The 72,089-nt window shown below is 40.9% G+C and overlaps 2 protein-coding genes across 3 annotated transcripts; one reads left to right on the plus strand and one right to left on the minus strand.

Moving 5' to 3' along the window:
- Positions 1 to 6,395: 6,395 nt before the first annotated feature.
- Positions 6,396 to 21,341, minus strand: LOC122015243 (probable xyloglucan glycosyltransferase 6). Of its 2 annotated transcripts, none has more exons than XM_042572026.1 (5): positions 20,518 to 21,341; positions 16,959 to 17,267; positions 7,933 to 8,223; positions 7,725 to 7,838; positions 6,396 to 7,580 (listed from the first exon to the last, which is right to left on the minus strand). In XM_042572026.1, exons 1-5 carry the CDS (start codon positions 21,259 to 21,261, stop codon positions 6,999 to 7,001), a joined length of 2,040 nt encoding a protein of 679 aa, XP_042427960.1. In that variant the 5' UTR covers positions 21,262 to 21,341; the 3' UTR covers positions 6,396 to 6,998. The 2 variants fall into 2 exon arrangements, with proteins under 2 accessions (XP_042427960.1, XP_042427959.1); XM_042572025.1 differs by having other exon boundaries at positions 6,396 to 7,634.
- A 42,096-nt stretch (positions 21,342 to 63,437) lies between these two features.
- LOC122017183 (anthocyanidin-3-O-glucoside rhamnosyltransferase-like) lies at positions 63,438 to 65,295 on the plus strand. The gene has a single exon (XM_042574724.1). It carries the CDS (start codon positions 63,656 to 63,658, stop codon positions 65,072 to 65,074), a length of 1,419 nt encoding a protein of 472 aa, XP_042430658.1. The 5' UTR covers positions 63,438 to 63,655; the 3' UTR covers positions 65,075 to 65,295.
- Positions 65,296 to 72,089: the final 6,794 nt, after the last annotated feature.

The raw sequence follows: 72,089 nt of genomic DNA on the forward strand, positions 1-72,089 counted from the left end.
TTAATAGAACATAGGTAAGAAATCCCAGTCCAGTTAGATTAGTTCTAATGAGGACATTGGATAGAGCTCAGGATCTGGATTCCCAATCAACTGATCAAATGGATCAGTTGATTTAAACTCCTGAAAATCAAGAAGATTTATTTTTCTTGATTAATAATGTTGATTCCATGCTTATATAAATTAAATAAAGCTGGTTTGTACTGGTTAGTTGGTTTTGTACTAACTTATTTAATTTCAATTTAAAGTTGGCACAGATGATTACCAATCATGGAAACTCAAATAAGAAGAGTTTCCAATCCTGGATAATTACAGGATCTAGGCGTTGATTCCTTCACTGCCGGAGAATCCTAAGGTGGTAGCACACCAGATATGGAAGCTCTCCGAAGGGAGAACCTTATATGCACAGTTGTGTGTGGAGCTACTTCACCATGAGTTTCTAGAGGAAGATCCTGAAGAATTTGAGAAGGATCCAGAGGAGGATCCTGAAGAATCTAAAGAGGATTCTGAAGAAGTTTCAATGATAGATCAAATTGAAAATCTTGAAATTGGTCTATCTGAGATTGCTTCAAATGAGTCCAGATTGAAGGGGATTATGTTGATCACTGCACTAGTGTCTATCCTAATAGGAGTGGTGTCAACCTATCTCATTTGTAAGAGTTTTGTTATTGTTACTGTCATTATGTATAAACAGTATTAGTCCATTTAGTTCATGTCCGTTTGTTATATGTTAATATATGCGACATGTTTATATGAATGATATGTCCATTCATATGCTGATTACTCTACATGATACATGAAAAATGATTAGTTCATTTAATTAAATGATTAGTTCATTTAATTAAAGAAATCATGATAGAACGATGATTAGTTCATTTGTTGGGATGTATGTAATAGTATTGATCAATGTTGATTTGATTGGACCATACAAATGATGAGTGGAAACATAGTTATCATTTGATTTTGTAAACCAACTCAAATTAATATTGAGACAATCATAAATTGCATGCATATGAATTGCACTGAATACTAAATAATATGTTTATTTATGTAAGATCATGACAAATAAGAACATCATAACTTATATCAGGATAACTACAAAATTTGGCAACTCAAGATACAATATGTTCTTGAGGAAAAAGAAATTGTCCCCAGGGCGTAGCACAGCTGGGGGCGCATGGTTTCGTGGTCGAAAGGTCCAGGGTTCGATCCTCGGGGTGTCATTGCCTGGGGTTAGCGTCCCGACCATGCGCTTTTAGCTGTGTACCTGCATTTACCTCCCTCCATATCCGTGGGACCGGCTTTAGGGGGCCGCTGATGTGGTGATTCCATATTTTTTTTTTAGGAAAAAGAAGTTCTTGAGGCTATAAAACAGATTATGGAAGACCTGTAGATCCCACTACACAGAACAGACGAGATCTCAATGTCTATAGGGCATGGAAAAGGAAGGACTTCATTGCTAAGAGAATATTGATTAATTCAATGATGGATGACCTGGTATTTGAGTATGAGCCATTACCATCGGCTCATGCTGTCTAGGTAGCCCTTAGAGAAAAGTACAGTGGAGGAAGTCTGAGCAAGCTTTTATAGCTAACGATTAAGTTTGACAGCTACATTAAGCGTCCGAATCTTTCAATGGTTCAACACCTCAGGGAGATGTCGAACATGATTTAGGAGCTTAAAACTGCTAGTCATGAGTTGACCGATGAACAACAGGTTCAAGCAGTTATTCGTTCCCTTCTAGATTCTTGAGAGACCATGAAGCAGATCCTAACTCACAGTGAGAGTATTACGGCTTTCATTGACATCTCACCCATGTAGAATTGGAGGCGGAGAGAGCTGAATCCGTAAGGATTTTTGGACTAGCATATGTGGCTATTGGTTCTGTTGGATCATCAGGATCCAAGAAAAAGAAATGGTTCAAGAAGGGGAAGAGAAAGAAGAAAGAAGTTACTGCTATGGGACAAGACCCAATTAAGAAGAAAGGAAAGAAGACTATATTGAAACAATACAAGCGTGTCTTCTTTTCTTGAGCATTTTGTTACTAATCCAGTGTTGTTAGCTGATTCTTATCTTTTGTGTATTATAGATTCAGAAGCAACCAACCATGTAGCTCGAGAGTGAGTTGCATTTGTGGAGTATCGTCGGGTACCAGCTGACAACAAATGGATATATGTAGGAAATAATGCAAGAATTGAAGTCAAAGGAATTGACACTTGCAAGCTCAACCTACGTGGTGGGCGTACCCTGTTTCTATATGATGCCCTGTATGCTCCTGACATTCGATGGAATTTGGTTTCTGTCATTTGTCTTCTTGATTTAGGTTATTGTGTAAATTTTTATAGTCATTGTGTGGAACTTCGAATTAACTTTGTGTTAATTGGGCATGGTTATGTAACAAATGGTTTTATGATTCTTGATGTAGAACCAAATAATAATGATTATTTTTCAAACATTACTTTTACTAGTAATGCTGATATTAATGATGAAATTTGGCATGCTAGACTATGACATATAAGACAAGAATGAATATATTAGCCAAAGAGGGCTTTTTAGACACTCATGCTAAGATAAACTTGTCTATATATGAGCATTGTCTTGCTGGAAAGGCAACTAGGAAACTATTTGGTAAGGCTATTAGGGCTGAATCATCATTGCAATTAATTCATTTGGATATTTGTGGTCCAATGAATGTGAAGGCTAGAAATGGGAGTTCTTATTTTATTATATATATTGATGACTTCACTCATTTTGGTCATGTGTATTTGATTTCTCATAAAAATGAAGCATTAGATTGCTTCATTCGTTACTTGAATGAAGTTGAAAATCAATTGGAACATAAGGTTAAAACCTTGCGCACTAACCGTGGAGGTGAATATTTGTCTGATCAGTTCAAGACAATTTGTAATGATAGAGAGATTATTAGGTAGCTGACAATCCCTGAAACATCACAACAAAATGAGGTTGCTGAAAGAAGAAATAAGACTCTTCTTGAAATGGTTAGGTCTATGATGGCGCAGGCTAATTTGCCAATTTCCTATCGGGGAGATGCATTATTAGTTACGACTTATGTACTTAACAAAGTGCTTTCAAAGTCAGTTCCATCAACCTCATATGAACGTTGGACAGATAGAAAATCAGATTTAAGAAATCTAATATTAAATCTGAGACCCTGGAGGGTCAGCTAATTATGTTCATAATAGTTCTCACAAATATGAAAACTGGGACCTAAGGGTAAGAAATGTATCTTTATTAGATATAATGAAACTTCCAAAGGTTATATTTTCATAGGTGAGCGACTAGATGGAACCATCTCCGAAATAGATTCAAGAGATGCTACTTTTCTTGAAACTGAGTTCCCAACACGAGATAAAGTTGATAAAATAATTGCTCTATATGAGATAGAGGAGGAGGATAATGTTCCTTTATCAATAAATCAGGAGATGTTTGAATCTAGTCAACCTAGTGGGAGTAATTTGCCACTGAATAAGTCAGTTTCTCAACAGTCTAACCTACGAAGAAGTAGTTGTCAGACTATTCCTCGGAGAAGGTTTGATATTGAGAATAAGGCATTGATGATTCTCCCAGTTGATGATGAGGAACCTCGAATAGTTAAGGAAGCTTTGAGAAGCTCAGTAAAAGAAAAATGGAAAATTACAATGGATGTGGAAATAGAGTTAATGAGAAAGAATCAAGCTTGGGATATAGTCGATCTTCCCGAAGGGCTATTAGGAATAAGTGGATTCTCAAAATAAAGAGGAAAGAAGATGGATCGATTAATCGATACAAAGCTCGATTAGTTGCAAAAGAATATACTCAAATGGAGGGTATTGACTCTGAAGAGACATTCTTCTCAATTGTGAAGTTTGTGTCAATACGTGTCAACCTAGTTATAGTAGCACAATTTGACATAGAATTACATCAGATGAATGTAAAAATGACTTTCCTTATTGATAATCTTGACGAAGAAATCAATATGACACAACCAGAAGGTTATGTTGCTGAAGGCCAAGAGAAAAGAGTATGTAGACTTGAGAAGTCTATATATGGGCTAAAGCAAGCGTCAAGACAATGGAACATAAGATTTAATAAAGTTATTTTATCTTATAATTTTGAAATGATCAATAAGGATCATTGTATTTACCTAAGAAAGGAAAAAAAAAAAAGGAAAGTTTATCATTTTAATATTATATGTTGATGATATGTTAATAGCTGGAAGCGACATAAAATGTGTGATAGAAGTCAAATCCTGGATTTTATCACAATTTGACATAATAGACATGGGAGAAGCAGAGTATATCTCAGGAGTGAAGATCATTAGAAATCGTTCAAAAAGGCTTTTGGATTTGTCTCAAGAAGCTTATATCACTAAGATGCTACAGTACTTTAATATGTCAGATTGCAATATCGAATAGATGTCTATAGCAAGAGGTACTGTTTTGAGCAAAAGTATGTATCCCAAGACTCCTGAGGAAATAGCCGAAATGAAGAAAAAAGCATATGCCAGTTCTATTGGTAGTTTGATGTATACTATGTTGTGTACTTATCTTGATATAAGCTATGGTGTTGGCTTAGTTAGTCATTTCCAGTTAAACTCAGGATCGAGACATTGGAAAACGATGAAAAGGATAATTAAATACCTCAAAAGGATAACAAATTATGTATCTATTTTTCAAGGATCTAAGATGAGCTTGAGTGGCTATACAAATGCAGATTGAGAAGGAGACCTTGATGACAGAAAATCCACATCAGTTTACACCTTCTTGCTAAATGGTGGCGCCATCTCATGGAATAGCAAGAAGTAGGCTTATGTAGCCTTGTCGACATTGGAAGTTGTGTGGCTTGCGCATCAGTTGTGCAACAATCTGTCTAATTGAAAAAGGTTCCTAAAGGATTTAAAGATTGCTGAGGATAATGGGAGTCTTGTTATAGTGTACTGTAACGGTCAAGCTAAGGATCCCAAATATCATAGCAAATGCAAGCATATATAATTAAGTATAATTTTGTAAGGGATATTGTGGACAAGAAAATAATAATTCTTGAGTATATCCCTACACGTACTATGTTTGTAGATCCTTATACTAAGACATTGACTAAAGAGTCATTTCAAAGAATGGGAAATCTTTGTGACTTCGTAAAATGTCATTATCTATTCAATGTATAAGTTGTTACATTTTGGATTAAAGTCTCGATGAGCATGTTGGCAGGTTGAGATTATATCACTCATATGGATAATCATCTCTATTTATTGAGTATAAATAGAGGTAAGATCATTACTTATAGGACAACTTATGTAGCTGTGAATAGAGACATACCTATAAGTTAAGGTCGCATTGATAATTGTGTCAAGATGAGATCATTTATGTAATGATCGAAGTAAATGAACCCACCATTTAATAAACCTGTTGAAAGCCAGATTGGAATTCATATGTTGAATTCAGGATTAAACATTAGGTATGTCTAGATCGAAATCTGTACGATGTTAAAATTTGAGAACAACATGCACTCTTTTTTAGTAAAGAGAATAACATCGTAGCATGTGATTCATACCACATGTGCTATGACGACAAGAATGGTAGTAGGAGAATGGATCCCTGTTTCTCTACTATATGAGACCTTTGAGATTATAAGTTAATCTCAGTTTTTGCCCTTAGTGACTATTTACTGTTTACTTGAAGTTTTAATCAGTGTCTGCTACTTTAGCATGTATTCTATGACTATGGATGATTCAGTCTATGGAACAGAACTAGGAAAGCGACTGATTGAAATGAATAGATTCTAGCTAAAAAGGAACATTAAATAGATTTACATCTTTTGATTTTATTCACTGGTCGACATATTTCTGTTATTTATAGAAGTAAATGTGAATATTAAATATAGAACATGCTCTTGACATAATGGTCATTGTATGGGATTAGAGATGTTCATATTGATGTAAATGATGATTATTTAATCTAGGTAAAAAGCAAGACATGGAAATCTCCAAGATAATGGCTATGTGCCACTGGGAGATTGTATGTTTTCTGAATAACGAATATGTTCCGCCAGAAGAGAGGCTATGTGTCATTACGAGAGTGTCTCTAATTCATTTGGAAGAGTGGCTAAGTAAAGTGTAACAACTTTGTTAGCAGTGATAGCTCAGAGAGCAACTATGTAAGTAGGGATGTAAATGAACCAAACGGGTTGCGAGTTATTCGGAGCTCTGTTCGATAAAAATATAGGAGAAAAGAATAGTGTCTATAATGACATTTTAGCCAGCGGTCGATGATCAAGATAGGGCCTTTTACCACTCCCATTCAACAGAGATAGGACAAATGCATTGCAGTCTTACAAGTTTCTGCTACCTAAGTAGAGGAACAATCGATCTTTTGCTCCAATAAATGTTGACAACCAGCAGAGGATCAAGATAGGGCCTTTTTCCACTCCCATTCAACAAAGATAGGACAAATGCATTGCAGTCTCTTAATTCTTACAAGTTTCTTGAAAAAAGTAGAGGAACGGTACAATGATTTGGAAAAATGGAAGCCACTTCGGTCTCTTAATTCTTACAAGTTTATTGCGAACGAATACAGCTAGACGTCACAAATGATTCTATCTTGCTAAGTCTGATTGTTGAGTCATATGAATAAATATAAGCCACTTCCAACAAAAAATCGACTACGTATCTCCATCTGAATAGTAAATAACAAACAAAAGGGGATGGGACGAAAGAAAACCTAATGAATATGTTGGCCCTTCTACAACCTTCCTAGTGGAGCAGAGGACGAGTATTGATCCACTCGGTAGCATCAGCGGGGCTTTTTCTGAAGTGAAATATACAAAATGAAGATTTGAAAGAATGAATAGCTTAAAGCAATTGATCCCGTCGTGGACTCCTTGATAGTCAAGATAAGATTTTCCATCAGTGACTTCGATCATGCTTTGTCAAGCCAGGAGTTGTGAATGACACGAGATTGCTGCTTGGAATTCCTTTTGGCATAGACCGAGAGAGGCAACAAGGCTTAGCTTACCTGCTCTCCAATGAGATCTAATCCAACAGCAAGGAAAGTGATTCCTTGAAACAACAAGAAATAGAAATGAATCCCCTGTGCAGACAATAAACTTCGTACAGAAGCAATTAACAAAATAATAGCAAGAGCAAGCTCCTTCCGGTATAGGCGATTCATCTTGGCTTTCCCTGCCTTCTTAGTGACGTCCAGTTTATTTAACTCAGTAAGACCAGACTCTGAGGATGACCTGTGGATGCTACTTTCTACAATAGGCTCGGGATCTTTTTGGATGTATGCGACCAAATCTGCTTCTGATGACCTTCCTAACTTCTTAGTAACTATCCATTCGTATGAACTTCCAAATTTGAAAAGTCCAGATATCATAGCATGGAATTTGGTCACAGACATTGTATTCTCGAAAAGAAGGTATGGTACTATAAATGGGAATGACTTTGGTGCTGGAAGTATGCTCATAACAGACATTATACCAGGTACATAACAGACAACCCACGCTGGCAAATGAGCTTCTGGCAGGAACATCGACAAAGGGAGTATGATACAGAACAGAGTAAACGAGTAGAATGGCAAGATCAGCTTCCTCAAAAGGAAGAAAAGAAAAATTAAGTTAGCCTTCTTAAAGAGACTTACCTGTCATATAGAGAAGCAACATCAGTTCAAAATTTTAAATAAAATTGGTCATTTCAAGTCCTTGTTTACAGATACTGGACTAGACCTCACCTTCGCATGAAGGATGTCAAAGAAACACAAACGAAACAGCTGCATTGGGCCTGAATGCCACCGGTGTTGCTGTTTCTTATAAGCCTCGTAGGATTCTGGCAGTTCACAAAGACACTGCACAATCAATTTGAATAAATACATTGTCAATAAAAATTCACACAAAAACAAATTAAAATAAATATGAAAAAAAATTTGAACTTTAAGGAACCTTGACATCATTGAGAAAAACAAATTTCCAACCACAAAGGTGAGCACGGACGGCAATGTCCATGTCCTCAACAGTGGTTCTCTCTAACCAGCCACCAGACTCTTCAAGAGCTTTTATTCTCCATACTCCAGCTGTTCCATTGAAGCCAAAGAAATTGATAAATATTCCATTGACTTGCTGTTCAACCTCAAAATGGAAAGACAAATTTATGTTCTGCAGCCTTGTGAGAAGGTTTTCATCCTTGTTTACAAAGGACCATCTAGCTTGTACAAGTGCTACATCATCATTACCCTACAGAAAATATTCAAGAAGAAATAAAATCAGGACAAAGTTGCAATCATCTACCATTAAGGCTACATGCTCATTGAAAAAAGTTGTTAAACTTAGCCTTTGAGATATCGGAAAACATTTTGGAGGTCTGAGAAGTATTCACAAATATTTCAAGGTGCATATTGTTGGTGTTGAAAGCACTAGATAATCCAACTTATGTTTCAATATTGACAAAGGTTCAAAATTAAGAGTTATTGTGATCTAACAAGCTTAACTAAGTGTGCAGAAAAGTCCTAGTTGAGGCTAGGCAAAGAATTCCTTGTCAAGTGGATTGGGCAACGGGTCATGGTCAAGTGGATTGAGCAAAGAAGTCCTGAGTGAACTGGGCAAAAGTCTTGGTAGATCGAGGACGTCAGACAGAAATGGTCGAGGATACTAGACGGGGAGCCCTAGAAGTCATAGACGCCAGGCAAAAGTCTAGACGGATCGAGGATCGAATGTCAAGCGGGATGTCCCGAGGGTCAAGATCAAAACAAAAATTCAAACAGGTCAGGAGAACTAGATGTTTGGCAACTAGTTAAACTCTCTTGAAAGGAGTATGTGAGGACGCATTTCCCATTAAAGAAAATATAGACATTGGTCTGACCTAGGATTTCAGCGAAATCTGAAAGTCAGGACCGGACAGTTCAAGACTGTCTAAGACACTTTTGTATTTATATTTCATATTATGTAGGTTGTGCTAACTCTGCGATGCAGGAAATCAAAACTGAAATTAAGGCTTCCAAACGGCCGGAATGTGTCTAGGTCGCCCGAAAAGGATCCAGGTGCCCGGAATGACCTGAATCCAGCCACACAAGCAGCTAAGTTGGCATACCCTGGTTGGTCGGCACACGTCATATTCCAAGTGCCTGGAAGGCATCCAAGTGCTCGAGAATGGATAGAGATGACTTGGATAGAGGTTCGTCAAGGTGCAGCCGCATCAGCGGCCCAGGCGTCCAGAAGGAATCAAGGTGCCTAGAAGGTGGATAATCACCAATGAAGTCAGATCGGATCAGATCGACACAAGGTGCCCGAAAGGGATCTAAGCACCCAGAATGCCCTATAAAAGAAGGCTTCGACAACCAGTAGCTCATACACCATTCTTCTACGCTCAAACAACCCTCGTGTTGCTCCAAACCTTCACTACGACACTGAAACGCTACTCCAACAACAACGTCAAGTCTACATTCTTTCCAAGTTATCGATAAAATTGTTCATTTATTATTACTTGCATTTCATCATTTGTAATCGGAGTTTCTTGTACTTGACGAATCTATTAGTGAATTGTCAAACGAAAACACTCAGCGAGTGCGGACCATAGGGCTACGAACCAAGTAAAAACAAAGTGTCTTAATATTGTTTCCGTTTTCTTTTAATTCCGTTGCATTATCTCTTGTGTTTTTCGAAAAAAGTGAAAAAGCAATGCGCGCTATTGACCACCCCCTCTAGTGTTGTTTTCAAACCTACAATTGATATCAAAGCGGGAACACTATGAACTGGTGCAACCACCTTTTCAAGAATTTTTCATTATTTTCATTTTTCCATTGTGTCAATCAGAATCGGTTCAATCACCACTTCTAATCCTTTTTCTCGCTCATGGTTTTTTGTTTTTCGAAGTTAGTGCAACAACACTCGAGTTAATTTCGTTCTCGCATTACTCTCCTCCCGCACTACTAATCCAAGACAAAGTCTTGGTACAAGTTTCTCCATTTGTTTGTTTTTTTGCAAGATTTGTTTTCATGGTCCATTAAGAAGGCTACAGTATCGCCTGCCTCTTTTTTCCGACGAGGACTTCGACTAAAGGCTAGATGAAGTTCCACCTAAATACCCAAGTGGAAATGTGAATCATCATCCAAACTGGGTTTGCACTACTGCTCGACAGAAACGGAATACCGATAGGATGCGAGAACAGTTTCCACACATGATGAAGACAATCGGGGTGAATGCTAAGGTGACCCTACAATGCAGCCTAGCTAGAAAAGAGCTGAACCGGATCAGACCCTTCAAAAGTGCCAAAGACCTTTAAGAGAAGTTGATCAAATTACATGAGAGAACTTCCGAAGCCAAAGTAAGTAAAAGAGATTTAATTTTCAATAAATTGTATAATATTAAAATGCAAAAAGGAGAATCAACAAATCAGTTGCATGCCCGAATTGAAGATCTACTCAACGACTTTCACTCAATCAGACAAAAGGCGGAGAATCGCGATGTAATAACATACACTCTCAATGTTTTTCCTAGGAATACCTTGTGGCATCTATGGTAGATGTTTACAAGGTTTCCAAGGATCTTTCAATTCTTAGACTAGATGAGTTATTTTTCGAATTTGAATTGCATGAGCAAACTAATACACTCCAAATCGAGAAAGGAATTGCTTTGCTAGCAGGAAAAATCAAGATGAAGGAACAAAAGTATCACTCCCGATTCAAGCCCAAGTCCGAAGACGAATCGGACTACGAAGACGACAACGAGATCACCGCCGAACAAGTCAATCTAGTTCAGAAATTGTACAAGAAAAAAAGAGGCTTCACCAAACGCGAAATCAAGAAGGTGATCCAAACGAAGGGCAACTAGTCAAACCAAGCCAGACTCCCCAAAAAAGCAAGTTAGACCTTACATGTTACAGGTGCAACCAGAAGGGGCATTTCAAGTCGGAGTGTTCAAATCTGAAAGACGCTAAGAAGCAAAGAAGAAAGAAGGCACTGCAAGCTACGTGGGACGAATCTTCGTCGGAAGACTCGGACGAAGGAAAGCAAGCCCAAGAAGGCATCCTTGCATTACCAACATCATAGCAAGTGATCGACACTGAGTCTGAGACTAAATCCGAAGTCAAGTCCAAGTTAAGCCACGAATCTGTATCCGGTTCAGAAGGTTCCAACACTGCTGTAAGTACTGCTTTAGTAGATAAATTTTATAACATGATTTCATATTTAACTTGTAAGTTAGTCAAGTCTAACGTCCGGATCGAGTCATTCCAAAAGGAAGTAAAAACCCTTAAGGAGGAGATTAACCCAAGTCCTTTGACTGAATCAGTTCAAAGTGGAATTTTAACTCAAGTCCAACAACTTGAGGAAGAAAATTCCACATTGAAAACTCAAGTCAGAACATAAGGATTCATTGGAACGGTTTACTTTGAGTTCTAAAACTTTTAATATAATTCTTAAAAAATAAAGAGTCGTATACAATCGATCCGAACTATGATATAAAGTTAAGTCACGTTTCAAATCATATTTATCAATTGTTAATCGAACTACTACAAACCAAGTCCAAGCATGGGTCTCTAAATCAAACTTGATTAATCAAGTTGGAACAAATCAATATTAGATTCCCAAGGGTCAAATTCATTATCTAGATAGACCTTATTGAGATTATGATTCGGCGGAGCCAATAGAAAAATTATTACTATTTTTAAATAAACTTGCATGTTTGTTTGATTTACCACTTTATTTACTTGCCTATTTTTTGTTAACATAGAATGTTTAGATAAGGACTTAGGCTTGACTGAGACATGATCAACCTAGTACTAGGGTGGGACGAGATAATAGTATGTTAGGAAAACTTAGTCTAAGAGTTATGTAGTGTAAAGCGTACCCTATTTGATCTACTTAGCTAAATAAAACTAACCGAAACTACCTCGTCACATCCTAGACTAGTTAGACTAGGATTTTTCAAAAAGAACATTAAGTTATGATTTCTTAAAAAAGCTTTGTCTAGAAATGATCGTTGCTCCGATATCCAAGAAAGCTCTGTGCCTCGCCCAGCCTGGAAACCAATTTTTAAAATGTGCACTTAATTGACTAATTGTTAAACCTGAATTTAACTCAAATGTCAATCAATCCATAAATTTCAAATTAAATCAATAAAGATAAAATTAACAATCATTTCACAAAACATATAAGGTTCCTCTTTGAAAATCTAGAAAATAGTGAGATGGACTTAGATCAAATTGAATATTAGCTCAATTAAACTTTAATTAATCAAGCTTAAATTAATTAAATCAATTAATTAACTTTAAATTAACCTAAAATTAATTAAACCTAAATTAAATTAACCTTAAATTAATTAAACCCAAATTAACCTTAAATTAATTAAACCCAAATTAACCTTAAATTAACCTTAATTAAAATTAAATTAACTCCAAATTAACATTAAATCAAACTTAAATTAATTAAACCTAAATTAAATTAACCTTAAATTAATTAAATATAAACTAACCTTAAACTAAATTAAAACTTAGTTAACACCTATTTAATTAATTAATCCGAAATTTACATAATTAATAACCCAAACTAATTAATTAAAGTAAGTAATCCAAATTTAATTTAATATCTAACTTAATTAGTTAAAAATAAATTAATCTAACTTTATTAATTTAAACTAAACTTAATTAAAATTAAAACCAACTTAATTAAAATTTAAATAAACTTAAACAAAACCTAATTAAAATTAAAATTAACTTAATTAACCTAAAACCATGAATTTAATCAACACGCTCGAGGCACCTGTAAATAATATAGGCGCCCTGACTCGCCTAAAACAAGGTGCCTGGATTCAATCCAGGTGCGCCCCACATCGCTGCTAAACAAACTCGCCTACGGTTTTGTTAAACCGCCCATAGTTTTAGGAATAAGGGCATGGTTCACTTCCATGCGCCCCAAAACGCCTCCTATACAACGCCTGGAACCGTCTCCAAGCGCCCATATTTTGCCTATATAAGGCACTCGAAGCTTCAGCTCCGGGCGGCCAAACAGAATATTACCCTTGGTTTTCTTCCTAAATCTTAAGCCTACTCCGCTTTTGAGGTCATCATTTCTTACATAATCATCCGAAAAATGCCTCGGTAATACTCTTAACTCAAACTAATTCAAAATTTAATATTTTTAATCTTTCAATTATTATTAATAGGGTTAAGAGAAAGAACTCTAATGTTGGCACCTCTCAAACCCCTAGTATTGATCCTAGATTTCCTACAGAGGAACTTAGGACTGGGTTTCTGTCCATATCATATATGCCTCTTCACTCTAGATACATCTGTTGAGTTAATTGAGTATTATAGTCTATAGAACATAGTTTATTGTTCCAATTCAGTTAACAAAGCTTTGTGTGCTAAACTATACAATAACTTGGTTCGAGTCGATGACCTCACCTACACCACTAGGTTAGCCGATAGGCACTTTACACTGTCCCCCACCATCATTAGAGAGCATTTAACACTTAAACCCTTATCATGCACCTTTTTATGTTACCCTTCTAGAGACTTACCATTTGGTGATCCCTACTCCCATATTAGGCTAGATACAATATACTCATATTTTTTCGGAGAGAGAGTAACCACTATGACCCAATTGCGATCCATTACACTTCGAATTCAGGACTACATTTTATATAGGGTACTAGTTCTGTACATTCTGCCCTGACCACTAGAAATATTGTCATGATGCAATCATTTCATTCTTTTCTACTTAATGCATTATGTCATAAGCTTAACATAGATATATTAGTTTATATATGTTTTATGTCATCATTACTCGACCAGTATTAGCACTAGCAGAGGATTCACATGCCTTACTACCACATTTTGACTTCACTTTTAGCATCATTAGGTTTCGATGTCACCTTATGTGATGTCAAAAACCTAAATAGGTTATGACATAGAAGATGTTAGAAACCTTTCTTTAGCTAGTGTTCATATAGATGATGAGGGAGTCATGTCATAGAAGAGAGAGGACTAGCATCAACCTGACCCAGAGGATCAACCTCATCCTAACCCAGATCCAACCCCAGTAGAGGACCTACCTGATCTTCTTGCTGATCTTCTTTAGCTTCCTCCACCCCTGGCTCCACCTACTTTAGAGGACAAAGTCACTAGCCTTAGGAGTCTGCCACTGGTCTCCGACAAAAGATTCATAGCCTTGGGGGAGAAGCAGACTCAATACCTCCAGCTGATAGATTTTCTTAAATCTTGGAACTCAGATCCCCCATCCACCATCTTCACAGTAGACTGCCAGATTTTATGTCTTCAGACCGATTTGTATTTTTTTTAGCTACACTGACTTAGCTTTGACTTTTTGACTGTAGTTGACTTTGTTTTCGCTTTTTAGCTTGAGTTTGACTTTAACTTATGCTCATGATGGTTGACTTATACATTTCTAATAAAAATTTCAGTAGAATAAGATATTTTCAACCTTGTGTTTTAAAAAACCTTGTTTTTCAAAACTATCTTCTTCAAAATTGAAAGTATAAAACTATTTTTTTTAGGGATTTTGTTTTCATTTTTACATTTTTCAAAATAAATTGGACTTAGCCTAGGTTTCCCCTAGAAAGCATGAACCTATACATTTAAGCCGCCAGCATCTCACAAGCACATTAGAATTACTTTACTTGTGTATTAAAAAAAATTAGAATGGTGTGAGATGTTTAGGATCAAGCCTGGATTTCAGATACTTATATTAGTGTATATCATAAATCTGGACTAAAATACCATCAAGTAATCACTAGTTGAACATTTTTACTTAACTTGACTAACCAAGTGAAAACTACAATATTTTGGTAGTTAGTTAGTAGCTAAAGGTTAGACATTTTTTCAAGGAAAATAGATGAAGTATTTTTACATTATTTTTCAAAATTACTAAATATTTTTTTTAATCATGCTTGGACTATAAGAAAATCATTCTTTAATTGCTAACTTGGAATAAAAAGGCATTTTGATTAATTATTTTCATGCATAAGTTTTTTTGCTAAATTCTATTATTTGAATCAAATAAATCATTAATTTTTCTTCAACAAATTGAGTGACATCTAAAAAAAACGAGTAATTTTCTTCAAAAAAAAAAATTGTAAATTTTCAAAATTAAATGTTTTGAAAAATACCTATGTTTTGATTTTAAAATATTTTTTTCAAACTTTACTTTTTCCTCCTATCAAACTTTTTGAATATGACAAAGTGAGATAGAAAGGTTAAAGATAATTGATTTCTAAGATAAAATAGATTTTCAAAATATAGATTTTGAAAATATACTTTTAAAATTTTCAAAATATGCTTTCAAGCTTTTGAGGGGAGAATGTTAAATTAAGGAGAGCATTTTTTAAAATTTGCTTACATCTTTTAAAATTTCCTTACTTTAAAAAGTCAAAAGCATTTAACATTTAAAAAACTAAACTCAAACTTTTTGTTTTGAAAAGTTTTTTTTTTATTAAAATTCGTCTTTAAAATGCTATGTTTTACTTAACTTTGAACTAGCTTATCATAAATCAAAAAGAGAGATATTGTTGATGCTGAAAACACTAGCTCATCAAACATATATTTTGATATTGGCAAATGTTCAAAGTTAATAGTTATTGTGATCTAACACGCTTAACTAAGTATGCAAGAAAATCCTAGTCGAGACTAGGCAAAGAAGTCTTGGTCAAGTGAATTGTGGATTGGACAGAAGTCTTGGTAGATCGAGGACATCGGACAGAAGTCATAGGGGTCGAGGACACTAGACAAGCAACCTTAGGGTTGTAGATGCCAAGCAGAAGTTTAGAAGAATCGAGGATCGAATGTCTAGTGGGAAGTCCCGAAGGTCAAGATTGGATGTTGAGCAAAAGTCCAAACAAGTGAGGAAGACCAGATGTTTAGCAACATGTAAACTCTTATAAGAGGAGTAGATAAGGACGTGTTCCCCGTTGAGGGAACAAAAGACATCGGTCCAACTTAGGATTTCAGTGACATCCAAAGGTTAGGACCGGATAGTCCCGAGACTGTCTAAAATATTTTTATATTTATATTTCATATTAAGTCTGTTGTGCTAACTCTGTGATACAGGAAATCAAAGCTGAAGTTTAAGGCATTCCGGCACCTGGAATGGATCCAAGCGCCCGGAGGTCCGGCAATCATAAAGGATCCAGATGCCCAGAATGCCTGAATCCAACCACTAAAGCAGTTAAGGTGGCATACCTTGGTTGGCTAGCACACATCAGACTCCAAGCGCCTAGAAGGGATCCAGGCGTCCGAGAATGGATAAAGACAACTTGGATAGAGATTCGTCGAGGTGTAGTCACATCAACGGCCCAAGCGCCCAAAAGGTGGATAATTGCCGACAGAGTAGAATCAAATTAGGTCGACTCTAGGCGTCTGGAAGGGATCCAAGCGTCTCAGACATCATTCTTCTATGCTCAAACAACGCTCATGCTGCTTCAGACCTCCGCTACGACACCGAAACGTTACTCCAACAACAACTCCAAGTCTACATTTTTCCCGAGTTGTAAGTAAAATTGTTCATTTATTATTAGTTGCATTTCATCATTTGTAATCGGAGTTTCTTGTACTTCTATCAATAAATTGTCCAACGAAAGCACTCAGCGAGTGCGGGCCTTGCAATCGTTAGGTTGTGAATCAAGCAAAAACAAAGTGTCTTACTCTTAGGCTCTTAGCATTAGTTCTATATTCTTTTAATTCCATTGCGTTATCTCTCGTATTTTCTAAAAAAGTGAAAAAGTGATGCGCAGTATTCACCCACCCCCAGCACTGTTTTCGATCCTAGACATATGTCTGTTTGCTAAAGCCAATGATGACTTTCTAGAATTTACATGGCCGGGAAAAGCATGATAAAATCGTGTTCTTGTTTCAAAGCATGAATTCAGGTTAAATCATGTTGTCACTTCTCAACCATGATATTCTCCAACTTAGCAGAAATGTTGTTTTCTACTCATCAGATGAGGAAGAAAAATGATACCTTAAAATGTGGGATTGTCTTTCTTAAGAAATCAGGTGCTGGCTGAAAATCTGCATCAAATATTGCGACAAATTCATAATCCTTCACATAATCACAGTTCATGGCAGATTTTAGGTTCCCAGCTTTGTAGCCTGTGCGAATAAGGCGGTGCCTATATATGATATGTACGCCTTTCTGCTGCCATTTTTGCACTTCAGTGTTTATAAGACGTTGGACTTCCACATCATCAGAATCATCTAATACTTGAACTAGCATTCTCTCCCTTGGCCAATCCTGAATGCAAACTGCTGCTATTGATTGTTGGTAAACCTGTTTCAGGATTGAACTAATCATAGTAAACAAATGTACTATCCACCCTTTTCAACAAAATAACTGGCAGTTTCTTGTATTTAAAGTAATGAATATTCATAAACACATATATACTATGGAAAAGGAAAAAATGCTTATAACAGATAAAAACTTGTTATATATAGGTTAAAGTAGTCAATGTAATAAAAATATTTAATTACTTTAATTTTATACTAGTGATATAATTTTGCATAGAGCTCCAGCTCACTAAAGGATAATACTCATTTAGCCAACTCAAATAGCTGGGACAAACACAACTTGAGTTTGATGATGATTATAATACATGATTAGAAAAAAGAACTAGCAGGCTAAGAACATCCGCATCTGCTTTCTTATCCAAAATGCATAATTTAGGAGAAAAAAGTTACTTTATTAAAATCTAGTCAACTTGAGAAAGCCATGAAAAATTTGATCGATCTAGCCTTCCTATTAATCCCAGATTAATTCTTAGAGAACCAAAGATGGGAAGGAGAGAGTCTTCAGCTTATTAAATTATCTAATCTCACCATTATTCAAGATCCAATACAAAATCAAGAATTACTAGTTCAACCTTATCATCACTATTTAGACTCAATGTCTCACCTATCTTTCTATTTATTATTGTAGATCAGAGAGAAAGTAATACCTCACTCAATCAACAATGACCGCAAGACTTCCCTTCCTTCAACTAAATCCACCCTTTCTTCAACTAACAAAACAATTTGAACACAATGATGGGTCCAACTACATCCTATAACATTAAATAATGACATTTTTACTAAAAAAAACTATTGAAAATTTATTGTTATTGAGAATCTACACAATGATCCTATTATCCATTATAATTTATATTCATTAATTTCATATTAATAAATGTCACTATTTGTATATTGCGTTATTAATAATTGGATATGTAATGACCTATAATAGACATTCTTCTTAAGAAGTTAGAACATTTGTTGTAATCAATTTTGATAATTATGGCCACACAACATTCTGGATTCCAAGGGCATGCAAATGGTACAAAAAAATACAAATAAACATGAGTCAAATTTGGATTTAATACAACTAGAATAAGACATAAGAAAGGCACACAGCGAAGAGCATTCCATTAACAAATGGAAGAAAGAGGAATAATAATCTTCAAATATTTCCTTGGACATTACAGAGTAGTTTGAATTTCTAATAGCAAGCATTAAAACGTTATAAGATAGATTACTTTTTTAATAAGAATCAAGGCAATACTCGTATATCTTATGAACCCTGACATGGCTTTCCGTATGCAATATTTCAGAGGTCCGGTTCAAGGATGGTTGTTGAGTATTAAACCATTCTAACGAAAGATGTAAATTGGAGTTGAGTATAGCTAAACAACTTGCATGATCAGACTGGCAATGGTGAGAGAAACTACTATACTATCTTCTTTCTTTCTTTATTATATATTTTTTAGTTTTTTTTATTGATATCAGAAGACTTAAAAATTGAGGTCAGGCCTTCAAGTGCCACCAGGATTATTTCATTATGACCACATCACAATTTTTGTGAGTCAACAGAGAAGTCTTTGCAGTGCACCTGTGACTTGGCATATAACTTTGTGGGTATGGGTTAGGCATAATAGTGTATTCATCATACAGTTGATCTACATAATAGGTGGGTCATGCCATGCCACCCATGTAAAGATTATGTCATGTTTAGTTGGCTAACATATTAAATTAAACAAATTGTGTTAAGTTCACATTTATCAGTTCATGGTTCTAAAACCAACTACTATGATCCAATGACCTAAACTTTCATCCTCACAATAACATTGAAGATATATGCCCTAGAAAAATTTGAAAGGCATATACTTGGAGAGACCATCTACTATGATCCAATGACTTAAACTGTCACCGGTACAATTTGCCATAGAAGATATCTCCCTAGAAATTTTGGGAAGGCATATAAATGAATGCTCAAAAGACATGACAATATTTCCAGTTTTCATAAACTTTAATCTCATTATTTAGATACAAAACAAAATTTACTAAACACTTATTCAGATGTCACATGGCACAAGGAAAATTTTAAAACTTTTAGCTGCCTTAAGTACAGTTTTGGTGCCTATAGATATCTTCCAGAAGTAATACCATTCAGAATCAGATAATATTTGTGTTGACATGTGTTTAAACTTTAAAATTTAAAGATATCACATTAGCTAAAAGTGTGCATTCAGCAGGATAATTGTCAACTACACTTATGCTCACTACAAATCACTCTGTGATCTCTAAGCGAACTTCCAAATTCTTTCTTGATACTAGCAGATGGTTAGTTGAGAACAAGTGCAACATTAGCTGAAGTCACAAAACATATCAAGTAGATAAGTCTTGGAGAAATAACCAAATAACCAGGCTATGCAATTAATGGATACAAAAATTAAAAGATATGAAGGAACAACAAGAGCAATCAGCACACAGATACACAAGAAAAAGATGGCATATAAAGTATAAAGGTTTAAGCAATAATTAAATATTCTATTACTTGGAAGAAAAGTATAGTAGTGAAAAAAACAAGTTATACCTCATTAAAACAAAAATTTTGGATGGTTCATTAACTTCATTTCATAACTTCCCTTCATACATCAAGGAGGGTGAATCATGAAGCAATTAAAATGAAGTTTTGTGTTATAAAACAAATTAGGAGAGCAATATATAATGGGAAAATTAGATTAAAATTTAACCAAAAGTATAATGATGGACAAAATCTAGAACATCACATTATCTTAAAATATACACTTGGGTAAACTGATCATTTTCATTTAATTTAAGCAACTTGATAGGACATATCAGTGATCAATAAAATGTTAAACCGAAGTTTTGTCCGTTTGGTGATTGATCTTGCAATTTTGTTGAATAAATAAAGATCGTCATTTAATACACTAAACAATTTTTGAAGATCACTGATTTGCACTGCTTAAGGTATGGTAATAAGTAGTGGTGTGCTAATCGAAAAGAGAATATTTATCCATGAGTGCCGAACTCTTATAGATTGTTGGCCATTTTCTATGCACAGTAATCTTCATGTGTGTGTGCATATACCAAGTTCTCAACCAAGGAAGAAAGTTAAAAGAACAATAAATAAATATAACAAAGAAATGTGAATGAAAAGGAAAAATATAAGAGCGAGATAAATGGAAAAGATGCATAATTTGGAAGATAATCAGAGCGACGGGAGGAAGGAACCTATATCAACTTACTTCTCGCTCGTTGCACATCGGGATCTGGAGCAGAACCATCGGATACTCATCAAAATTGATCGTGTTTGCACCTTCCAAATCCCCCGCACTTCCATACTCGACCAATGCGACGGGCTTCAAGCCTCGGAGTCTAATATAGAAGCAGCCAAGCGTCAAGACGAGCCGATCCACCGACTGCACAAGAAATAACACAATGCACATGTTGGCCAACGCCTGTACCGGAGGCGCGAGGTACGTCACCCTGATCATGAGCCAGTTGGCGTAGATGAACTCCAGGGCCTCGGCGGACGAGGCATATGACGGGGGGTTGAAGTGCCAACCCTTGAAATACGCGATCAGCTCGAGGACGAGGAGGAGGATGGCTAGGACGAGGAAGCCTCGGATAAGGCGGTAGAGACGCGAGGCGGGGGCGGGCCGGTGGGTGAGTGTGGAGATCCGCCGGGCTGCAGTGCGGAGGAGGCCGAAGAGACGAGAGGGGAGGGAGGCGAGGAGGAGAGCCGAGCCGAGGAGGCGGAGGAGGAGGAACCAGGACAGCTGACGGGGGCTGCGTCCGCGGAACTTGCCGCCGTCGGCAGGGGTGGTGGGCGTACCGATCTCGACGGCGGTGGAATCGAAGGAGGCGTACCCGGCCGCGGTGGCCGGCAGCGGCGAATGAGGCGCGGAGGGCGAGAGGAAGCCATGGGCCTTGAGGCGCTCCTTGTTCCACCATTCTTGGAACTCGTAGTTGGGCGGCGGAGGAGCCATCGGCGCGACGAGATCTCTCCCGCTCCCTTCCTTCCCCTCTGCTTTCGCACTCTTTCCTCGATCTAATTGGGGCAACAGCAGCCAGGAGGGGCAAAATCGGAAATGCAGTTTAATTTATTCGGTGAGAGGATACCCGAATTCGGAGGCCTCCGGATTAAATGCAAGCCCCGTCACATGATACGGCTGCATTGCCAATGGAAAGTCGAAACTCTTGCTTTTGCGGCCTAATTGAAGAGTGATAGATATTGTGCCATGTTGTTTTGCAGCGAGACTTGCATCGGATCCGAATCAGGAGAAGGAAGAAGCAAGTAAGCAACACCGCACGTGGTCTCCGCAGTCACCGACGGTGGCAATGGGGCCCGCCTCTTGTAGGGATCCCGTCCAGGTTCGAGAAACGGGCCCACCAAAAAGTAAAGATGCCTTGTGGGACCAGGGAGGTACGAGCGGTTGCGATAGGGTTAATTCGATCCCTACCTGTACAGGCACTGCCCCCAACTTTTCACATTGGGATGGTGGGACCCACACTTAAGTAGTGAATCCCACCATCTCATTGTGAGAGATTGGGGCAGTACCTGTACAGACAGGGTGAAATTTACCTTGCGATAGGCGGGTCGCCCATTGCCCGCGGCGGAGTTATGAAATTTGTTACAGGATCCGAGTCCCCGTCGCTGTTTAAAGCGAAGCGGCATGTGCAAGCAGTCCATTCTAGTCAACGGGTCATGTGAACGACGACCGTTTGGTAGCAGTCAAAATCACTTTGCTAATCGCTTTAATGTTTTATTTATTTAAAAATTATGTCATTAAATACACTTATAAGGCTTAGTAAATATTAAAAAAAACCAGGGCGATGATGCGGGGCGTCTTTTTAATTTTCTAAATATTTAAAATTTAAATCTTAATTTTAATAAATCAATAAATAATTATTTTTCATGAACAATTAATCTAAAAACTATTAGACTAATTTCTAATTTACTCTAATAATAGGTGAAACCCTTTATAAAATCGAACCGATCACTTCAGGATTAATTAGCGTAAGATAGATAACTAATACCAACTAAAATATAAATAACTTAAAAGAAAGTTTTTGGAATTACGATGAAGTGGTTAAACCTTCCAAGTGGTTAACCCCTGGGGTATCTCAACTACGACACAATATAAGAATTTTTTTCCAATGGGACGACAACCATAAGAATATTGATTGTTTGAATGAACCTCTGCTAGAGCTTCTCGATTTATCTAAGTGGTTGGTGGAAAACTTTCGTGGAGTTGAGTTAGTTACCTTCAGGATTATTCGGTTAGAAGAGGTCATCTCATTCTTTCGGAATCATCAAAGAGATATCTCATCTTGCCATCAACTCAATAAAATAATAGGGTTATCCTCAAATACAGTATTCAGTATTATTATCTCCTGCCACATGCATTAAATATAACGTTAGATAGATTTGACATGTTAAAAATATTCACATTGTAACAATTATGAAATTATAATTATTATAGTAGCTATGAAATAATAATTGCTATCATATAAATAATCATGTCTGAAATCAGCAAAATCTGGACTATAGGTGAGGTGTTGCTAGTGTTGCCCAAGTTCCCATGACCAAGAGGAGGAAGGAGATGAGTTGCTCTCTAAGTTGACTGAATCGTTGAACTTCCAATAAAAGCCCGGAAGAGGGAATCAATAGTATAAGAAGGTCATTAGTCAATAGTTCTTGCAAGGTTACTAGAAGACAAGAAAAGGAAAACAAAAGTGTAAGAGGGACGATCAGGGGTTGCCCCATCTAGTTCACTTCAACACTCAAGTCAGTTTTCAGCGATATGAATCAAGAAGATGAGCAATACAACAAAGTAATATACATCTTTGCAGGCACACGCATACCTTTGCTCATGGGGGCAGGGCTTTAAATAATCAAAAAAAAAAGGAGATGTCACATCCGCAGTTGTCAGAGGAGATGGTGCGTTTCTGACATGATGTCATGTCTTGGTATAGAAGGTGTAAGTGTCTCATCTTCATATCAAAAGGTCACATCAATCAAATCTGGTACTGCAGAAGATCTCATGAGATCACTCTATTATTGGAGCAATCTGGGTACCCTAGATTTTGATGTTTGGGCAAAGGTTTAAGTTAGGTTTATTGTTGTATTTCATTTGCATTGTGAGTGTGCAGGATACAAGTACAACAAGAAAAGTCCAAGGGTGATCTTGGCAAAGGAGGAAAGTCCAAGGATGAGTCTTAGCGATGTAAGTCCAAGCATGTAGTCTTAGCAACGTAAGTCCAAGTGTGACTTAGCAATGGATGAAGTCCCGGAGGTGCAACCTCTTGTCAAAAGAAGACCCGACAACAATAACAAGGCCGATGGAAGCTCCATAAAGTAAGACGTGAAGGATGAGGAGGCATTCGAGGGACGCAAGGCTGATGGAGGAGGCTAGAAGGCTAAGTCTAGATTGGTCGGGTGAGGACGAGTGCTGAATGAATGTACTCGGAGGGTTAAATCCTAGGATTAGGATTTTACTGTAGTGTTACTATAGCAGTCAACTGATGTTTTCATCAGTCGACTGGTAGCCGACCGTTAGCTTGTAACGATTGAATTTCACTTAGGGCTAGTCGATTGGTGGTTGTACCAGTCAACTGGTGGCGAGAAAAACAGTATGTGTTTTTCTCCCGAGCTCTATTTAATAGAGCTCGGGGTGCTTGGCCAAGGTTGATGAAAATAGAGGTGGTTAACATTTATTAGAGTCTCCAAGGTCTTCTTGAGTGATCAAGAGCTTGTGCGAGTTTATGGCGAGGTTTCTCCACTCACAAGGAGCTACTCGAGGTAGCTGGAGGTTTTTCGGGGAGTCATCCACCGACGGATCGGGATCGTCCACCTTATAGACAGACATGGAGTAGGAGCTTCATCTCCGAACCACGTTAAACAACGTGTTAGGTTTGCCTTCTTTTGTTAGTGTTTGTCTTGTATTTTCGCTATGTACACTAACCATTATAGGAAGCGACGTTTTGGGTGAGACGTTATTCACCCCCCTCCCCTCCCCCTCAAGCGGGCGTCAAGGTCCCAACATCTATGTCCTCCATATTGCTCCACATGTCACATCAATCCACATGCTAGAGCATCTGGATGTCTAGGCTTGGAAAATGAGTCAAGTCAAAGTGGAGGTGAGCAGGAATGTCCGAATGGCAAAGCCAATTGGACATGAGCTGGATATTTGGTAGAGGAGTTGAGCCCCTAGAGTATCCGATCGAAGAGCTGAGCCTTGGAGTATTTGATCAGGGAGCTAGGACCCTAGAGTCGGGTGGACCAACTGGATCAGGATCAATGGAGTTGAATGGAGAGCTAGATTTGCGGGTCAGCAGAGCCGAGTGGAGTGTTGGATCAAATATGGAAGTAAAACATAGCAGAGGTGGAACATAACTAGATCGGCAACAACGGACGATAATAGAATCTGGCCTGGGGGAGCAGCGTGCTCTGATGGCAGTGGGATCTATTTGAAAGTGACAGCAGTGGTGGATATGTAGGAAGATAGTTGTGTTGGTGCAATCGACCTCCAAGGTTTTAATGTTAGACAAATATATTTAAGTATGTTTAAGCATGGAGCTTGATCTAGGGAAGTCCTAGTTGCATGCTAGGCAAGGGAAGTACTAATTGGAGGATAGGCAAGGGAAGTCCTAGTTGGAGGATAGGCAAGAGAAATCTCGGTATGTCGTGGAAGCCAGGTGGATAGGTTTGGAGGACCTGATCCCTGGGTAGCCGAATACTGAGGCAAGGGAAATCTCGGTATATCGTGGAAGTTAGGTGGATCCCTGGGTAGTTGAATACTGAGTCTTAGTGAGTGAAGCCAAGTGGTGAAAAACCTAGGGGGAGATAACCTTAGGTAATGAGAAGTCTTGGAGGAGTGAACTCCAAGCAAGGTTGATCGGATGGTTTCTAGTCGACCGCGCGCGGTCGACCGAACCAGCGGATCTCGGTAAATCTAGGATTAGGTTTACCATTATATTCTGTATTATTATTATTGCTGTTGGCTAATATAGTACTGTAGGAAAGGTCTTAGTGGATCAGGTGATCAGACACTGAGCAGGCAAAATCCAAACATGTCTGGAGGACATGTTTGTCAGGTAAGTTGAGGTAAACAACTGGAGGAGCGACAGTGAGGTCGAGTTCCTGAAAGGAACAACCTAAGGTCGTTGATCCAACTGAAGAAACCGGGAAGGTTTCAAAGTTGAGATCAAGACAGTTCTTCTGTCTTTTATATTACTCATGCATTATAATATTATTACTATGCTAACATCTATTTTACAGGATTCTTTTCTGTCTAACACTGTGTTGTAGGTCCGGCTAGATCGGTTGACTGAACCGGAGGATCGATCGACTGAACAAGAAGAGATCAAAGCAATGTTCATATCAGAACAGACTGAGTTCGATCAAGCCATGGTCGGTCGATCGAACCGGAGAATCGATCAACCGAACCATTATGACTCAGCACAGACAGCAACGATCAGGAGCAGAAGGAAACTACACTGATCAGTCGACCGAACCGGATGATCGGTCGACAGAACCAATCAACATTAAATGCACAGTAAACGCGAATCTCGGCGAATCTCAACGAACAGGGAAGGAGCCTGTTCAGTCGACCGAAAAATGGGATCGGTCGACCGAACCCTTTATGATTAATTAATGCCAGAGATCAAGCCAGCGTCAGACTCCAGCCAGAAAGGAAGGGAGCTGGTTCGGTCGACCGAATAGAGGGATAAGTCGACCGAACCTCAAAGGTACTTATAAAAAGAGGCTCGAGGTCTGAGGCAAAAATATATAGTTTTCTGATCATCTCAAAGTTTATCTTTGCAAGCTGACTGTACTGCACGTCTTCTACGTCTCTTCAAGCTACTCCGTCCGGAAGAACCGACCGAGCTTCAACCTTTACTTATTACTGTCGGTACATTTTATTTGTATTGCATTTTCATATAAGATAGTAGGGTTGTTACTATCTTATATCTTTGTATCTGTACGATCTTCTTCTTTCCGAGGATCTTAGAAAGAGATCTTCTTCTTTCCGAGGATCTTGGAAAGAAGGATTATAGTGATTTGCCCATCGGTGCGATCAAGGATCGCGGGCCTTCGAGTAAGAGTCAACCGAGGCTCCGAACGAAGTAAACAAACTTGTCTCTCTCTTTACTTTCCGCTGCACAACTTTGTTTTCCAAAAAGTAAAAGTAAAAGTTTTTATAAAAGGCGTGATATTCACCCCCCCCTCTATCGTACTCATTCGATCTATCAAGTTGCAGGGGCACTGCACTGACGACGGTATTATTCTCGACAGTGGAGTCGTATGGCAATAGCACATCTGTGCCAGAGGAGATGGATATAACAGAATCCATGCTGAAGACGAGGGTATCAATGGTAAGAGGCGAGGGCAGTGAAGAGGGGCTCTTGATTGATGCGGCTAGGGAGCCCACCCTATGAGGTGGTGACTGCGATGAGCTTGTGGAGGCACGTGCAAGTGAGGAGAGAGGCACAAGGTAGCGGTGGCCAACGACGTACCGAGAAAGGGAGGCAACGTCCAACTGACGACGAGCTTACGGTAGAGGCAGGATAATATTGTCTGTAACGACCCAATTTTCCCTATTTCAAGTTCTAAAAGTCCTTATTAATACTTAGAAATGCTATAGAAATATTCTAGAGATTTTTTAGAAATTTTTAGAGTATTTTTACATAATTTTTGGAAGTCGTTTGATATTTTTACAAAACGAGAGAAGTTTGGACAAAAATAATGTCCAAGCCGAGATTCGAACCGAGGACCTCGGACCGGAACCAAGCCTTAACCGAATGCAGCCAACCAAGTGTTCCACAGGAGTTTTGTTAATCAAGTAGGGAACAAAATATATATAAGTTATAATCGAAACTCTAGTTATAAGAAAAGAGAACTTAGGTATTTGCCGAACCCAAATCTTTCTCTCCTCACCTCTCTCGTGCGACGACGGTGACTCGGACGAAATCTGCAGGAGGCTAGGGCTCTTCCTCCGGCGGCCGGCGAGGGGTTTTTCCGAGAGCCTCTCACATATTCGAGATCGTCTCACCAAGGAGAACAAATAGATAGGAAGAGATCGTCGAGAAAGCGAGTTCATCCGAACCCTAGATCTCTCTCTCGGTTGGAAGTCCAAGCAAACCGCAGTAAGTACTACTCACATGTGGTAGGAGTTGCTCCGAACTTAGGGTTTTCGTTTCCTTGCTTTCGGATTTTGTTGTGCCGAATTTATTGTGCTAGGGATATAGTTTCTCTTGTTTGGATCATGTGTGCAGAAATTTAGGGATTAAGGGAAACTTCCGAGATTTGTTTTCTTCCTGTTATTTCTGCCGTAGCATTCTATAGCATGCTTAGAGAATTCTATATGAGATTCGCTTACTTCTTTTTAATGTGGCAGTAGCTTACTTTAAGAATTGATTGCTGGAAGTTTAAGAGTAATTCCCAAGAGTCCGGTTGAAGTTTTAGAGCTGTGCTTGCTTACTTCATGTAGAATGAATTATGAACGGATTTGGAAGTTGGTAACCCATTTCTTTTGAGGCGTTTTGTTGGTTGCAGCAGAATTCGGATTTGATGCTTCATCTTTGGTTGCTAATGCTCTCCAAATTGTGCTAGCATAAATTAGATAATTTGTAGCAGAATCAACAGCATATATGTAGCATTCTAATTTTAGTTTCCCTTGCCCACCTTAGGCGCATGGCCAGATTTTTATGAAGTTTATTGTAGAGATTTCATGTGAAGATGTCATTTACCCTTTAGCTGAACGTAAGCATCCCAGTATTTAGTTCCTTGCAGTTTTGTAATCTTCCTGCACTACCGTAAGCATGAATAGCATTTTCCATTGCTACTCAAAGGGCAAGAACAACCCTTTATTTAGTTAGAATGAGTTTACCATTTTCCTTGCTACTCAAAAAGGCAAGAACAACCTTTATTTAAAGTATGTAGTGTTAGTTTCTTGGTTTTCTTGATCATGAACAACTATTAAGCTTATCTTGTAGTTTGATTGGTTTTGCTTTATTTTTATAGCATGCTCAGTTAGTTGCAATTCTCTACTTGTTAGATATACTTACAGTGTTCTAGTAAGCTCTATTAGGGGATTATGAGAAGTTATGAGTAGAGAAAAGACCAAAGTCTAGTTATAAAAGATAACAAGTAATTTAAAGTAAGAGGTTAGTACCCGACTTCCAAGGTTGTCATTAAACAAATCCAGGTGACCAATTCCAAGGTCTTGGCCCTAGTAAGACCAAGGTCTTTACCCTCATATGACTGGAGGCTCGCTACCTCAGTCTCTATTAGAGAGCGCACATTTGGTACTAAGCCTGGGCCCAAGAAAGAGAAGAAGAAAGTTAAATATTAATTTCAAGTATAAGACTATAAGTAAATGAAACAAGTATCATCTATGTTTAGAACTAGCAAAGTTTAGCTCTTATAATTCTAAGCATACATTATTGGTTTTTATTTGCTTTCCTTATGAGTAGCATGATTAGTGATCCTGTCCGAATCGCTGAATCAACGGACGTTGGGCACGTGGCGCTCTCCTTGTTGCTGACGAAGATCTCCGACCGGTCGTACGGCGCTCCGGCGAACCTGCAAAGAAGTCGGGCCGGGAAGGGGCTCCTGGCGACGACCCTCCGACGCTCAAATCAAGCAAGTGGACAACAAAGAAGTGGCCCTCAATATCAGAGAATGCGTACCTCCGGCGAAGTGTGAGGCTCCTTATATAGAGCTGGGAAGGGGCTCACGCACACATACCGAGGCGAATACGTGTCCTCAGCCCATACCTCCGTATGGGCTTGTCAGAAAAACTTACCTGACACCATACTGCTACAGTCCGATCACATCTCTGATGGAACAGCGGAACCCTCTGTCATAAGATTCTGCGTATGACCTACTCGTCGAACATACCCGCTGTCAGAAGATGTTCCCTTGTCCTTTTCTCCTTTTACTCCATGCCGAGCGTCGGGCCGGTCGGCCGCTCCCTCGCATCCGGCCGGTCGTATGTGCTGGCTCGCCTTAATCTTATTCCCGGTCGTGTGCTCTGTGGACTGTTCGCAGTGTTGCTACTTTATGTCTTCGGCCGAGCGGGCTACCCGCTCGGCCATACGACTCTGTTCAACATGAGCGTCAGAACTCGGCTCCCCGCCGGGGTGTCTTTGCTTCCGTTTAGACCCCGATCGGCCGGTCGGTCCACTTTTGTCCGGTCGGCCATTTAACCTTTTGACTTCCACGTGGCGTTGACTCCCCGGAATGGGGGTCCCCTGTTCTTACCGCCGGATCAATTAGCTTTATTTCCAGCATGCAGATTTATTCTTGTATATCATGAGTATGCAGATTATTTTAGTGCTTTACTATTAGATGAGCATGTTTAGCTTTTCTTTTTAGCATTTCAGTTTCAGCATCCTTTGTATCTTATGCACTTTCGAGTTTTTGTGAGATAGTTTAGTACTTACTAAGCATTTTGCTTATAGATTTATTTTCCTCCTACTGCAGATAAAGGAAAAGCTAAAGTATAAAGAGGAATGCGACAAGGAGGATGCGTGATGGATGTGTGTGATGTTGAACTATGGAAGCCTCGGGACTTAGCTAAGAAGTTGTTTAGAGTCCTTCTTTAATGTTATTAGAGAAGTTGAGATTGTTAAAGAGTTGTTTCCTTTTTCTTATGTTGCTAATTGAGTCTATTCCGCATTGTTAGTTTGGTTGTTTCCCACTGTTGAAGCTTTATTCATTTGCTATTGCTAGAATAGTTTTCTTTAAGTTGTTGTGTCTTATTACTGCGTGGTTGTGAAGTATATATACCAGCCGCATGTGGCTGATGATTTATTTTGCATGTATTGATGATTTTTGTCATCGATACAGGGGAGACTCTGCCGGTAGGAACTTCTCTGGGGCCGTGATAAATTTAAGTGTTGCTAATGATAGCATAAGTAACACTAGTAAGTAGAGTAATAGATAAGTAATGGTCGCCCTTAGAGAGTAGTAGTATAGATAAGAAGGGTGGTCGTTACAGTTGGTATCAGAGCAGTTCGCATTCTCTAGCATCACACACACATCAGCATCAGTCTTGCCGTCTTCAAGTAAGAAAGTATTTAAGTTTTTCCTTTTATGCTTTCTTTATTATTTGCAGTAGAGAGTAATTGCTTATATTGCTTTAGTAAGATAGAAGTTTTATTTTTCTTTATTCATACATATGTTTGTTTAGAAAGGATAGAGAAAATATCAAGCCTTTTCCTTGCATAATTAGATGGCAAGAAGAGGGTGCCCCCGTACCGCTCGTACTGAGGACCAGGATCTGGAGAACGAAGGCTCAGGCTCAACTGAGCCCAATCTCTCTGAAGTTGTTGCTCAACTCCAGAAACAAGTAGCAGAGCAGCAGCAAGTAATTGCCAATCTGATGGTAAATCAGCAATCAGTTCCTCCCCCTCCCCCAGCTGTCACTGCGAAGACTCCAGTGGTAACTGAGGTTCCACCAGCTGCCCAGGGAGTCGTCACAGTACCTCAGAGACAAGAAGCTTACCTCATACAGTGGCTGAAATTGAAACCAGAGAGCTTCTCAGGCACGACTGAGCCCTGGGATGCCCAGGCTTGGTTCAAAACACTGGAGAGCACGATGGAGCTTCTTGACTAGCCAGAAGTCGAGAAGGTCAAGTGCGCCTCTTTCTGCCTGTCAAAAGATGCTCGTATGTGGTGGGAGAGGATTAAGACCAAGAGGGCAGCCAATCAGATGAGCTGGGCTGATTTTCAGTCAGAGTTTTATGAAGAGTTCTTCCACCTACAAATCACCAACAAGCACTATGAGGAATTTATAGAGTTCAAACAAGGTGACCTGTCAGTGGAAGAAGCGGCCAAGAAGTTCAACAGACTGGCTCGTCTCTGCCCAGAGCTAGTAAGTACAGAGAAGGAGCGAGTCAGACTGATGCTCAGAATGCTGAGACCACAGATAGCACTGAATGTGAGCAGTGGAGCTCACCGACCCCAGATTGGTGAAGAGTTGATCAGTAGGGCATTAATTGCTGAGCACTACCTACAAATCACCAACAAGCACTATGAGGAATTTATAGAGTTCAAACAAGGTGACCTGTCAGTGGAAGAAGCGGCCAAGAAGTTCAACAGACTGGCTCGTCTCTGCCCAGAGCTAGTAAGTACAGAGAAGGAGCGAGTCAGACTGATGCTCAGAATGCTGAGACCACAGATAGCACTGAATGTGAGCAGTGGAGCTCACCGACCCCAGATTGGTGAAGAGTTAATCAGTAGGGCATTAATTGCTGAGCACTACCTGAACGACATCAAAGCACAACGAGCGCAGCACAAGCCAGTGAAGATAGAGGACAAGACAGTGGGGAGCCAGAAATCCCAGTCAAGTAAACAGAACTAGAAAGGCAAGGGTAGTAAAAGGAAGCAGTGGAACTCAGGAAGTAACCAGAAGGGAGGACCAGCAAACAAGCAGACCAAGTTCCCTCCCTGTTCCAAATGTGGGAGAACACATCCAGGAGCCTGTCTTTTGGGTAAGACTGGATGTTATTCCTGTGGTCAGAAAGGACACATGGCTAAAGAATGTCCTAACAAGCTCAAAGCACCTCAGCCATAGCAAGTGCAATATGGAGGCAAGCCTGCACAGTTATATCACATGGAAGCAGCACTAGAGGGACCCTATATCAGTCAGGGAAGGTTGGAAGCTCCACCAGTTCCAGCCTTTGATAGTGCCAGAGTATTCTCCCTCACCAAAGAGGAAGCTGCTAGTGCCTCCACGGTTGTAACAGGTCAAGTAGTTATTTTTCAGCATTTAGCTACTGTATTATTTGATACTGGGGTGACCCATTCTTTCGTATCAGTACCCTTTGCCAGTAAATTACAGGTGCCTACAGAGAGTATGAACTCCAAGTTCTTGACGACCCTACCTTCTAGGGAAGTCATGGAGTCCAATCAATGGCTTCGAGCTATACCGGTCAGAATTGCAGACCGAGAATTATATGTTAGCCTGGTAGTCCTCGCCATGCAAGATTTCGATATCATTTTGGGTATGGATTTCCTCAGCAAGTATAGTGCTTCAATAGACTACCGCAGAAGGAAAGTAATCTTCAGTCCAGAGGGTGAACCACCTTTTGAATTCACGGGAGTGCCAAGGAAGAAGACCCAGAAACTTCTCTCTTCTCTAGCAGCTCACCAGATGTTAGCTAAAGGGTGTGTTGGTTTTCTTGCATACATAGTAAATGCAGAAGAACAGAAAGGACTCAAGCAAGAGGATGTTCGGATAGTATGCGAGTATCCAGAAGTATTTCCAGAAGAGCTACCTGGACTGCCTCCCAACAGAGAAGTGGAGTTTGAGATTGAATTGGTTCCTGGTACCGGTCCAATTTCAAAAGCTCTGTATCGCATGTCTCCAGTAGAGCTGAAAGAGTTGCAAGAGCAACTTCAGGAGCTACTTGACAAAGGCTTCATCCGCCCTAGTCACTCACCTTGGGGAGCTCCTGTGTTGTTTGTCAAGAAGAAGGACGGATCTATGCAGATGTGTATAGATTATAGAGCTCTGAATCAAGTGACAATCAAGAACAAGTACCCCTTCCCAGGATCGACGACTTATTTGATCAGTTGAGAGGGGCAACAGTGTTTTCAAAGATAGACCTGCGCTTTGGGTACCATCAGCTGAAAGTGAAAGAAAGGGATATACCCAAAACGGCTTTCAGGACCAGATACGGACACTACGAGTTTGTAGTCATGCCTTTTGGTGTGACTAATGCATCAGCGGTCTTCATGGACTTAATGAGCAGAGTTTCCAAGAGCTGAAGAAGAGACTGACCAGTGCTCCCATTATGATTGTTCCAGCTAGTGACAAGAGTTTTGACATCTACAGTGATGCCTCCAAGATGGGTCTAGGAGCTGTTCTCATGCAAGAAGGAAAAGTTATAGCTTATGCTTCCAGACAAATCAAAAATTATGAGAAGAATTACCCCACTCATGATCTTGAGCTAGCAGCTGTGGTCTTTGCACTGAAACTCTGGCGACACTACTTGTATGGAGTCCAGTGCAGAATCTTCACAGACCATCAGAGTTTAAAGTATTTCTTCACCCAGAAAGATTTAAACATGAGACAACGCAGGTGGCTAGAGTTGGTCAAAGACTATGACTATGAAATCCTCTACCACCCAAGCAAAGCTAACAAAGTGGCAGATGTGTTGGAGTGTATACTGAAAGCCTAAGCTTTGTAAACATTCATTATGAATAAAGAATCACATTTGGTCAAATTGTCTACATTTGTTTGTAGTTGTTCATATAATTTATATTGTAGATAACATAGTATGCGGTGTCACATGCAGAAGATGATGTTATCAGTACCTTATAAATTATAAACAGTATCTCACGACTAAAATGGAAAGGAACAAACCATTAGAAGGTCGTAGTGTAATTAGGTATTAGTTTATCTTGACTATATAATTACACTAGTACACTCAGAGTGTATTGAGTAGGACCATTAGAGGTCGTTTCTTTTATACTAACTTTATAAAGGAACAAATACCTCAGTTATTATGGAAGTGTGTGCTCTTAATCCTAATATAATAACAAGCACATATGTTTGATATTTATTTCTTTAATTTATCAATGGGTGAGATTTAGTTCGATGAATCAATAAACCCGATAAGTTGGGAAATGGTATCACTTATAGTGTGTGTTGTTGATTATAGAAGGAAACTGTGTCCTAGAGATACTAGGTTGATAATGTCCCCAAGAGGAGCTCATAAGGATTGTCATGTTAAACCCTGCAGGTGGACTTAGTCCGACATGACGATAAGGTTGAGTGGTACTACTCTTGGACTTAGATATTAATTAAATGAGTTGTCAGTAACTCACTTAATTAATGGATATTCGATATCTTAAACACAAGGAGACTAACACACTCATAATAAGAAGGAGCCCAAAAAATATAATTTGGGATTGGTGCGGTAGTTCAATAATAGTTCTCTAGTGGAATGAATTATTATTGATAAAATTAAGTTGTGTGTTCGGGGCGAACACGGGATGCTTAATTTTATCGGGAGACCAAAACCAATTCCTCCTCTCGGTCCCTATCGTAGCCTCTTATTTGTAGAGTTCTATACCCACCTATACCCACCTTCTATACCCACCAATAAGGGGCCGGCCAAGCTAGGGCCGGCCTAGGTATGAATTTGGGTGGCCGGCCCTAGCTTGAACCCAAGCTAGTGGGGGCCGGCCAAATTAAATTAAAAAGAAATTTTAATTTTAATTTTTATTATGTGGAAGAAATAATTTATTAAAGAGAATTAAAATTAAAATATCTCTCTTATAAAAGATCTACAAAAAATTAAAGAAAGATATTAAATCTCTTTCCTTATTTGTAGATTGGTGAGATATTTTATTTTTCTCTTTAAAAATTATTCACATGTTATAAAAATAAAATTATAGAAATTTCTTTTTATCAACCATGAAGAGATTTTTAAAGAGAAATTTTATTTTAAAATTTCCGGAAACAAATTAGGAAGTTTTAATTTGTTGATTGAAACTCTCCTAATTTGCTCTTTTGATTGTGGCCGGCCATCACAAGGTTGATTGGGAAATTTTATTTTATTTTTCTCAATTAATTCATGTCAAGGAAAATTGAGAAAATTTTATTGTAATTAAATTTCCTAATTTGCCTAGGCCAAGGAATATAAAAGAAGGGGTAGGGGTGCCTTCATGAGACACAACCTCTATTATTTTCTCTCCCTCTTCTCCTTGGTGTTGTGGCCGGCCATCATCTCTTCTCTTCTTCCTCTTTGTGGTGGCCGAAACTCTCTATTGCTTGGAGCTCTTGTGGAGGCCGGATACTACTTGGAGAAGAAGAAGAAGAAGGAGAGGAAGCTTGCATCTCTTAGAGCTTGGTTGGTGTTTTTCTTCTTCCTTGGTGAAGCTTTCTTGTTTTGGCCGAACCTAGCTAAGAGGAGAAGAAGGTGCTTGGTGGTTTCTCATCTCGGAAGATTGTTGCCCACACAATGTCCGAGGTTAGAAGAGGAATACGGTAGAAGATCAAGAGGTTTTTCTACAAGGTATAACTAGTAATTTTTCTTTCCGCATCATGCTAGTTATTTATGGAAATAATACCAAATACAAGAGGCTTACGTTCTAGAATTTCGAATATGTTTTTCAATGTTGTGTTCTTTTGTTTTTTCTTTTCCTTGTGATTTGATTGTTCTCTTTGGTTAACCTAAAGTTATTTTAGGAAATTAAATATTAGCTTTCTATAAAAGGTTTTGTTTAGTCGGTGGTGGTTGCTCCCATATCCAAGAAGGCCATGTGCCTCGCCACGTCAGTACTGGGAACCAATTATGGAAATTAATATTTAATGGAATTAATAACTTAAGGAGACTTGGGTCGAACGTGTTAAGTTCCGCAGGAGATCCAAGTCAAAACCTAAAAGAACAAATAGATTAAGTTTTGGATCAAACGTGTTAAGTTCCGCAGGCGATCCAAAATTTAATTTAAAAGAACACATGGTAGCTAGAAAAAGGTTCAGACCTTTGTACAAAATTTTTGTACAGTGGAACCTATAGGTTTTCCGAGTAGCAACCAACAATTGGTATCAGAGCTAGGGTTTTGCCTTTGTGTATTTGGTATTTAGTTTAATTATGCACATGTCATACATAATTTAGGCAGGTTAATAGTAGGATGTGCTAACTTTGTGGATGCAGGATCCAACTATTATGACTTTTAGTTATTATGTGTGTGATTGGACCCTTGGACATGTCAAGGGCATTTATATGTGTGTGCATGATTGTATTAAAATACAGCAGGAGCTGTATTGAGTTTTATTAGGATTTTATTTTTGATCTAGATACATGTACATTCCTTTTATGGAATATAGGATCAAAATGTAAAATTCTATTTATGTCGCGGATCGAATCTTGCAAAGCGTGGAACCTTCTAAGGACCAGAGGCGCAGCGGAACTAGGAGCAAGATGGATGCGACAGCTAGACCCGGTGGCGGTGGCCAAATATGGCAGCAGCTTGGGATGACAACACACGGAGGACAATTAGAGATAAAAGCCATAATAGTTGAAAATTAAATTTTCTATTTATTGCTTTTATATTATGCTGTGTGTGCATGTTAGTTTACAAGTTTTAGTAGGCTAGCATAGTTAAAATTCCTCATTTATAAATAACTAAGTGGGAGAGGGATTTTTAAGTAAATCTCATGGTCTCCATTACTGGTTTGTAAGTGATGCAAACAAGCTTGCGCGTTGGCTCTGAGTGCCTTCCTCCATAACGGATGAGCTTGTTTGCGGATCACTAGAACAGACTTCCATTTTTGGATGACTATAGGAAGTTAATTAAGAGCGTGTGATCTTCCCCAACGGAAGGGGCATAATCTTATTAATGGACTTAGTGTCAAGTAATGGTATACACTTAGACACATCTAATAGTATCCTCCCCAACGGAGTCACTGCTATTATTTGTGTGACCAAATGATACCAACTATTAATTTTATTTGTCAAAAAGTTAGGTTGACAAGATAATAAAATTAATGGGTTAAAACCCTCCTTTTACAAATGTTGAATTTGTATACGTCCACACTAACGTGGCATACAAAATTCACGGTGTTATGAGGTGTTGGTTAATTTAAAATAGTATTGTTTGAGGAATCAATATTATTCTAAATTTAGAGTTCGACCAAAAGTTATTTGTGATTCTTAGGATGACTTTCAACCCATTGTCCATCATACTTCAATGGAATAGACTTACTGGACCTAATTATATAGATTGGAAAAGAAACCTAGACATTGTTCTATCACGAAAGCTATAAATTTGATCGACCGAGCAAAGGTCTCAAGCACCCATCGGTGAATCTACCCAAGAGGAGATTGAACATCATAGAAATGGGTAAAAGCGGATGAGATGGCGGTGTTACATTTTGACTTCAATGTCAAATGTATTGCAACATCAACATCAAGATTTACCAACAGCCTATGATATTATGAACAATCTCAAGGAACTTTTTGGTCATCAGGATAGGGCTTCTAGGCAAGAAGCCATGAAAAAGATAATGACAACCACCATGCAAGAGGGTACTCCTGTAAGGGATCATATCCTAAAGATGATGGCTTATCTGAACGAGATACAGATCCTTGGAGGAGAAATTGATGGGGAAACCCAGATCGATATGATCCTCCAAACGCTACCTAGAAGTTTTGAGCAGTTCCGCCTGAACTATAATATGAATAAGAGGATTTATTCATTAGGGGAACTACTGACAGAACTTCAAGCAGCAGAAGGATTATTTCGTCACAATTCTCAAATTCACTATGCTGAAAATGGTTCTACTTCTAAACCGAGAGGAAAGAAGAAGAAGAAACAAGTCGGTTCAGCAAAGAAAGTGAATAAATCTCAGAGTACGGGATTTAAAGCTGGAGTGAAGAAGCCGAAGGGCAAGTGCTTCATCTGCAAGCAGGCAGGACATTGGAAGGCGGACTGTCCTCGTAGGAACCAAAACAAAGGTATATCTCATGCTCTAGTTGTTGAAACATGTTTAGCGGTGTTATCTACCAGCACCTGGTGTGTAGATACGGGAGCCACTGATCATGTCTGCAATTCCTTGCAGGGGTTCCAGGAAACCCGACGACTATCTAAAGGGGAGATTACCGTCTACATGGGCAATGCTACTAAGGTGGTAGCTGTTGCAGTGGGAGACGTCTACTTATCTTTTAGTAGAAATAAAAATTTGGTTTTAAGAAGTTGTCTTTATGTACCCAGTTTTAGAAAGAATTTAATTTCAGTTTCTAAACTGTTTTTAGATGGATATTCAGTTTCTTTCAGTAACGATGTAGTTATTAAAAGAAATAAAGTGATTATCTGTTCTGGTGCATTAGTTGGCAATTTGTATACTTTAAATCTAATTTCTTCCACAAAGCAAAACATGGAAATTTATAACTCATCTTCTAATTCTAATAAGAGAAAAGAACCTTCAGAAATGAACCAAGCATATCTTTGGCATCTAAGGCTTGGTCATATTAACTTATGTAGGATTCAGAGGCTTATAGCCGATGGACTTTTGAGTTCATTAGAGTTGGAAAATTTTCCAACTTGTGAATCCTGCTTAGAAGGTAAAATAACCAAAAGGCCGTTCAAGGCCAAGGGGTATAGAGCCAAAGAAGTGTTAGAATTGGTTCACTCTGATTTGTTTGGTCCTATGTCTGTCCAAGCGAGAGGAGGTTTTGAATATTTTGTCTCTTTCATAGACGATTATTCAAGATACGGATACATTTACCTAATGCGCCGCAAGTCCGAGTGCTTTGATAAGTTCAAAGAATATAAGGCTGATGTGGAGAAATGATTAGGTAAAAGTATCAAGACACTACGATCTGATCGTGGTGGCGAATACCTCTTAGGAGAGTTTAGGAATTACTTATCAGAGGCTGGGATTCAATCCCAATTGTCTGCACCTGGAACACCCCAACAGAATGGTGTAGCAGAACGAAGGAATAGGACTCTTATGGAGATGGTTAGATCGATGATGAGTTATTTAGAATTACCAAATTCGTTTTGGGGATATGCTCTGAAACAACAATATACGTTCCGAACTTAGTACCTTCTAAATCACCTTCTACTCCCATAGAATTGTGGAATGGGCGAAAACCCGCCTAAGACATATTCGGATTTGGGGTAGTCCAAGCACATGTGCTAAAACGATGTCGATAAGTTAGAATCTTGTACGAAGTTCGTGTTTGTAGGATATCCCAAAGGAACGAAGGAGGTTTATTTTATAGTCCTAAGACAAGGTCATTGTTAGCACCAATGCCCGCTTTTAGAAGAAGACTATATAATGGATCACAAGCCCAAGAGTAAAGTTGTTTTAGAAGAACTTAGAGAGGACATGTCTACTTCAGCACCAACAAGACAAGATGAAGTACCACAAGAGACCGCAACACGTGTCACATGATACACAACCACAGAGTGCCTCGTCAGAGTGGGAGGGTTGTAACATGGAAGATTCATGTTTTGGGAGAGTCTTGGACTTGATCCCTGGTAAACATTCCCCGGATATAATATGAAGCACTCCAAGATATAGATGCAATCTTGGCAAAAGGCAATGAATTCTCAAATAGAGTCTATGTACTCTAATAAGGTCCAGGAGCTTGTAGAACCACCCGATGGTATAAAAGTCGTTGGATGCAAGTGGATCTACAAAGGAAAAGAGGGATGACGGAAGGTAGAAACCTTCAAAGCTAGGCTTGTTGCAAAGGGTACACTCGAAAGAGGGAATCGACATGAGGAAACTTTTCACCGGTAGCCATGCTTAAGTCTATCCGGATACTCTTATCCATCGTCGCTCATATGGATTATGAGATTTGGCAAATGGATGTCAAGACAGCTTTCCTTAATGGAAGTCTTGAAGAGAACATCCATATGAAGCAACCAGAAGGGTTCATTGAAAAAGGCAAAGAGCATCTAGTGTGCAAGCTCAATCGGTCCATTTATGGACTAAAGCAAGCTTCAAGATCTTGGAACATCCGGTTTAATGAAGTAATCCAGTCATATGGATTTATTCAAAGTCCGGATGAGTCTTGTGTATATAAGAAGTGTAACGGAAACGTGGTGATATTTCTTGTACTATACGTAGATGATATTTTGTTAATTGGCAACAATGTCAAGGTATTAACAGACGTAAGAGTATGGTTGTCCAAACAATTTGATATGAAGGACTTAGGAGATTGTGCATACATTCTTGGGATCAAAGTTATAAGGGATCGTAAGAAAAGAATGTTGTGTCTGTCCCAAGCTTCATATATAGATACAATCCTTGCTCGTTTTAGCATGCAACATTCTATAGCATGCTTAGAGAATTCTATATGAGATTCGCTTACTTCTTTTTAATGTGGCAGTAGCTTACTTTAAGAATTGATTGCTGGAAGTTTAAGAGTAATTCCCAAGAGTTCGATTGAAGTTTTAGAGCTGTGCTTGCTTACTTCATGTAGAATGAATTATGAACGGATTTGGAAGTTGGTAACCCATTTCTTTTGAGGCGTTTTGTTGGTTGCAGCAGAATTCGGATTTGATGCTTCATCTTTGGTTGCTAATGCTCTCCAAATTGTGCTAGCATAAATTAGATAATTTGTAGCAGAATCAACAGCCTATATATAGCATTCTAATTTTAGTTTCCCTTGCCCACCTTAGACGCATGAGCAGATTTTTATGAAGTTTATTGTACAGATTTCATGTGCAGATGTCATTTATCCTTTAGCTGAACGTAAGCATCCCAGTATTTAGTTCCTTGCAGTTTTGTAATCTTCCTGCACTACTGTAAGCATGAATAACATTTTCCATTGCTACTCAAAGGGCAAGAACAACCCTTTATTTAGTTAGAATGGGTTTAGCATTTTCCTTGCTACTCAAAAAGGCAAGAACAACCTTTATTTAAAGTATGTAGTGTTAGTTTCTTGGTTTTCTTGATCATGAACAGCTATTAAGCTTATCTTGTAGTTTGATTGGTTTTGCTTTATTTTTATAGCATGCTCAGTTAGTTGCAATTCTCTACTTGTTAGATATACTTACAGTGTTCTAGTAAGCTCTATTAGGGGATTATGAGAAGTTATGAGTAGAGAAAAGACCAAGGTCTAGTTATAAAAGATAACAAGTAATTTAAAGTAAGAGGCTAGTACCCGACTTCCAAGGTTGTCGTTAAACAAATCCAGGTGACCAATTCTAAGGTCTTGGCCCTAGTAAGACTAAGGTCTTTACCCTCATAGGACTGGAGGCTCGCTATCTCAGTCTTTATTAGAGAGCGCACATTTGGTACTAAGCCTGGGCCCAAGAAAGAGAAGAAGAAAGTTAAATATTAATTTCAAGTATAAGGCTATAAGTAAATGAAACAAGTATCATCTATATTTAGAACTAGCAAAGTTTAGCTCTTATAATTCTAAGCATACAGTATTGGTTTTCATTTGCTTTCCTTATGAGTTTATTGAGTATGATTAGCTTTATTTCCAGCATGCAGATTTATTCTTGTATATCATGAGTATGCAGATTATTTTAGTGCTTTGCTATTAGATGAGCATGTTTAGCTTTTCTTTTTAGCATTTCAGTTTCAGCATCCTTTGTATCTTATGCACTTTCGAGTTTTTGTGAGATAGTTTAGTACTTACTAAGCATTTCGCTTATAGATTTATTTTCCTCCTACTGCAGATAAAGGAAAAGCTAAAGTATAAAGAGGAAGGCGACAAGGAGGATGCGTGATGGATGTGTGTGATGTTGAACTATGGAAGCCTCGGGACTTGACTAAGAAGTTGTTTAGAGTCCTTCTTTAATGTTATTAGAGAAGTTGAGATTGTTAAAGAGTTGTTTCCTTTTTCTTATGTTGCTAATTGAGTCTATTCTGCATTGTTAGTTTGGTTGTTTCCCATTGTTGAAGGTTTATTCATTTGTTATTGCTAGAATAGTTTTCTTTAAGTTGTTGTGTCTTATTACTGCGTGGTTGTGAAGTATATATACCAACCGTATGTGGCTGATGGTTTATTTTGCATGTATTGATGATTTTTTTCACCGGTTCAGGGGAGACTCTGCCGAAATTTTTCGGTAGGAACTTCTCTGGGGCTGTGATAAATTTAAATGTTGCTAATAATAACATAAGTAACACTAGTAAGTCGAGTAATAGATAAGTAACGGTCGCCCTTAGAGAGTAGTAGTTTAGATAAGAAGGGTGGTCGTTACATTGTCGAAGCTGAGGAGGGATGTGAAGGAGTTGCTCGGTAGCTGAGCCGGTGGGCGATAGTGTGAGAAAAAGGGGAGCTCCTACAGTAGCATGAGAAGGAAGAAGAAAAAGAGGGTTCTATTAGTGTGATTAACACTAACGGTCTAACTCAAGTTTTGATGAATGACAAAGTAGGTTAAGTTAAGTTTATTGGGATCTAACACCTTAACTGAATGTACAGGAGAAATCCATCTAGGTCGATGGACCGACCGGATAGCTGGCACGAAACTCAGCTGGGCCGACAGACTGACCGGATAGCTGGCACAAAGCCCAGCTAGGTCGACTGACTGACCAGATAGCTGGCACGAAGTTCAGGCAGGTCGACGAGCTGACCGGATGTCTGGTAGGTAAGTTAAAGTAAGTCACTAGAGGGGAGTGATTTAATGAGGATGCATTCCTAGTTAGGGAACTTAGGCGTCAATCCAACTTAGAATCATTTCGAAAATCTAAGTTGAGTTCGTGACTAGATTCTCATCTCGATGAGACAGAATCTAATTACTACTCTATTTGAATATAATTATGATAATACTTTGTTTTGCAGGGTAGTATAAATTGTATTTTACCTTGGACTAACATTTTCTTATAGGTAAAAGGTGTGTTGGAAAATGATGGTCTGGGTGCCCGAAAGGCAATTTCTATCCTGACAGCTAAGAGCGTGTCGATTGGTCTGACGACATCACAATCCAAGCGCCCGGAAGGAATCCGGGCGCCCAGAACACTCTTATAAAAGAAGGCCTCCACCAAAGCTTAAAAACAACAACTTTTTCTATGACTGCTCTGTTGCGCACTGCTCCTGCGACGATGCGAGGCTTCTCCGACAACCTATGACTCAATTTCCTTTTCTTGTTGTCAATATTCTTTTAATAATTATTGTACTAAAGTTTGTACTATTTTGTGAATTATTAGTGATTTTCTAATGAAAGCACTCGATGAGTGCGGACCTTGGAGTAGGAGTCGACGAAAGCTCCGAACCAAGTAAAATTAGTTTTGTTAACATTGTGCTTATTATTGTCCACTGCGTACTCGAATTACTAACGAATTTTTGACAATCACTATTTACCTCCCCCCCTCCTCTAGCGAACTTTACGATCCAATAGGTTCGAGGGTTTCGGCCAGCCAAGGGGTTGATCGGAGGCAAAGCCGACGAATGACGCCGTGAGCAGAAGGGGCATGTCTGTTGGTTGCTACTCGGAATATCGTACCGGTTCCCTGTACAAAAATTTTGTACAAGTCCTAAACCATTCCTAACAACCTATTGTGTTCTTTAGAAATTAAATATGGAATCGCAAACAAAACTTAACATTATTGATTCTAAATTAAACGTATCTGTTCTTAATGGTTAAGACTTGGATCGCAAACGATGCTTAACATTATTGATCCAAATCCACCCATGTTACAAATTCAATTAAATATTAATTTCAGAGATCAGCTTCCAGGTTAAACATGGCGAGGCACTAGGCTTTCTTGGGTATGGGAGCATCCACCACTTCCTAGATAAAGCCTTTCAACGAAATTCAATATTTAGTTTCCTTATAGTAACCCTAGTGATCCGGCGGTAAGAACAGGGGACCCCCGTTCTGGGGAGTCAAAGGGTCAGGTGGTCGATAGAAGAAGGATGAACCGACCGGACACCCGAGAAAAGGTTGGATCAATAGGCCAACCGGAGAAGGGTTGGTCGACCGGCCGACCGACCGACCGGTGTCCATCTGAGGACAAAAGGCGCCCCGGCGGGAGTCGGGGTTCCAGTGCTCGGGGAGCAGGATCATAGGGCCGATCGGATGGCACGCTCAGCCGAAGACATAAGGTAGCATACTGCTAACAGTCTCCACAGAGCACATTACCAAGCATCTCCCAAGCAGATCACTATATATGACCGGCCGGACGTAAGGCGAGTGCTGGCCAGCCGGACAACCGGCAGGGAGTAAGGAGAAAAGGACAAGGGACATCTTCTGACAGCGGGCGTGCTCTATAATCCGGCCATACTTCAAATCTTACGACAAGGGGTTCCGCTGTCCCATCAAAGACATGCTTGGACTGTAGCAGTATGGTGTCAGGTAAGCCTTCTGACAAGCCCTTACGGAGGTATGGGCTGGGGACACATATTCACCTCGGTAAGTGTGCATGAGCTCCTTCCCAGCTCTATATAAGGAGCATCGCACTTCATCGGAGATACGCAATCTCTGATACTTGGAGTCACTTCTTCGTTGTTCGCTTACTTGACTTGAGCGTCGGAGGGTCGTCGCTGGGAACCCCTTCCCGGCCCAACTTCTGTGCAGGTTCGCCGGAGCGCCGTGCGACGTACCGAAGATCTACGTCAGCAACTCGGAGAGCGCCACGTGCCCAGCGTCCGTTGATTCAGCTTTCGGACAGGATCAATTTGGCGCCGTCTGTGGGAACGCTCCTGCATCCGATCGGAAACAATGGACGAGGCTGGACGACCGCACTCGGTGATGCTCTCCACAGAGGAGCTCGACGCTTTGATCGAGACGAGAGCCGCTAAGCTGGTGGAACAAAGACAAAAGTCGCAAGCCGAGCGGATTGAACACCAAGCAACATCAGCATCAGGTGGCCGAGCCGAAGCACCGCAGGCCACAGTTCCATTCCATCGGGCTATATTCCGCACTCCTGAAGCCGCAGCAGTTAATCGTGATCGAGGATCTTCTTCAGATGAAGTACCAAGACGAGATAACAGAAAAGGCAAAGCCCTCCGAGCGGATTCCTTGCCCGAACGGATCAACCGTCAATTCTCAGAAGCTATTCTACAAGATCCTCTGCCGAAGCACTATGTGCCCCCGACGATTGGCGAATACAATGGAACTACCGACCCGGATGATCATTTGGGTAAGTTCGACAATACCGCTACCCTTCATCAATACATAGACGGGGTGAAGTGTCGAGTTTTTCTTACCACCCTCTCGGGATCGGCTCAACGGTGGTTTCGGAGGTTGCCGGACGGATCTATCTCAAGTTTCAAGGACTTCCGAACGGCCTTCCTTCACCACTTTGCTAGCAGTCGGCGCTATCAGAAGACTAGTGTCAATCTGTTCGCCATCAAACAAGAAGCCCGCGAATCGCTCCGAGCCTATATCCAGCGGTTCAACAAAGTGGCCATGGATATCCCTACGGCCACCTCGGAGACTATGATGAATGCCTTCACACAAGGCCTCGTGGACGGAGATTTCTTCCGATCGCTCATTCGGAAGCCGCCCCGAGACTACGACCATATGCTACACCAGGCCAACGAATACATCAATATGGAGGAAGCACAGGCGGCCCGACGAAAAGAAGTTTCAACTGAGCGGTCAACCCCTGCCGAACGAAAGCCTCATACTGCTCATCAGCCGCCCAGAGGACCGCGAGCTGAAGCAGCTCGTCCACCACAACAAGCAAGATCTCATGCCATCCAAGAAGTATTCTCTGAGCGGCCCAGACCAAAAAGGAAGGTATGGATCCCAATGTTCTGCTCATTCCACCGGACGGACACGTACAACACAAGAGATTGCCAGAGCCTTCCCTTGATCGCTCATCCCGTTCCCCGAAGTGGCGGCCGTCGATCGCCATCATCCGACAAGCGACAGAGGCCTCGAGAAGCCGATCGGATAGTAGCCGACAGGCGACAACAACAGACTCCTGAGCGACATCACACTCCGAGGCGTGAGAATCCTCGAAGATCTAGGGAACGACCCCGACCGTCCACTCGGGAAGAAGAAAATAGAAGTAACACTTCCCGAGACGAAATCAACATTATAGTTGGCGGGCCGACCGGAGGTGATTCTAACCGAGCAAGAAAGGCGAGTGTCCGGCAGCTCCAGATCCATGCTGTCGGCTGCAGCCAGGAACGGGCGAGCGGACCCGAAATCAGCTTCGGGCCCAAGGACTTGGAAGGAGTCGAAGTGCCGCATGACGATGCTCTCCTCATCAAAGCGGTAATAGCCAACTACACTATTCACCACGTTTTTATTGACACAGGAAGCTCGGTTAATATCATATTCAAGAAGGCCTTCGATCAACTACAAATTGATCGAGCCGAGCTGCTGCCCATGACAACCCCCCTTTACGGGTTTACGGGCAATGAAGTTCTGCCGGTCGGACAGATCCGACTGACTATCTCGCTGGGAGAGGAGCCACTCAGGAGGACGCGGACAGCAAATTTCGTTGTGGTGGACTCTCCGTCAGCGTACAATGTCATACTGGGACGACCGGCTCTTAGTGAATTCCAAGCGACCGTCTCCACCTTCCACTAGAAAATCAAGTTCCCGGTTGAAGACAAAGTGGGGGAAGTACGAGAAGATCAACTAGCGGCTCGGTGATGTTACGTCGAGATGGTCCGAGCAGAAGCCAATTCCGCCCAGAAGATGCCACGGGTCGAGGTGAACGCTATAACTGAAAAACCTCCCTCTTTGATTTATGAAGAAAAAGAGGAGGTGCAGATTCACCCGACCCGATCGGAGGCCATGACATTCATTGCGTCCGATTTGGAGGCAAGCCAGAAAGAGGAAGTGATCAAGTGCCTACAGAGAAACCGTGATGTCTTCGTCTGGTCAACACATGAGCTGCCCGGAATTTCACGGAGCATAGCGCAGCATGAGCTCCACGTCCGACCGGACGCTCGTCCTGTGAAGCAAAGGAAGAGGGACTTCAGTGTCGAATAAAATGCAATCATCCGAGCGGAGGTCGAGAAACTCCTAGAGGCCGACCACATACGAGAGGTCCAGTTCCCCAGCTGGTTGGCAAACGTGGTATTAGTCTCCAAGCCGGGCAACAAATGGAGAGTGTGCATCGATTTCCGGGATCTTAACAAGGCCTGCCCAAAAGATTTTTATCTTCTGCCTCGGATCGATCAACTGGTGGATTCTACGACCGGCTGTGAGTTGATATGCATGCTCGACGCATATCAAGGTTACCATCAAGTGCCGCTCGCCCGAGAAGATCAGGAAAAAGTCAGCTTCGTCACAGCCGACGACACCTATTGCTATAATGTGATGTCGTTCGGACTGAAAAACGCGGGAGCCACTTATCAGCGCTTGATGAACAAAGTGTTCAAAGAACAGATCGGGCGAAACCTCGAAGTATATGTGGATGACATTCTCATCAAGTCAGTCCGAGCGGCCGATCTCTTTGAAGACATGGAGGAAACTTTCCGAACGCTACGGAAATATGGAGTTAAGCTAAACCCTCAGAAGTGCCTGTTCAGAGCAAAAGGCGGGCGTTTCTTGGGATACATAGTGATCGAGCGGGGCATCGAGGTAAATCCCAGCAAAGTGAAAGTGTTACAAGATATGCCGCCCCCAAGAAATCTGAGGGAAGTGCAGCGCTTGACCGGTCGGATAACTGCTCTGTCCAGATTCATCTCCAAGACCGCCGACCGGAGCCTACCTTTTTTCAAAATATTGCGCAAAGCCACTAAGTTTCACTGGGATGAAGAATGCGATCGGGCGTTCGAAGATCTGAAGGCATACTTGAACTCTCTACATGTGCTAGCCAAGCCAACTATGGGTGAGCCACTTTGTATCTATTTATCTTCAACTGAGCAAGCAGTCGGCTCGGCATTAGTGAGGGCGAGCGGAGAAGAGCCTGTATATTTTCTGAGTCATATTTTAAAAGATGTTGAATCTCGCTATACCGGGCTCGAGAAGCTGGCTTTCGCTTTGGTCCTCGCCACTCGGCGCCTCCGTCCCTATTTCTTGGCTCATACCATCATCGTCCGAACGAATAGTCCATTGGGAAGAGTGCTATTGAACCCAGAAGCGTCCGGACGGCTCATCAAATGGACAACGGAATTGAGCGAATTTGACATTCAATACCAGCCCCGTTCGGTAATAAAGGCGCAGTCCTTGGCAGATTTTGTCACCGAAGTACAAAGGCCAGAACCCGAAGCCATGTGGAAAATATTTGTGGACGGATCGTCCACTAGGCTCGGGAGCGGGATAGAAGTACTGCTGCTCTCTCCCCACGAAGAAAAGATGCACCTATCCGTTCGGATGGATTATAGAGCTACAAACAATAAAGCGGAGTATGAACCCTCATAGCCGGTTTGCAAGCAGCTCAGCATGTTGGGGCCGGTCGGGTGACGCTTCACTCGGATTCTAAGCTGGCCGCCCAGCAGCTCTCTGGCACCTTTGAAATTAACAATGCGCGACTCAAACTCTATGCGGAAGCCTTCGACAAGCTCAGGGCTGACTTTAGAGAGGTCATTATCCAAACGATACCCCGGGCGGAAAACCAAGCGGCCGATGAGTTAGCCAAACTCGCAAGTTCAGTAACGCCGGTCGCCATCCAGTAGCCAATTGAACAAGTATCTTTGGTGGCGCACGTCGACCGGATGGAGGGCCTCACATTTCCGAGCGACTGGAGGACACCCATCATGGAGTTTCTTCGCTTGGGCGCTACACCGTCCGATCGGGATGAAGCCCAGCTGCTAAGGAGGAGAGCCGGCCGGTTCACACTCATCGGAGATCAACTTTACAAGAAGGCTTTCTCCCGCCCGCTTTTGAAATGCGTGAGCTTGGAAGATGCAGCGTACATCCTCCAAGAAGTGCATCAAGGGTCGTGCGGAGGACATCCGGGCAGACGATCGCTGGCAAAGAAGATCCTGCTGGCCGAATACTTTTGGCCAACCCTGCAAACAGACGCCGCTCGGACAGTCGTGACGTGCCTTTCTTGCCAAAAGTACCATAACTTCTCTCACCGACCGGCAGAGGAAATGAAAGCAGCTACCGTGTCCTGTCCGTTCGACCAATGGGGAATGGATATTGTGGGTCCGTTTCCTATGGCGACCGGGCAGCGAAAATTTCTACTAGTGGCGGTCGATTATTTTTCCAAGTGGGTGGAGGCCGAGCCGCTAGCCAAGATCACCGAGCAGATGGTCAAGAAGTTTATTTGGCAACATATTATCTGCCGGTTCGGCATCCCCCGTCAACTTGTTTCCGATAACGGGCGGCAGTTCGCGGGAAAGTTGCTCGAAGATTGGTGCAAAAGCTATGGCATCGAGCAACACTTCACATCCATGGCGTACCCCCAAAGCAATGGTCAAGCCGAAGTAGCCAATCGGGAAATTCTTTGCATTCTGCGCGCCCGGCTCGACCATTTGGGAGGAAGCTGGGTGGATGAAGTGTCTGGCGTCCTATGGGCCATCCGAACGACCCCGAAGGAGGGAACGGGCGTCACACCATTCCACTTGGTGTATGGCGACGAAGCAGTGATCCCGGTTGAAGTGGGGATCGAGTCCGTCCGGGCCCAGAATTATGACGATGATAACACCGAGCGGAGGAACATGGAGCTTGATTTGGTCGACGAGGAGCGGGCCAAGGCATCCGTCCGGCTGATGGCGTACCGGCAAAGAATGAAGCAGAACTATAACCGGCACGTGATCCCTAGAGCATTCCTAGTCGGCGATCTCGTCTGGAAAAAAGTAAAGCTGGTCGGCAACGTCGGCAAGCTGGAAGCCCAATGGGCAGGTCCCTTCAAAATCATCGAAAAACTCCGCTTGGGCGCTTATTATTTGGAGGATGAAGACGGGCGGCAGCTGGATCGACCATGGAGCGCGAATCATCTCCAGCCATACCGAGTTGGGTAAGAGGTGCGATAAATGTAATTTTACATATACTGGGGTCGCCTATGTACTTGTAATGCAGGGAGCAAAAGTGATGATGGCCAATAGCTTCGCCGAACAACAGTGTTAAAGTTAGCCTTAACGGCCGTCGAGCTCCGACGTTAAAAATCGAGAGACGAGCCGGCGTCTATAAACCATCCGAGCGGAAGACCGTCGAGCTCCAACATTAAAAATCGAGAGACGAGCCGGCGTCTATAAACCCTCCGAGCGGAAGACCGTCGAGCTCCGACGTTAAAAATCGAGAGATGAGCCGACGTCTATAAACCATCCGAGCAGAAGATCGTCGAGCTCCGACGTTAAAAATCGAGAGACGAGCCGGCGGACAAGCTGTCAAAGCCGCAGGACATTCTGTCAAAGCAGGACATGTTTAGCCGAGCGGACAAGCTATGTGAAATACTTCGTAAAAATCCCTATAACTGTATTTGATAAGGCGAGCGGACAGCACACAGGTAGACTTCTATTCAAGATATCATATCAAGGGAACAACAAGCAAAAGGAGATTATATTAAAGTAAATAAGGCTGAGTAGCCAAAGTACAAAAAAGAGGATAGTTTGTAGCCGAGCGGCTAGATTACATTTAATCTTCTACTCAATATAATCGTAAAGGTCCTTGGGGATGTTTTCCAGAAGCGTCACTTGATCTGCAGCCGGGATGACGAGAGACTCGGGAAGTTGCCTCTTGGACTTCAAGTAGGTGGTGGTGGCGGCCATGGCAAGGTCGAAGGCAGTATACATCCGCTCGCAAACTTTTTTCGAAAATTCGGGCGAGCGGATGTAATTTTGTCTCAGAGTAGCGACCCGGCTCGGCTCGGCCTCTTGGTATTCTTTGAAGGCCAATTGAGACGCGGCGAGGGACTCTTGCAGAGTTTTCAGCTCATCTATATGCTTGACTGAATCAGCCGAGCGGCCTGCCTTCTCGCCATCAAGCTGGTCCATCAGCTCCTTTACTTTCTGCTCCAGGCCCCGAGCTTCCACATTCTTTTTCTCCAGGTCGGAGATAGCCGTGTTCTTTCGCTCGGTCGCCAAGTTTATCTTGTGATCCAGAGATTTTTTCACTCGCTCGAGCTCGGCCAAATGATGAGCCTGGTCGGTTGTCTTCTTCTGCTCGGTCGCCAACAAATCTTGAGCTTTCTTCAGCTCCTTTTGCAGTTGGGCATACGAAGGGCCTTGAGAGCCGGACGGACTGCTTGCCGCCTTCAGTTGCCTTAGTTCTTCGTCCACCATAGCCAGGCGGTTGGAGACTGCTATCTCCTCCACCCATCTCTGATGAAAAAGGAGAAGTTGTTAATCGCCGATCGGAAAAAATGCATGCAAAACTTTGAAGAAAACGAACTTACCCCCGTGGCCTCCTGTATATGGCTATTGGCCAAATTTCGGAGGGGGATCAGCGCGACGCACGCCCGAGCGTCGGCCCACATCTCAGCTAGGGGCCCTTTCAAGGTGATAGTGTGCTCGGGCGCGGTTGGGCGGTTGGCCTCTGGCAGCAGTTCTTCAGTCGGGAGATGAAGAGTGACCCGAACCGTGCGGCCATGACCGGGGGTCGTCTGACCAAAAACTGAGAATGAATGGTTGAACGCGGTGCTGGTTGACGAGCGGGCGGAAGGGTGCTGACCGGAATAGCCTCAATTGGGGCTGTCGGCTCGTCCCATTCAGAGGGCGTCCGGTCGGACGAAATGGCATCGACCTCTGGAGCCTTGCCGCGAGCAGTTGCAGTGACCCGCTCGGATGGTTGGACTGCGGAGGTAGCCGATCGCAGGGGAGTCTCCACTCGGCTCCTCTTTTGTCGAGGTTGCTCCTTATCCCGAGCGGAACCTTCCTCTTGGACAGTTGATCCTCCGCTGGGGGTGACTCCGCTTGCCACGTTCTGATGAGAGGCCTGAGCGGCCGACTCTTCCTGAGTCCCGCTTTCCCCTTCATGCGAGCCGACCGGCTGGATGCCGAGCGTCTCCATTTCTTTGGCTGCCGCGGCTTCGAGCGCCGCCGCCTTCTTCTTGAGAATGCCAGCCATTACCGACTCCATGACGATAGCCGCTGCAAAGGAAAGAAGAGAAATCAGTTAGCAATCAAAGCATATGCCCAAGTAAAATTCTTACCGAAGCTGCTCGGAAGAGGGGTCCACATTGGACTCAAGCCGAAGATGTACATCACTCCTTCGTGAAGAAGCTTATTGATGTCAAGCCGCAGACCGGCTAGCATATTTGCAGCATGGAGGTAATCCGGTCGGGTCTTGAATTTCTTCAGCTCAGGAGTGGGGGGTAGGTCGACCTGCCACTTGGTCCGGAAATTGGCCTGATCGGGCATACGAATGTAGAAAAAATACTCCTTCCAATATTTATTGGAAGAAGGCAGTTTATTAAAGAAGACTAAGCCGGGCCGAGCTTGGAACATGAAGGTGCCCGGCTCGGATTGCTTGGGGTAATAGAAATAATAAAAGACCTCCGGTCGGAGGGGGATGTTGTGGATCTTGAACAAAACAACAACACCACAGAGAAGGCGAAAGGTGTTGGGTACTAGACTGCCGAGCGGAACACCAAAAAACTTACAAACATCTATAATGAAGGGATATTCGCGGAAGATACAGAAAGCTCCGCGCGGCGGCCTGTGTGGCCGAGCGGAGGGACCGGCTAAAAGAAGTTCAAAATCACCAGGGATTTCAAAATTATCTGTCAGAATATCAAAGTCACGACGATCGAATCGTGACTCCATGGTAGTGTACCATGGGCCGAGTGACTGGTCTTCAGGATAAGAAGAACTAGCCATGGTCCGATCGGAAGGAATTAAAAAGGCCAAGAAAGGCAGAAGAAAGAAGACAGCAGACGAAGAGAGGCCCCAAAGATTGGAACTTGGGAAAGAAATGCAAAGAAAGCACAAAGACCAGAGAGAAAAGAGAACCTTACAAGGAAGAGGAGGATCGAAGGAGGACCACAGGAGATCGCCGGAAACAGGAGAACACGATCACCGGAACTCTGGACCGCGAGGAATAATCGTGGGCACGCGAGAGCATAAGTGAGACCACGAAGGAGAAAGCGAAGCTCTTATAGGGCGGAGCCCGAGCGACCTCCACCGTCGGATCCAGGTCACGAGAGCCAAAGCACACATCCAGCCGTTCATTTCAAACCGCCTCGATCTCGTCGCTCGACCATGCCGCCGTCGTACGATGACGGTAGTGCGCCACGTGGCAGTCAGCTATTCGATGCATTTAATGAGCGCATGCTCAGCCTTAATGTCGGAGATTGGCGCAGATTATGAGGAGATTCGAGGAATGTTGCTGTTGACTAACCTTACGGCCATCCCTGCGGGAGGCCGAGCGGAGGATAATGGCACGAAGTAGCCGCCCGGCTAAACTCGCAGTCCAGTCAGTCGGACTGATCGCCTCCTTCGACTAGACTTGAAGGGGAGGCAAGTGATCCGGTGGTAAGAACAGGGGACCCCCGTTCTGGGGAGTCAACGCCACGTGGAAGTCAAAGGGCCAGGTGGTCGATAGAAGAAGGATGAACCGACCAGACACCCGAGAAAAGGTTGGATCAATAGGCCGACCGGAGAAGGGTTGGTCGACCGCCCGGCCGGCCGACCGGTGTCCATCTGAGGACAAAAGGCGCCCCGGCGGGAGTCGGGGTTCCAGCGCTCGGGGAGCAGGATCATAGGGCCGATTGGATGACACGCTTGGCCGAAGACATAAGGTAGCATACTGCTAACAGTCTCCACAGAGCACATTACCGAGAATCTCCCAAGCAGATCACTATATATGACCGGCCGGACGTAAGGTGAGTGCTGGCCGGCCGGACGACCGGCAGGGAGTAAGGAGAAAAGGACAAGGGACATCTTCTGACAGCGGGCGTGCTCTATAATCCGACCATACTTCAAATCTTACGACAAGGGGTTCCACTGTCCCATCAAAGACATGCTTGGACTGTAGCAGTATTGTGTCAGGTAAGCCTTCTGACAAGCCCTTACGGAGGTATGGGCTGGGGACACGTATTCGCCTCGGTAAGTGTGCATGAGCTCCTTCCCAGCTCTATATAAGGAGCCTCACACTTCACCGGAGGTACGCAATCTCTGATACTTGGAGCCACTTCTTCGTTGTTCGCTTACCTGACTTGAGCGTCGGAGGGTCGTCGCCGGGAACCCCTTCCCGGCCCGACTTCTGTGCAGGTTCGCCGGAGCACCGTGCGACGTGCCGAAGATCTACGTCAGCAACTCGGAGAGCGCCACGTGCCCAGCGTCCGTTGATTCAGCTTTCGGACAGGATCACCTAGGTTTAACCAAAAAGAACAATCGAATCACAAGTTCGAAAAACAAAAGAAACACAAAATCGAAAACATAAATTCAATAACCTAGATTCATTAGCCTCTTGTGTTTGATATTTCAGGATCTAAATAAAAGGATGAACTAGTTATTGTTGGAGTGTATACTAAAAGCCTAGCTTTTGTAAACATTTATTTGTTGAAATAAAAGAATCACATTGGTCAATATCTGCATTTATTTGTTAAATGTAATTGTTCAATTAATTTATATAGTAGACAACATGGAGTGTGGTGTCACACTCAGAAGATCATGTTGTCGGTTCTCTATAAATTATAAACAAGTTGCTCACGACTAAAATAGAAAGGAACAAACCATCAGAATAGTCATAGTGTAATTAAGTATTAGTTTATCTTGACTAATAAATTACACTGATACACTTTAAAGTGTATTGAGTAGGACCATTTATGTATGTTCTTTTTGTACTGACTTAGTAAAAGAACTAGACCTTAGTTATTATGGAAGTGTAATCCTAATATAATAACAAGCACATATATTTAATATTTATTTCTTTGACTTATCAAAGGGCGAGGTTTAGCTCGATAAATCAATATGCCCGATAAGTTGGGAAATGATATTACTTATAGTGTGTGTTGTTGATTATAGAAGGAATCTATGTCCTAGTTATCTAGGTTGAGAATGTCCCCAAGAGGAGCTCATAAGGATTGTCATGTTAAACCCTGCAGGTGGACCTAGTCCGACATGACGATAAAGTTGAGTGGTACTACTCTTGGAGCTAGATATTAATTAAGTGAGTTGTCAGTAACTTACTTAATTAGTGGACATTCGTTATCTTAAACACAGGGAGACTAACACACACATAATAAGAAGGAGCCCATAATGTAATTTGGGATTGGTGCGGTAGTGTGGTAATAATTCTCTAGTGGAATGAGTTATTATCGATGAACTTGAGTTGTGTGTTCGGGGCGAGCACGGGATACTCAAGCTCATCTGAAGGCCAAAACCAATTTCTCCTCTAGGTCCCTGTCGTAGCCTCATTATGGCCTTAAGTCCATCTAAATGTAAGGCTCTTCTTGGCGTCCAAGAAGTGGGCCGGTCCAATGCTTGGTGACCAAGCAAGGGCCGGCCACATCCTCTTCTATAGGGGTCGGCCCTTTGCTTGGTGACCAAGCATGAAGGGGTCGGCCACAATATTCAAACAAGGAGGGTTGTTTTTGAATTTTTAAAATCTTCTCTTTGTAGAAAACTATAAGTTTTAAAAGAGAGATTTTAATTTTAAAAACTTTCCTTATTTGAATTTGGCCATATGATTTAATAGAGAGTTTTAAAAGTTTTAAAACTTTCATTTTTTAACCATCCTCATGGTTTAAGAAAAAAGGGAGATAAGTTTTGAAATTAAAATTTTCTATCATCATGTTAAAAAAGGAAATTTTATAAGAGAAGTTTTAAATTTTAAAACATGATTTTAATTTTTTAAAACTTTCCTTTTTTTAACTCTAGGAAAGAGAGCTTGTAAAATTTTATAAGAGTTTTTTCTCTTGTAAAATTTTATAAAAAAAATTATTTTTCCTTTCCTAAATATGGTGGCCGGCCACCTTGCTTGGTGCCCAAGCAAGGGGCCGGCCAAGCTTAATCCTAAACCAAACAGGATTGATCACAACCATTGATTGGTGATTGATTCAATCAAGAGGAAAGAAAAGGAAAAATCAAAAGGGAAAAGAGAAAAGGAAAAACTCTTGGATGATTTTATTTTTTGTAAAAGGTTTTTCCTTATTTGCCTTGGGCAAGTAATATAAAAGAAGGGGTGAGGGGGCTTCATGAGACACAACTCTTATTCTCTTGCTTGGAGATCTCTTGGTGGCCGACCCTCTCCCTTCTCTCTTTCCCTTTGCACTCTTCTCCTTGGTGGTGTTGTTGGCCGGATTTTAGAAGAAGAGGAGAAGCTCATTTGGGTGGTGTTCATCTTGGAGGATCGTCGCCCACACGACGTCCAAGGTGAGGCGAGGAATACGACAGAAGATCTCGAGGTTATTAGCTTACAAAGAGAAGGTATAACTAGTAGTTTTCTTCCGCATCATACTAGTTATTTTCTTTGTAAGAATTCTAAATACAAGAGGCAATTAGATCTAGTTTATCGAATTTATTTTTTGATTTTGTGCTTTCTTCTTTTTTGAATTTGTGATTCGATTGTTCCTTTTGGTTAACCTAGAGTTATTTAAGGAAATAAATATTAGCTTTCCTTAAAAGGCTTTGCCTAGGCGGTGGTGGTTGCTCCCATATCTAAGAAGGCAATGTGCCTCGCCATGCAGTCCTAAAAGCCAATTTTGGAAATTAATATTTATGGAATTAATAACTTAGGTAGATTTGAATCAATAGTGTTAAGTTCCGCTTGCGATTCAAATCTAAACCATTAAGAATAGATAAGTTAAATTTGGAATCAATGATGTTAAGTTTCGTCTGCGATTCCTAATTTAACTTCTAAAGAACACAATAGGTTATTTAAGGAAAGGTTCGACACTTGTACAAAAAAATTTTGTACAGTGGAACCGATATGTTTTCCTAGGATTAACCAACAATTGGTATCAGAGCTAGGGTTTGCCTCTGTGTGTTTAGAATTCAAATAGGTTATGCACATGTCATACATAATTTAGGCAGGAAAATAGTAGGATGTGCTAACTCTTTGGTTGCAGGCTCCAACTATTATGGCTTATTGATATTGTGTGTGATTGGATCCTTGGACATGTCAAGGGCATTATTTGTGTGCATGATTGTATGTATAAAATACAGCAAGAGTTGTATTATTTTTGAATTTTATTTTTTTTGTTCGATCTAGAATACATGTACATTCCCTCGTGGAATATAGGATCGATATATGTAAAATTCTATTTTTGTTGCGGATCGAATTCTTGCAAGGCGTGGTACTTTTGGAGCACTAGAGGCGCAGCGGAATAAGAAGCAAGATGGATGCAACAACTCGACCCGATGGCAGTGGCTAAAGATGGCAGCAGCTAGGGTTAGAGCATACTGAAGACAGTGATGGAAAAGACCATAATAGTTGGAAAATTAATTTCCAAATTTATTGCTTTTATTTACTGTGATGTTTATATGCATGTGATGTATGCTAGAATAGGTTAAAAATTCTCATTTTTAAATAACTAAGTGGGAGAGGGATTTTAATAAATCCCATGGTCTCCATTACTGGTTTGTAAGTGATGCAATAAGCCTGCGTGTTGGCTCTGAGTGCCTCCCTCTACAACGGATGAGTTTGTTGCGGATCACTAGATCAAACTTCCTTTTATGGATGGTTATAGGAAATTATTTAGGAGCGTGTGATCTTCTCCAACTGAAGGGGAACAATCCTATTTAATGGACTTAGTATCAAGTAATTGTATACACTTAGACGCATTCAATAGTATCCTCCCCAACGGAGTCACTGCTATTGTCTTGTGCGACCAAAGTGAAACAACTATTAATTTTATTTGTCATAAAGTTAGGATGACAAGATAATAAAATTAATGGGTCACACCCTCCTCTTACAAATGTTGAATTTGTATACGTCCACACTAACATGACATGCAATATTCACGGTGATTTGAGGTGTTGATTAATTTAAAATAGTATTATTTGAGGAATCAATATTATTCTAAATTTAGAGTCTTGACCAAAGTTTATTTTTTGTGATTCTTAGGATGACTTTCAACCCACTGGCCATTATACTGAAAGAGAACAAACTTACTGGTCCCAACTATATTGATTGGAAAAGAAACCTGGACATTGTTCTTACTGCTGAAAGCTATAAGTTTGTACTGACTGAGGCTTGCCCTAATGCACCTGACGGTGACTCTACCCCAGAGGAGATTGAGTATCATAAGAAATGGGTAAAAGCTGATGAGATAGCGCGGTGTTACATTTTGTCATCTATGTCAAATGTATTGCAACATCAGCATCAAAATTTACCAACAACTTATGATATAATGAACAATCTCAAAGAACTCTTTGGGCACCAGAGTCGGACTGTTAGGCAAAAGGCAATGAGAAAGCTAATGACAGCCACCATGTATGAGGGGACACCCGTAAGGGACCATATCCTCAAAATGATGGCTTATCTGAATGAAATACGAGTCCTTGGAGGAGAAATTGATGGGGAAACTCAGGTCGATATAATTCTCCAAACGCTACCTAGAAGTTTTGAGCAGTTCTGCCTGAACTATAACATGAACAAAAGAGAGTATACATTGGCGGAACTTTTGACAGAACTACAGGTAGCAAAAGGAATATTTCGTCATAGTTCTCAAATTCACTATGTTGAAAATGGTTCTACTTCTAAGTCGAAAGGCAAGAAGAAGAAGAAACATGTCTTTTTAGCAAAGAGGGTGAATAAAACTCAGGGTACAGGACAGAAAGCTGGAATGAAGAAGCCGAAGGGCAAATGCTTCATCTGCAAGCAGTCTGGACATTGGAAAGCGGACTGTCCTCGTAGGAACCAGAACAATAAAGGTATATCTCATACTCTAATAGTTGAAACATGTTTAGCGGTGTTATCTACCAGCACCTGGTGTGTAAATATGGGAGCCACTGATCATGTCTGCAATTCTTTGCAGGGGTTCCAGGAAACCCGGCGACTATTTGATGGAGAGATAACCATATACATGGGCAATGCTACTAAGGTGGCGGCTGTTGCAGTGGGAGACGTCTACTTATCTTTTGATAGGAATAAAAGTTTTAATTTTAAGAAATTGTCTTTATGTACCCAGTTTTAGAAAGAATTTAATTTCAGTTTCTAAACTGTATTTGGATGGATATTCAGTTTCCTTTAGTAACAATGTCGTTATTAAGAGAAATAAGGTGATTATCTGTTCTGGTGCATTGGTCGGTAATTTATATACTTTAAATTCAATTTCTCCCACAAAGAAAAATATGAAAATTAATAACACATCTTCTAACTCTAATAAGAGAAAAGAACCTTCGGAAATGAACCAAACGTATCTTTGGCATCTAAGGCTTGGTCATATTAACTTAAGTAAGATTCAAAGGCTTGTAGCCGATGGACTCTTGGGTTCATTAGAGTTGGAAAACTTTCCAACATGTGAATCCTGCTTGGAAGGAAAAATGACCAAGAGACCTTTTAAGGCCAAGGGGTATAGAGCCAAAGATGCATTAGAATTGGTTCATTCTGATTTGTGTGGTCCTATGTCTATCCAGGCAAGAGGTGGTTATGAATACTTCGTCTCCTTTATAGACGATTATTCAAGATACAGATATATTTACCTGATACGCCGCAAGTCTGAATGCTTTGACAAGTTCAAAGAATATAGGACTGATGTGGAGAAACGTCTTGCTAAAAGTATCAAGACACTACGGTCTGATCGTGGTGGCGAATACCTCTTTGGAGAGTTTAGGAATTACTTATCAAAAGTCGGGATTCAATCCCAATTGTCTGCACCTGGTACACCCTAATAGAATGGTGTGGCAGAACGAACGAATATGACTCTTATGGAAATGGTTAGATCGATGATGAGTTATTCAGAATTACCAAATTCATTTTGGGGATATGCTTTAGAAACAGCAGTGTACATTCTGAATATGGTACCTTCTAAAACAGTGCCTTCTACTCCCATGGAATTATGGAATGAGCGTAAGCCTAGTCTGAATCATATCCGGATATGGGGTAGTCCAGCACATGTGCTGAAGGGAGATACTGACAAGTTGGAATCACGTACAGAAGTTTGTCTGTTTGTGGGATATCCTAAGGGAACGAAAGGTGGTTTGTTTTATAATCCTAAAAATCAGAAGATCATTGTTAGCACCAATGCTCGATTTTTAAAAGAAGATTATGTAATGAACCATAAGCCCATGAGTGAAATAGTTCTAGAAGAAATTAGAGAGGACACGTCTACTTCAGCACCAATAGTACAAGATGAAGTACCACAAGAGACTGCAATACGTGTCACATATGATACACAACCACAGACGGTGCCTCGTCGTAGTGGGAGGGTTGTAAGGCAGCCTGAGAGATTCATGTTTTTGGGGGAGTCTTCAGACTTGATCCCGGGTAAACATGAACCTGATCCCCGAACATATGACGAAGCACTCCAAGATATAGATACAGTATCTTGGCAAAAGGCAATGAATTCTGAAATAGAATCTATGTATTCTAATAAGGTCTGGGAGCTTGTAGAACCACCAGATGGTGTAAAAGCCATTGGATACAAATAGATCTTCAAAATTTTCTATCATCATGTTAAAAAAGGAAATTTTATAAAAGAAGTTTTAAATTTAAAAACATGGTTTTAATTTTTTAAAACTTTCCTTTTTTAACTCTAGAAAAGAGAGCTTGTAAAATTTTATAAGAGTTTTTTCTCTTGTAAAATTTTATAAAAAAAATTATTTTTCCTTTCCTAAATATGGTGGTCGGCCACCTTGCTTGGTGCCCTTGGGCACCAAGCAAGGTGGCCGGCCAAGCTTAATCCTAAACCAAATAGGATTGATCACAACCATTGATTGGTGATTGATTCAATCAAGAGGAAAGAAAAGGAAAAAAATAAAAAGGAAAAAGGAAAAAGGAAAAAGGGAAAAGGAAAAACTCTTGGATGATTTTATTTTTTGTAAAAGGTTTTTCCTTATTTGCCTTGGGCAAGTAATATAAAAGAAGGGGTGAGGGGGCTTCATGAGACACAACTCTTATTCTCTTGCTTGGAGATCTCTTGGTGGCCGACCCTCTCCCTTCTCTCTTTCCCTTTGCTCTCTTCTCCTTGGTGGTGTTTGTGGACGGATTTTAGAAGAAGAGGAGAAGCTCTTTTGGGTGGTGTTCATCTTGGAGGATCGTCGCCCACACGACGTCCAAGGCGAGGCGAGGAATACGACAGAAGATCTCGAGGTTATTAGCTTACAAAGAGAAGGTATAACTAGTAGTTTTCTTCCGCATCATACTAGTTATTTTCTTTGTAAGAATTCTAAATACAAGAGGCAATTAGATCTAGTTTATCAAATTTATTTTTCGATTTTGTGTTTTCTTCTTTTTCGAATTTGTGATTCGATTGTTCCTTTTGGTTAACCTAGAGTTATTTAAGGAAATAAATATTAGCTTTCCTTAAAAGGCTTTGCCTAGGCAGTGGTGGTTGCTCCTATATCCAAGAAGGCCATGTGTCTCGCCATGCAGTCCTGGAAGCCAATTTTGGAAATTAATATTTATGGAATTAATAACTTAGATAGATTTGAATCAATAGTGTTAAGTTCCGCTTGCGATTCAAATCTAAACCATTAAGAACAGATAAGTTAAATTTGAAATCAATGATGTTAAGTTCCGTCTGCGATTCCTAATTTAACTTCTAAAGAACACAATAGGTTATTTAAGGAAAGGTTCGACACTTGTACAAAAAAATTTTATACAGTGGAACCGGTATGTTTTCCTAGGATTAACCAACAGTATATTCACCCCTCTCTAGTCGATCCACCTTATCCAACAAATATGGTGCGAAATTTTATGAGTTTCCTACATGAAGTCATAGGCCCATGTCAATTGACATAAAGTCTGAAACTTTCTAAATCTTCTAAGTAATGTTGAGAACTGTGTTGCTGGTCTTTGGAAACCTGCACCACTATAGTGTTGGTCTTTGAAAATCAGCACCACAGTCTATGCTAGTTGACACGTAATCATAACTTTATCAACGTGTAGGAGGACTAGAATTAGACGCCATATATATATTCTATACACTTCACATTTCCATCTCATTGTAAAATTTCAAAAATTCAAGTCGTCTAAGTACATCAATAGTTTCGATGAAAATTCATTGACGGACTTAGAGAACTTTGATCAGACTTATTCTAACTTTTGTAGGTTTCTATAGTTCTCTAGAGTCTAAGGGTACCCTTTGTTATCATCGTAAAAGATTCTCAACATTGCTTAGAAGGTTTAGAAAAAAGTTTCAGACTTTGTGTCAATTGACATGAGCCTATAACTTCATGTAAGAGACTCAAAGCTAAAATTTCTCAACATATCAACTTTCAACACACTCTACACTTCCATCTCATTATAAAAATTCAAAAATCTTAATCATCTAGGTTTATCAATGAGTTTTAGTCAAAATTCATTGATGGACCTAGAGAGCTCTAATCAGACCCATTCCAACTCTTATAGATTTCTGTAGTGCCCTAGAGTCCAAGGCTATTCTCCGTTATTATCATAAAAGATTCTCAGCATTGCTCAGAAGGTTTAGAAAGTTTAAGACTTTGTGTCAATTGACATGGATCTATACTTCATATAGAAGACTCAAGACTATGATTTAATATCATTTCTCCCTTTTACACACTCATATCTTTCATCTCATTCATTTCAAGTTTTTAGAAATCTGAGTCTCCTAGAGAGTTATGATTGGACTTATTCCAAATCTTATGAATTTATTAGGTGAATCTGAGTCCAAATAAACTCCCATTTACTAATTTTAAGTCATCTCAACAATGCTCAAAATGATTTAAAGCTTTTATTCGAAAATTAGCACTATAGCAATATTGGTATTAAATTGTGGTATTGGTTTTTGAACGACAACACTAAAGTAATTTTTATTTTATTTTATTTATTATTTTTATTAATAAAATCAGCTTTAATAATTTTATTTTATTAAAATTAGAACATATTAAAAATAAAAAATTAATATTTTATTAATTTCTATTATATTTTTTAAACTTTTTATTAAATTTTTAAAATTAAAAATAATTAAATTTAGAGTGTTTAAATTAATTTTAGAGGAAATAGGAAAAAGAAAAATTAGATGAGAGAAAAAGAAGAGATTAATTAAATATTGGATGCAAATAAAAAATAAGGAAGAGGAAAAGTAAATAGTCGTGAAGGTGTAAAATTAGAAGGGGAAAGAATGAAATTTGGATGCTACTTTTGTTTAAAATTAAACTTGAAATGCACCTTTGTAAATTTGCCGTAAATTATAACGTCTATTCAACATTTAAAGGCTCTAGTTATGCAATAAATTCTTAAACACTGAGCATTCATATTAATTTTTTTATCATATATATATATATATATATATATATATATATATATATATATATATATATATATATATATATATATATAATTTAAAATAAAAAATTTACTTTAGAGAATTATTTTTTACTATACACTATATCAACTATCCTAAAATTTTCATCATTCTTAATTTATTATTATTTTCTTCTCTTTTTATATTTTTTTATTATTATATTTATGAAATGAATAAAAATATAGAAATTGAAAAAAAATGAATGGAATAAGAGATTAAAAAATATATTATTTTATTTTTAAGATAGAAATTAATTTTTTAAATTTAAAGAGTTAGTATTTATCAAATTTAAATTTAAAAATTAAATAGGATAACCGATTCAGAAAATTTTTTATCATCCTATTAAAATTTAGAATAAAATTTTTAATAGAATAGTTTACGTGGAAGTTCCATGTTAGTATGATAGAAAGTTTACTAGTCATTGTCAAAGGGTGAACGGGAGATGGGAGATGGGAGATGGGAGATGGGAGATGAAAGTTCGGTAGCCAAAAGGGCGAAAGGGAGCTACAATAGCTACACTCCTTGACTGTAAGCCCTGTCCGTGTCATTGATTGAATGCTTGTCGTTCGGAGTACGTGGCCAAGCCTTTTTCTCCTGTGAAGCATCAAACGTGGCCACCCTCACTCTCTCTCACTCTCTCTATAAGAATCACGGACGACGTGCGCCGTGACCGCCATCGATCCCACCGACAGCGCTGCGATATCGATCCGACGACCAATCAATGGCGGCTGACGACGCATCATTATCTTCCGCTACTGAGCCTCTCCGCGTGCTCATGTTTCCTTACCTCGCCTTCGGTCACATCAGCCCTTTCATCCAGCTCGCCACCAAGCTCTCCGCCGCGGCAGCCGGGAACATCCGCGTCACCTTCCTCTCCGGCGCCGCCAACGTGGAGCGCATCCGGTCGCTGCTCCCCTCTTCGTCCTCCGTCTCCGTTGTGACGCTGCACCTGCCCGCGATCCCGGGACTCCCTTCGGGAGTCGAGAGCACCGCTGATCTCCCCTCCGACTCCCCTGCTGTGGAGCTTCTGAAGCTCGCAGTCGACGGGACGCGTCCCCAGGTGGACGCGCTCCTTCGCGAGCTTCGTCCCCACGTCGCCGTCTTTGACTTCGCCATGCAGTGGTTGCCGGAGGTCGCGGAGCCGCTCGGCGTCCGCGCCGTGTTCTTCTCCGTATTCGCGGCCGTCTCCACAGCGTACCTCATCTCCCCCGCCCGAAGGTTTCACGGGCCGAACCCCTCCGTCGAGGACCTCAAGTCCCCGCCGGCGAAGTTCCCAGAGGCCTCCTCCATCCGCGGCGTGCCGGCCTACCAGGCGGCCGACTTCCTCTACGTCTTCCGGACCCTCGCGGGGGCCTCCGTGTTCGAGCGGGCGCTCGCGTGCTTGTCGCGCAGCAGCGCCATCATGGCGAAGACCTGCGCGGAGATGGAGGGACCCTACATCGACTACGTGGCTAGGGAGCACGGGAAGCCGATACTGCTGGCGGGGCCCATCACGCCGGAACCGCCGACGGGGGAGTTGGACCCGCGCTGGGCCGAGTGGCTCGGCGGCTTCCCGGCCGGCGCGGTGGTGTTCAGCTCCTTCGGGAGCGAGACGTTCCTGAGTGAGGAAGGCGTGCGGGAGCTGCTGCTGGGGCTGGAAATGACGGGGAAGCCCTTCCTGGCGGTGTTGAACTTGAACCAGGCGAAGGGGGAGGGGGAGGAGGAGGTGGGGCGGCTTCTACCGGAAGGGTGGGCGGAACGGGTGAAGGGACGGGGGCTGGTCCACAGCGGGTGGGTCCAGCAACAGCACATCCTGCGGCACGACAGCGTGGGCGTGTTCCTGTGCCACGCGGGGCTGAGCTCGGTGATGGAGGCGGTGGCGTCGGGGTGCGGACTGGCGATGCTGCCGCAGAAGGGGGACCAGTTCCTGAACGCGAGGCTGTTCGCGGGGGACATGGGCATCGGGGTGGAGGTGGAGAGGAGGGAGGAGGACGGGGGATTCACTAGGGAGGCGGTGTGTTCGGCGGTGAGGGAGGTGACGGAGAGAGAGGAGGTGAAGGAGAAGCACGCCAAGTGGAGGGAGTTTCTGCTGGACAAGGAGAAGCAAGAGGGCTTCGCCGCAGGGCTGCTGGACGGCCTCCGCAAGCTGGCAAATCTGTAATTTATTTATATTTTAATAAATATAAAAAAAATTGTAGGGTGTGTTTTAAATAATATAAAACTTTTAAGTCGCTGGTCGCAGGGTTGCTGGACGGCCTCCGCAAGCTGGCAAATCTGTAATTTATTTATATTTTAATGAATATAAAATAAATTGTAGGGGTGTTTTAAATAATATAAAACTTTTAAGTGGCTGGTCGCAGGGATGCTGGACGGCCTCCGCAAGCTGGCAAATCTGTAATTTATTTATATTTTAATAAATATAAAATAAATTGTAGGGTGTGTTTTAAATAATATAAAACTTTAGGTCGCTGGTCCCTATAATGTCAGGTAAGGCGTTTAGGACAAAATGTATTAGTTTTAAGGGAATCATTGAAGAGATGCTTTTATTTTTTTTTTTTTTTTATTATTATTAATATTATTTTACTCCATCTTGTGAGATGTGCGCCAGATCCGATGGACAATGATTCTTGATGAAGAGAATCTCTTTGAGATTTAGAAGAAGTCCTTCACGATTTTACGTATAGTGAGATAAATTAATAAAGTGTTATTAACCTAAGATCGTGGTGGAGATCTCTGGCTAGATCCTTCGACGCTCAAGTCAGTTTTTCTCTCAAATAGTGGAAGAAGAACAGTAACTAAAGTGAAACAGAGTTTGGATGTTAGAATTTGCGTACTTTACCAATGGAGAGAATCCTCCTTTTTATACTATTTCATGTGATCTCCGTAGTCATGAAATAGTTCCTGGTTCGTTAGGGTTTGTTAGGAGATGAAATCATCTTCTATACTTCGTGCAATAATCCTTTAAGAAATCTTTTCTGTACCCCAAATGTATCTGTTTTGTCGTTTATGACTTATATTTATAATGGGGACACATCATTATGACTGAAGAAACTTCTAGAAGATATTTCCTGTCAAATATCCTGTTGGGCATGTCTTGGCCGACCGTTCAAGTTGGCTGCATATTCTGTTAAGAATATCCCCTGTTGAATATGTCTCGGTCGGTCGTTCAAGTCGACCGTATATTAGGAATATCTTCTGTTGAATATGTCTGTCGGTCGTTCAAGCTAACCGTATATTAGGAATATCTTCTGCTGAATATGTCTTTATGCTCGGGTGGGTTTTGTCTGGCCTAGCATATATGGGCAAGTGAGCGCTGGCTCAGCCTGCAGTTGACCGGTGATATGCTGCAAATCATATATAAGGCTAAATACTTTTATGCTCGGACGGCTTTGTTCGATCGAGTGTACATGAGCACATGGGCACTCGCTCGGCCTGCGGTCGGGCGGTAATATGTTGAGAATCATATATAAGGCTAACTTCCTTTACGCTCGAGCGGGTTTTGCTCGATCGAGCGTATATGAGCACGTGGGCGCTCGCTCGGCCTGCGGTCGGCCGGTAATATGTTGAGAACCATATATAAGGCTAATTGCCATTATGCTCGGGCGGGCTTTGCCCGGCCAAGCGTATATGAGCACGTGGGCACTCGCTCGACCTGCAATCGACCGATAATATGCTGAGAACCATATATAAGGCTAAATGTCTTTATGCTCGGGCGGGCTTTGCCCGGCCGAGTGTATATGAGCTCGTGGGTGCTTGCTGGCCTGCGATCGGCCGGTAATATACTTAGAACCATATGTAACGCTAAATGCTTTTATGCTCAGGCGGGCTTTGCCCGACCGACCATATATTAGCACGTGGACACTTGCTCGGCCTGCGATCGACCGGTAATATGCTGAGAGTCATATATAAAGCTAAATGCCTTTATGCTCGAGCGGACTTTGTTCGGCCGAGCATATATGAGCATGTGGGTGCTCGCTTGGCGTTCGGTCCGTTGGTGATATGCTGTGAATCATACATAAAGTTAAATGTCTTTATGCTCGGGCGGGCTTTACCCGGCCGAGCGTATATGAGCAAGTGAGTGCTCGCTCAGCCTGCGGTCGGCCGGTAATATGTTGAGAACCATATGTAAGGCTAAATGCCATTATGCTCGGGCGAACTTTACCCGACCGAGCATATATGAGTACGTGGGCACTCGCTCGGCCTACGGTCGGTCGGTAATATGCTAAGAGCCATATATAAGGTTAAATGTCTTTATGCTTGGGCAGGCTTTGTCCGACCGAGCATATATGAGCATGTGGGTGCTCGCTCGGCCTTCGGTCGGGCGGTGATATGCTGCGAATCAGACATAAGGCTAAATGCCTTTATGCTCGGGCGGGCTTTGTCCGACCAAGCATATATGAGCACGTGACGCTCACTCGGCCTGCGGTCGACCGGTAATATGTTAGAAGTCATACATAAGGCTAAATGCTTTTATGTTCGGACGGGCTTTACTCGGCCGAGCATATATAAGCACGTGGGTGCTCGCTTGGCCTTCATTCGACCGGCTATATACCTTTCCTATCTTTCTCAACCTAGATGCCTCCTTCACTCGACAGACCGATCCATCATAACTCATATCACTAGCCCCCTCTTCAAGTGTAGTCGAAGGAGGTATAACCGACTAACTAGACCTAAGTCTACTTCTGTCCTTTTTCTGAACACTGTATACCTACTACAGAGATCCCGTGACACCCCCAGCACATATATTGTAATTAAGTTAAATAGAGGTGTGATTCTAACTTTTACAACATCAACCTTTATTCTTTCTTGATTCACTTTCCTTTAGAGATATTATTGAGAGTTATGGCTTCGAATCCCCCCCCCCCGGGATCAACTATTGTCCGAGAATGAGAAGTCTTTGGCTGAGGCTATGCAAGCCTTAGATCTACATCATTCGCATCAAAGAGAGCTAGAGGTATGTCTACTAGCCGCTCAGTCTCAAGTTCGGTCTGAAGTGGCTTTGAGGGACAAAGCTTATTTAGATTTGAAGCACAATACTGAGGAGTTAGATGATCTAAAACCTCGACATGCCTCAGAAATAACCGTTTTGACTAGGAAGGTTCATGTAGATGGTTTACTGATATCTCAATAATAACAAGACTTATACCAGCAGAAAGCTAAAGTAAATTTTTTGCAAACTGAATCAGATCAGGCTAGATCAGAGCTAGCTTCTTTACGACAAACTCAGGAGGGTGAATCCCACAAACGCAAGAGGACAGGATAAACATCTTCTCTTTGTCCAGGTTGTCATTCTACTACACGCTCATACTTGGGATAGGAAGAACAATCTAGTAGCTCCTGGAAGTAAAACAAGTAGAAAATTATTTATCTGCTGTATCTGTATCTGTTTATGTAAGATACAAAAAAAGTTCAAGAGTTATGTTTGTGTAATTATTTATGGCAATATAAAGTTATATGTTTATGTCTGGTTATGCTATTTGTCTCGCTTGTCCAAATGCCTTTAAATTCTGCTGAACTCATACCTGTCCGAGTATATACTTACCTAGACACTTATATGTTATATTCTAATTAAAGCCTACTACCTTTGAGCTTCACCTAGTGTTTTCTGTTCAAGCCTGTAAACATCTCTATTGACTTTAATCATCCTACTGCTTAAGATACTAGTTTATTCTAATACATATTACTGACTCAACCTGAGTTCTCTTTATTTGCCAAACTCATTGTTATTATTTATCTATTTATTATTATATTTACCATACTTTGAGATTCACGTGGTTTTTCAAAATGGTCTCGTTGGTAATTGGTCCTTCAACGGAAAGAGAATGTTTGAACATATGGCGACTCAGTATATGATTTGGTCTATTCTGTTTATCATAAATGTCTCTTCCTAGGCGAGTGCCACGTATCATTTTTCCCCTTTTCTAAGTAACTCTTAGTACGTTTTTCATTCGTGTCTTATCACATATTCTTCTTGACAGATCAATGGTTCTCCTTTGTCGAACCGTTTCGTTTTAACGACAATCCTTATATTCCTCTAAAACCCTAAGTCTTATTTAACTCTTTACCCTTCGTCTTCCTCCAATCACTCCTTGGCGATTTTCTTTTCCGACCTCTTTCAACAACCCGCATTTCTTCATCTTCCCTGGTCTTCTTCTGTGACCTTTTCTCCTTAAGGACTCAGTAAGTCATTTATCCCATGAGTGTTTCTATTTTTCACCATGACTAAAGAATCTTTACTCCCTTGGTATGCTCAAATTCATTCTTCCTTCACCGTTACCGACCGAACTTCCATCCGTTCTCTGTATGAAATCCCTAAAGAATATCGTATTAGAGTCCAGCAACATGATGCTCATCCTTGTCTCCCTCCTGATAACTGTGTTATCGTTTTTAAAAATCAACTAGTCGCAGGCTTATGCTTTCCCATTCCTCCATTCTTGATAGATATAAGTCAATATTTTGGTATTCCTTTACAATAATTTGCCCTCAAACGCCTTTATATATCTATGTGGGTTGTATATGGTATTTCACCTCTTCAGTATACCTCCTACTCTTCAAAATTTTTTCATATTTTCTTACCCCAAAAAATCGGAAACAAGAGTATTTCTTTTTCAATTTCGCCCGAAGATGGTGTTCTTTGAAGAAATGTCTTCATCCATCAAGGGTTGGAAATCACGTTTTTTCTTTGTCAAATTTTCCGGTCCCGTCACGTGGTCCACTAAATGACAATCTTCCTTTCCTTATCTCCTTGACATAAGGGAGCTTCATCAACAACTAATTTTTTCTGAATACTCCAGTAAATTATTAGGTCATAACTTTTACATTCACCAATGGATATGCGGTGATATCTTATATCTTTTTGGCCCGAGCCTTGTTCAAAAGAGCTTACAATATTTCTTTGGTAAGTTTTGAAATTCTAACTATCCCTCCTTTACTAACTAAAATACCTTTTTATTTATTGTAGTGGATACTTTATTCAGAGCTTTAGTTGACAAGATAATCCACCTAGAAGAGGAGGAATTACTAGCTAAGGAACAAGAGCTCAGATTAAAACTCAATATCGCATCAGCTCAAGTATCTAATGCTCCTTTACCTGAGCCTTCAACTCAACCAATGCTCACTTCTAGCTCTCAAACCACTCTTGGGGAGGCATCCACAAGTTTACCTCCAGAGGACACCCCTTTGGAGATACAAGAATAGGTACCCGGGGCTACTCCTACAAGAAAACGCCCCAGGTGGCGATTAACATTAGCGCCCCAACCTAAGAAACGGGCTATCTCTACTTCTGAAGATATAACCACAGGGGATATTCCTCCTTCTCCGGAACCTACCCTTTCCTCCTTGTACCCTATACTTGTTTCTTCCCCTCTTCAATTACCAGAAGATCCCCCTCTATCCAGTGCTAGTTCAGACCCTGAGTTCATGATGACTTTTCCGGAGCCAATCCCTTTACTGACCTCAGGAACTCAAGGTTCTTCTATTCTTCTCTTTTCTCCTCATTCGCTTCATAGTTCTTTATCATCATCTTCCCCATCTGCTCCTACCCTCCCAATATTATTGGGAGGTTCTTTAACTACAACTTGGGCAGAAGCTTATAAAGAACTTGAGAAGCTCACTTCTGCTGATTGGGCTGACAAGTTTTCTTTTGAGGAAACTAAGGTAATATGCCCTTCATCCTTCTATTTTCTCATTAATGCATTCTAATAATAACTTATTTTTTTTACAGCGGTGGATTATCAGTATGAGTATGGCCTGACACCTATACGATTTATCTCAAGAAGTTGTCAAGCTAAGACAACAAGCCTTTGGAGCCTCTTCCTCTCACACCTCTAAAGAGTTGGCAGAGTTATCCAACTAATTACAAGAGACTCGCAAGATTCTCGAGGCATAACTTAAAATTTCAAGTAAATGGAAAGTCTTTGTAGAAAATTTTGAATCTCAAGCTAAATCAGAGATCCTTCTTCGCACTGAACTGACATCCAAAGTGGATAACTATGCTACTGAGAATTCTCAATTATTATCTCAGCTACAAGAGTTGAAGGATGCTCATGCTATGGAATTAGCTGCTAAGGATGCTGCTTTGAAATCTAAAAATTCTGAGTTAACTTCTCTAAGTTCATCCCTAACCACGATTAAAGCAGAGCTTTCCTCCAAAGAATCTGAATTAAAAACTTCTCAAGATGCTTTGGCAGAGTACATGGCATGTGAAGATGACATATTTGACAGGAGAAAAAGAATAATGCTAGAATCTCCTGAATTTAATTCTCCTATCGATATCTCTATTGCGAAAGCCTTCACCCTAGGAGCTGAGGGGGGGGGGGTGTAAAGCAATTAAAGAAGAAAAAACACTTAGTTTTTGACCCCCCAGCCAACTTCTCGGATCGTCGGGAATTACTTAATGATCCCCCCCCCCCCCCCCCCCGGCGACTTGTTTCCTAAGCTATTTTAATTGTAAATCGGGATGAATGGAGAACAATTATTAACTTTTTTTTCTTATCTCTCAGGATGTTATAATTGTTAGCATCCCATATTTTTGTTTCTTTGATAACTATTTTTGTTCGACTCCTTTCAATCGGGCAAGTTTAAATTTAAGTTTGATTTTGTTTGCTTTTTAACATTCGACCAACCTTTGATGACCTGTCGAGCTTACGTTTATGTTTAGTCTTTTCTAAACTTAATATTCAGTCAGTCTTTGGTGACCGATCGAGTTTATGCTTATGCTCACTTCGTCCTTAATATTCGGCATATATATATATATATATAGAAATTCGGTCGGCTAGTACCAACCGATAGAACTCCGAATTCAAGAAATCTCTTCTGGGTTCCCCAAATTTTTTAAGCCTAACTTCGGTAATGATTCTAGTATCTTGGGAATGTAACTTGTCGTATAGGCTACCCATACCATTTCCTTATTGGTGACACGTCTACATATGACTTTTGGTATGTGCCTATTTTATTATGTCCACCGCCTTACTAATCCATCAAACGGCTCCTCTTCAGTCACGCTTTTCTTATCACCTTAATCTAACGTTTCTACTTAAAACACCTTTTTCGATGTCCTACCAAGGCTTTTAAAGGGCAACGAGAGGAAAATCCCTAACACTGCGTCTTCTTCCTCTAGTTTGCGTATCTTTGACTCTTCATTTTCTGCTAACTCTTCTTGTTCTTCCCACTCCCTC

Source organism: Zingiber officinale, chromosome 8B (assembly GCF_018446385.1).
Source record: "Zingiber officinale cultivar Zhangliang chromosome 8B, Zo_v1.1, whole genome shotgun sequence".
Taxonomy (NCBI): domain Eukaryota; kingdom Viridiplantae; phylum Streptophyta; class Magnoliopsida; order Zingiberales; family Zingiberaceae; genus Zingiber; species Zingiber officinale.

What these genes read in the sequence shown, in the direction of transcription:
- LOC122017183 (XM_042574724.1), top strand. Translation starts at nt 63,656, where the DNA reads ATGGCGGCTGACGACGCATCATTATCTTCCGCTACTGAGCCTCTCCGC.
- LOC122015243 (XM_042572025.1), bottom strand. Translation starts at nt 21,261, where the DNA reads ATGGCTCCTCCGCCGCCCAACTACGAGTTCCAAGAATGGTGGAACAAG. An exon ending in AGACAATCCCACATTTTAAG is followed by an intron (nt 8,224 to 16,958) that starts GTATCATTTTTC and finishes TATTTTCTGTAG; the next exon opens with GGTAATGATGATGTAGCACT. An exon ending in TTTTTCTCAATGATGTCAAG is followed by an intron (nt 7,839 to 7,932) that starts GTTCCTTAAAGT and finishes TTGATTGTGCAG; the next exon opens with TGTCTTTGTGAACTGCCAGA.